Genomic DNA, 72,089 nt, shown 5'->3' on the forward strand with positions numbered 1-72,089 from the left:
TGATCCGCCATTAGGTTTCAGGCTGTTGTCTTGCCAAATTTTTCAATCAGATTTGACTTTCATATGTTATTACACAATTGTTCCTATTGTGCAATTCATAGTGTCGAAATGTTCAGACTGTGTGACCGCCTCCGTGGTCTAGTGGTAGAGCGTCCGCCCTGAAAAGGTTCGGGGTTCGATCCCAGGCCGCGTCATACCAAAAGACGTTACAAGTTGGTACTTGTTGTTACCCTGCCTGGCACTCGGCATTAAGGGACTAAAACAAGGACTGCTAGGATCTGAGACAGTATACTGTGTCTGAGTGGGGTATTCATGTTAAACTGCGGCATGGTATCTCAGTGGGCTAGCACTATAAATCGGCATCAGTCCGGACTAGTACAAGCAGCCACACACACACACACACACACACACATGCACGTCGCTATATGATTGCAATAATCTTGGACGCTACGTTAAACCTCATTTCACCTCACCTCCCGACTTTGTGATATTGTCTTACAGCAAAATCATCAAAGGTTGCGGTTTAAGACTTTAATATTAATAAAAGAATTCAGTACACACCTGTACACATGGACAATGTTATGAAAAATATCCAGAAGACAATATTATATATCGCGATCACCATTTTATCTAAACATGGACAAGAAGTCACCGTATATAAGCCAGTTCGAACATACCGCAATGCGGAGATATCAGTTATGAAACACGGCTATAGTTCTTGAAGGAGGGTACCAACTTTCATCGCAAACGAACTGTTACGTCTTGATTAACATCAGCGTGTCCGCCTACACGACTTGATGGAATGACAGCTGTCAGATACATTACGTGTTCGATCATCAACGTTTAGAATGAGATTTTATGCCAAATTTGATTCGCTGTACTTGACATTGACCATGCCTGTCAATACACTCGTCCCTTGTATATAGAGATGATATGTCATGTGTCGAGTGAAATATCATGTTTCTCTCATCGAGTGACGATATTTTCACGAGTGGCGTCACGAGACACATTGAATATCCTATTTATTATATATTTATTGTGTAGATGTCTAACGAAAAATTAAATAATTCCATTACAGATGTAGAACCTTCAAACGTAAATTCTCCCTGCTTAACACACAGGGACGGTTTACCACCGACTAAAAACGTAGTTTTGTGTTTGCAAAATCTTAAAAAAAATTATATAAAAGTAACAAAATAATTGTTACACTGTTTGGACAAATTAATAAAATTATCTCGGTTAATATAATTACGTTGGGTTTGTTGTAAGTTAACCTAAACTTTAGAGGAATTCATGATTGAATCTAGAACTGGCATTTGTTTTTAAGCTTATGCATGACCTCAAGAGATTGGGAAGTGTATTCTAAAGATGTAAATGTGGACCATTTGACAAAAATAGAAATGTAACGGTTTTGACAGATACGGTAACGGAATGTACAAAATGGAAGTATAAAGACATTTGGTGCTTTAGAACTTTTATTTATGTACTAATGTGTATGTGTATCAACTATTAGAATATGTGAAAATGATTATCTTTAAGAATGCCATAGAAGCAAACAGCTGAGCATCTCACTGCCGTTACAACATGTACATGTTACAAGCTGCAAAGTTGGAGAATGAGATTACAGATTAAAGGCCACACTGAATTCCAATATATCCCAATCAAGAAATTATAAACATTTCCTGTCGCTCTTATTAATGATGTAAATGGATATTAACCTGTAAGAAAGTCCCAGCGTCCAAACCGTGACAATATACATGTATGTCCCAATACCCATGCTTGCCGTAAAAAGCGACTTTGCTTGTCGTAAAAGGCGACTTACGGGATCGGGTGGTCAGGCTCGCTGACTTGGTTGATGCACGTCATCGGTCCCAATTGCGTGAATCGATGCTCATGATATTAACCACTGGATTGTCTGGTCCAGACTCGATTATTTTACAGACCGCCGTCATATAGCGGAATATGTGGAATATTGCTGAGTGCGGTGTTAAACAATTACCAACCAACCAACCAATCATACAATACAATACCAGGGTAATTCAATGGCAACAAATAAAATTTATTTAGAACAATGACTGGATCACATATAATTTAGACACTTTTCCACTTTCAGCAAATAAACAAATATACATATAAAATATTAATTTGCATGGATTTTAACAAAATACCCGTAACGACTACAAAACAAAGTTATATAATTTTGTTTACTTAGTGTGTCAGGAATTGTAAACAAATGCAAATTTGAGTATATAATGGATCATGTATGTATGTCTACTCAGAACTTTCAAACAGGTAGACTACGGAAACAAAAAGGTAGTAAACCAAGTAAGGAGATGATTTTTTATTTAAATTAAATGTTTGTAATATCAAAGTGTTAGATACAATATTCGGATAAAGAATATCATGTTATGTCTTGTTTAAAAACTCCTTCACAATGAATATAACTCATTGGAAACGGAACCGAATTTCTAAAATCTAAGTAATTTAGTTAAGTAAATGTCGATTATAGTGAAGCTAAATAAAATCTACCAACTAAAACAAACAAAAAACTTTAGGGGATTATGCCCCTTCCTTTTCCACTGTAAAGAAATGGGCTGCGGAATTCAAGCGGGGCAGAGAGAGCCTTGACGATTACCCGCGTCCACGAAGGCCTTCAACAGCAACCATTCCGGAAAACATTACCCGGGTGCATGACATGGTGATGGCTGCTCAACGATTGACCACTCGACATATTGCCAGTGTTGTGGGCATCTCTCACGAGAGGGTTGAGCACATTATCACCAACGAGGCTCCTCATCTGAACAACAGTCAGTTGAATCTTATCAAATCCCAACTCCAAAATTCCAGTGTTTCAGATAACAATGCTAGAAGATGGGATAGTGACGTAATACAAATGTCTCTAACAGTGTGGACTCGCAGTCCAAAAACATATGAGAACTTGCTTAAGAGTGGGTGTCTTATATTGCCGTCAGTATCCACGTTATTAAGGTACAAAAATGTAGTACAACAACATGCAGGGCTAAATGAACATGCATTTAAATGGATGTACACGGAGGCCCGCCACAGGAACATACCTGAGCAGGGAAATTGTGGAGGTCTTGTTTTGGACGAAATGAAGACGTACAGATTGTCAAGAAAGGTAGGGGGATTAAGCTTGTTGGCTTTTCAGATATTCCAGGAACACCTGGCTCTGGATCTGCAAACATTGCTAACCATGTATTACAGTTTGTATTTCATGGGTTCCACGGATTTCGCTTTCCAATAGCTCACTTCCCAACCAACCAGGCCAATGCTCCACAAACATACTCTTCCTTCTGGGACATAATGCCATCGCTTGAACGATTGGGGGATTCATGCACTGTATGTCTCTATTGATGGAGCGTCTACTAACAGGAGTTACATCAAAATGCACTTTCAGGGGTCACCTGGACAATATGACATGGGAACCCACAATCCATTCAGTGACAATCCTTTAATATTTCTGGCAGACCCAAGTCATCTCTTTAAGAAGATCCGGAATAACTTGCATAAAAGTGGACCTGAAAAATGTCATTCCTGGGAGCTAACTATCAGTGGCAAGCCTGTTGTGTGGAAGATGCGGATCGACAGTTATAAGTGGGATCAGCAACATGGCCTGTCTAATCATCATAAGCTTTCCAATGATCACATCCACCCAAACAAAGCTGACATCATGCGAAACCACTTAGCTGAGGAGGTACTTGATGCCGACATATTGAACCTGATGAGGTCCTACCAGCAGCACCTTGGAGATGGAGCATCTAGATCTGTACTTGATGGGACTGTGTCTCTGCTAGAGCAAACAAGTGCTCTTATCCACATTTTCAACGACAGACGCCCCTTAGTTGACCCTACTGATGTTAGACTTCAGCAGCTAAAAGCTATTCTTTGCTGGTTTAAAAAGTGGGAGGACATGGAAACTACAAAGCATCTGATGTCTTGAGCGACAAGAGAGGACATCCAGTTCCTAATTTCTGGATTTACCAAACTTGCCCTCATAACTTCACAGCAGCTCAAGATCAGTTTGACACCACAGTACATCAACGGTGACATCATTGAGAACCACTTCTCCCAGCAGCGTGGACTGTACCATGGTTCCCTACTATGACCAGTATAGGACAGCTACCAAAAGCATAATACTCGGCTAAAGCACCATTTCCAAGAAAGCCAATACAGCAACTCGAAAAATGACACAAGCTGATGGTGCATCGCCATTTACTCATTTGTGCAAGAAATTGAGAATGTGACATGGTAAAGTAAGTAAAATGTGTGCCAACAATGTTGTCAATTTTTCTACTAAAAGTACACAGATAATAAATGTCCTTAATAGAGCTAGTAATTTATCATCCATCATTCCTAGAGCATTTGGACCCGTGAAGATTCCCGGACAGAATAGGTCTTCAGCAACCCATGCTTGCCGTAAAAGGTGACTATGCTTGTTGTTATAGGCGACTAACAGGATCGTGTGGTCAGGCTCGCTGACTTAGTTGATGCATGTCATCGATCCCAATTGCATGGATCGATGCTCATGAGATTAATCACTGGATTGTCTGGTACAGACTAGATTATTTACAGACCGCCATCATATAGCTGGAGTATTGCTGAGTGCGGCATTTAATAACAAACAAACCAACCTAGAGCATTTGCGTCAGCAGCACATATATTTCAGTTAGTATCCTAACAAAGATAGCTAGGAATAAGTATTGATATCATCCTATAAACACTTCGGACAATGCCATGTAACATCTTCCTCAGAAAATTCTGCCCATTTCTTATCATCGGCTAGCCCACCACATGATCGATGATACCATCTGCCACATTTGCTGCAACCAATCCAAGGCTCTTCATCTTCATCGTGATACATGACTGCACATTCCCCACAGAAATCTTGGTCAATCTCTATTTCTTATCCAGAAGTACTCTTCTTACCCTTCCCTTTTCCCTTCCCCTTGCCTTTTTCCTTTCGCAGTTTCTTTTCCCTTGCCAATGTTCTGATCCTCTTTCTTTTTAAGAATGTCAGCCATGTCGGTATCCGTGGTCAACCTACTTGTACTGGCTTGAGGTTCATCTGTGTTTTGACTGCCCCTTAGTTTATCCGGATGAGTGAAACCCTCTGCTGACAGGATGTGTTCAGACAGTGCAGCAATCAATGGGTTTTTCTTCATACGTTTGCTCAATTTCACTCCATAAGCACAACCCAAAATAATCAGTTCCTCTTTAGTAAAACAGGAAAACTGCACAGGTGGCCTAGTCGTCTAAGACGCCGCGATTCACTGTGCAGAGTTGCAGCTCTTAGGCACGCCAGAAACCTATGAATGTGGGTTCGAATCCCGGTTCGCCCCGATTATGTTTCTAGGTTTGTCAGCACCATACCCGTGCTCGTTGGTTTCACCAAAGTGGTAAACATCAGAGACCTGCATCACTTCGGGCTTTCCTCCCACATTAAGCTGACACGCCATGATATGTCTGGAATACTGTCAAAAGCGGCGTTAAACAAGACTCACTCACTCCTGCATTACTGCAGCTTTGAGTTTCAAGTGTGAGCATTCATGTCTAGGTGTTTGATCTTGTTGCAAAACTGCCATGGAGAGAATGGTAGTGGATGATTTCGATGGCTGGTTCAAGAGAACTTGCTTACGGTGTTCCATAGTCTTCTTTCTTCCTCGTTCATCAAGTAGCTTTTTCCTGAATTTAGCGTCTGTAACACTAACATTATTCAGTTTGAATACAACTCCCTGAACAATGTCACACAAAATATCTCTGATGTCCATTTTAGATTTCAGCTCTGACTAAAAACCAGGACAGATCAAACTGACGAAACAGAGCACAAAACTGTTCAAGTAAGTCCTTGTCACAATGCACAGCTTTGTGAATATTCTGTAAAATATCTGATTTGTACTTCTTCAAGTTTGTGTCTGAATACAAGGGTATTTTCTTTTTTTCAAGTGCCAAGAAAAAGTATCATCAGAAATGTTGGTTAGACCAAAGGTCAGATTCTGTTTGCGCGACACCTCTGAGAGACTTGTGGGATATTTTGTTGTTTCAGCTATTTCTGAATGGGGAAACACAATAGAGTTCAACAGATACACCTTGAGTTTACTGTTTGCATCCAAAACAATACAAGCTCACTATTTTCATGTATCTGTGTTTGACTTTGGCCACAGCAAAACCCCCAACATAGATTTTACCGTGTCCGGATATTGGTATTTGAATCTCTGGTGTTGTGGTACTTTCCCCTTTCTCAGCACACTCTTATTCCTCCATGACAGCCTTTCTGATGTGAGTGACCATATTTCCAGCAATCAGCTTATTAACTGGTAAGGGTGCAACTAATGCTTCACAACAGTCTTCATATGACTTTGACTTCATGTAGGCATGGAAGTTATAAAGGTCAACTGTGTGGTCTTTCACGATTTTACCTTCATTCATCATTCATCATGTCTGTCAGTTAACTGTGCTGGACATCAAAAAAGGATATCAGTTTCTTTGGAAAACCTTTGTGATATTCAATGCTGTCATTTTTTTTTGTCCTTGAGTGAAGACTTCGACACTTTTATAAGAATCTACAATTGAATGCACTTCCTTTTCAGTGTAGTGATGACTGACTCTGTCTGGTGTTTCAGCAGGCTGTAAACAGAAATATATCTAACATGTATGTAACAGAAATATATATTTCCTGTAGCATATCTCACATTATAAACACTAAATAAAAGGTACCCAGTTAAATCTGGATGGAAACTACTCCTGGTAAAAGGGTGATATATGTATAGGATATAAACCGCCTCCGCAGGCTATCCGTGAAAATAATGCACCCCGGCAAAGGAAAAGCAGGCTTTTCCTGTGCTGGAGTGCATTATTTTCACGGATAGCCATTGGAGAAAGTTTATATCTGACTTATAAACCGACAAATATGAAAATGCTTTTTTGTTTACATGATGTAACTTTAATTCTGAAATTTCAATTGTAGCACTCGAAAGTTCTCAGTCAAAAGCGCACAGCTCGAACGCAACCGTTTCGCGTGATCGTTCATGTGGAGCGCATGCAGTGCGTGCTAGATGCTATGACTTGCAATCACGTGTGTTCAGCTGCAGTCAGTTTTGACGCAAATTGCACTATGGAGGGGTGCGACGAAGACGGTCTTTATATAACTCAAGGAAGAAGACCATTGTAAAAGTACCAATGATAATGAATTTGTGTTTAGATTCGGAGATCTGTTGAGCAAAGAGGACATTGAAAAGAAAATTGAAACCTGTGTACCAAAAACGACGAAATCGAAAAGTGACTGGGCCGTAGGTATATTTAAGAGGTGGCAGACAGAATGAGGTGCTCGAAGTATTTCGGATATTCTTAATATCCGTTGAGATTGCTTGCGGACTGATTTGACTGAACTAAAAGCATCGGATTTGAACCTGGCATGGAGTTTTTCATTTTTGAAGCTCGAAAAGTCGATGGTGGGAAGTAACAGGCCCAAACATTGTATGAAATCTTTGCAGCGATTCAGTCCTACCTACGCTACAAGGGACAGAGTCTGGATATATTCGAGCATGAAGCATTTTCAGAAAGCCGGAAGTGTCTGGATGCTGTGATGAGGGAACGTTCATCGGAGTGGCTTGGTGCCGCTAACAAGAAGCAGACTGAAGTAATTTCTTCTGAGGAAGGAGAGCTACTCTGGAAAACGGGGGCTTTGGGTGACAAAACTTTTTATTTTTTTCTGATTCACAGAATTCTCATTGAAATCTGCCAAATATCTCAAATTTAGGTGGATAAAGTCTCTTTTTAAAGTTTAATTTTGTAAAAATTAATTTTGTATCTACATTAATTTTAAAACTGTCCTAAAACGAGTATTTGAAATTTAATGTTTTGTATGTGGAGATTTGTACGACGACACCTGTACGACGACACGAGAATTTGTACGGATTTTACCATTGCATATATTGTATACAATTTCACTTCCAGGTCTCCATTTTGCTCTAAGAGGTGGACGGGAACATAGACAGCTTAGATTACTTCAAAACCTGCAAATAACTGGACCCCACAAGGATCACTGCGGTCGAAAGTACCTCTTGTATTCAGAGGAGGTATCAAAAACTAACCCAGGTGGACTGATCCATGAAGAACAGAAGACAAGTTCCGAAGCAGGTGCGAGCGTACGAGAACCTCCTAGATCCGGATAGATGCTTTGTGCGTCTCTATCAGAAGTACAAGTCTGTATGGTGAGTAAAATGCTGCTGTCGATAATATATATTAATTTAGGCATGAAACAAGATCTAGAACTTGAAGCAGTGCCTTGATTGTCAATTTGCACCATCATGTGATTTCCCCTGGGAACGGAACAATACGATGGTCATTTACTTTGAGAATTTTCAATTTTGTTTAATGTTCTGCAAATGAATGTGCCATTAAAACCAGTTTTTAAAATTTTAATTGTTCAATTTCAGCCCCAAGAACTCAAAGGGAGATGTTTTCTACTTTACACCACGGCAAACTCTGAAGGATGAGATCTGGTTTGTTGACAAACCGGTTGGCCACAACACCTTGCAGGCAACCATCAAACGTCTTTTCAAACAATGTGGTATCCAGGGGAAAAGTAACCTCTCACTCAGGGCGACTGCCGCCACCGGACTGTATGAAGTGGGTGTGGACGAGCAGATTTGCGAAATAACTGGTAAGTTTTGATATTTTTATGTAACGCATCAGATATGAAATTCTAACTTTTGCAGTTCTTGCAAAAAACGTCACCACTATAGGCTGTAGTCGCAGTACTTGAGCTTGGGTTAGATTGCCTTTATTTACCTCAGAGAAACCATCAGGTTTTTTTTAATAAAAAAGTATTGTTTCAGGGCACCGAAGTGAAACCGTGTGGTCGTACAAGCGTACATCTGATCAACCGAAGTCGGCAGTGTCTTCAATTATCTGTGGTGCCGATCCGAAACGGAAATGCGAGACCATTTCTGACAAGTCGGAAAAACTGACGACTATACAGTCACCAGTAACTCCAGATGAGCCAACCAGAAGTGGACGTCCTATTGTGTTCAATGTCCACATTGCGCAGACTTCTGAGAACATTTCATGAAATAAATGTTGATGAAATACCTCTATTTTTTTTAAAGGCCAGATGGATCCTCTGTAGAAAATCCCGTGGGATTTTGGGAGAAAAGAACAACCTGTTGTAACAATGGTAATGCATCACTGGAGGTTTATAAGTACATTTTACTTCTGTTCCCAACTGTTCCCAGGTAAATCTACATGTTCCACTGAATAAAGAATTGAAAGGCATATTTTCCACAATGACAGGGTTTCTTCGTATATTTGATAAGTAATGATTGAAGAGCCCATATGCAGCATATGACAGCACATTTTGGCTTTGTAAGTGGGTGTGTTGCACGTTACCTCTGCTTGAACATCAGATACATCTTCCCAAGTAGCTATCGTCTGCAGGTCCGAGGGCATTGTTAAGTCCATATGCATGGACTTAACAATAGTGTGGCCAGTCAAATGGAACCTAGATGGAACAATCAAAATATTTAGAACAGGATAGGAACACACAGCACTGTCAGTAATAAATAAAGAATACTAAACAAGCTCCCGTGTAATACCAATTTTATGAAACGAGTGAATGGTTCTGGTATTTGACGAGCGAAAGCGAGTCAGATACCAGAACTATTCACGAGTTTCATAAAATTGGTTTTACAGGGGAGCGAGTTTAGTATTCTATTTATTACTTGTCATTTATAATGTTTTTAGAATTATATTGTTGAGTTTAAATAGGCTGCCACCTACACGATCCATGGCGTAATCCAACTGAGTTTAACAGAATAATACTTCAAACACGTCAAAAGTTGAAACGTATGAATTTAATATCATACAATGGTCCACCTTTAGAATTCAGGCGTCCGTCCCACAAAATTATCGTAGTGCTAAGGCTATCGCAACTCACATAATTTAACTTAGACTAACGACTGTCGTTGCGCTACAGTACGATCACCTTGTGGAACGGGGCCTTGCACCTCAAAGTTTTCAATAACGTCACAATACCCGATTACGTAATTTGTGGAATTTTGCTGCAAGATCCATCGGCGAAACAATGCCATGTGACGTCATCCTAGCAACAAGGTTGCTGGGGTCATCGAGTGTGCATAAGCTCCTCCCAGTGATCTGTCATCTTCACACACAATGTCGTTGAATAAGCCAAGCGATGTTGAGAGCTTTCAATATTTGTTCGTGAAACGTGTTCCGAGAGTACATAAGCACGCGTTTTGGTATTACACAATGTGTAATACAGCTGTATGTTTATTAAACGGGTGATCTTTTCACGGGCAAGTAATAATACTGAATATGCAGGTTGTTACTTGATACATATCTATACATAGTCCATGAACAGGAGAAATTGAATTTTTGCTGTTTTGACTCCTTAAGAACACACGGGAGATTATGATGTAATTTAAAATGAAAAGGGACACTTAATTTCATCATTGTAAGTCCTAAATTTTGATCTCGTCAATATTACATACATGTTTGCAACACGAAAAACATCATTACTCAGTGGCAGTGCAGGCTGGCTGAAAAAGTTATACACTTCCTCTACATGTCTTTTGCAGGATTGTGGTGTGTAGTGCAGAACTTGCAGTCCATCGGTGTTAACAGCCCGCCCAATGCCAACAGCCCGCCCAATGCCAACACCTGCTTGACCAGCACTGAAAACATTCTTGCAGTCAACTATTAAGCGAGGAATGGTCAAACCATGAGCCTTATGTATGGTCAGTGCTAATGAAGGTGCAATAGGACATAGGTACATCTCAGCTTCAGCAGAGTTTCTTTCCACATTAAAAACTGAAAATGTTTCTCTCTGAAGTTTTTGTGATCCTGTTTGAAACTTGACAGTAGGTCCATCTGATTCCAGCTTTGTGATGATTCCTTGCATGCCATTAATGAAATCTTTGCCAATATTCCGAAGAAGAATTACCGGGCATTCAAGTTTGAGAAATAATGTCTTTTTGGCAGTAATGTCTTTTTGGCAATAAGGCTTTTCAACTTGACAACATTTCCAATATCAACTGACTTCTAGAGTGTCATCTCTCCTGTCAGTCAACCTTAAAGTTGGCACCATACAAAACTGCAGGTATCCCCATCTCCATCTCATTGATGGCTGTGATTAGCTGCAAATCAGTCTGAATAAAAGACCTTTGTCTAAACAATCTTATGTTTCATAACAGCTTTCCATACACTGGATGTAAAGCAGTGCTTGCCTGGGTCATTTGTGGATTTATAAGGCACAAGTGGGATCTGAAAACAGCCACCTACACAGACTATTTGTAGTCCTCCAAAATAGAGCTCCACTTGTCTGACGCTCCTGCAGAGGAATTCAAGCTGAAAACACAAAAGTGGAAAATGAAACAACTGAACACAACTGTTTGTTGTAAACACATTATACTTTTAGGATAAATTGTTATTATTTCACTAATGTAGTTATTGACAACTGAATGTGACGTAAGTCTGTTATGTTGTACATTAATTGAACAATGTGTTACTGATTAAAAGATCTTAAATTACAACTACATAAGCCACACTGAATGACTGCTTTTGTGTCATAAGTATGGATACTGGTGATATCAAGTTACATCTTAAATTACAAAATGATAATGTAAATTTTACCTGCTCAAAAACCTTTGCACTTGATATGCTAGTCTCATCAACTATGAGCACTTCTGTGTCTCTGATATCTTGAACATTCCGTGGAGATATCTTCTTAAGCAATTAAGTTACTTTCCCTTTTTTAAACGATTCAGTATATGCCAACATCGGCCAAGATGGCGAGTGACGTACCTTGTCTATTTATATATACTGGTCCGGTGTTTCAGTGATATACACATGCACAAAAGTTAAGCGCCACCATATTCATAGTCTCTTGATTTCACGTGTGGGAATCAGAAATACGAAATATGATGATGTATGACTGAATTAGGCTTCCATAGTTTCATGAACCCAAATTTGTCCAGATACCACAAGGAAAGCGTGCTTTACGTGTTGCTGCAGTTCCCCTACCCTTTAAATAGTGAAATTCAAGTTTCAGACACGTGGTTGCATTTTGCTCCTGTGTGAGATTCCCCTTCCAATAGAGGTTGAAAACCAGCCATGATGAGGAGAAAGTTAACGAACGCTGAAAGATGTCAAGTGATACGCATGAAACATTTGCAAGACAAATAGGTCGTCATCACAGTGTTATCACTCGTTTGATTGTCAAACGTGGTCAAACCAATGATGTCAATGACAGGCATAGGTCTGGTAGGCCAAGAAAGATCTCTAACAGAGAGTATTGACGTCTTTTCAGAATAGTCAGACGATATCCATTTGCCACTTCAACAGATTTAAGACTGCAATGGGTTACCCATCAGAGACTCTCGACGATGACTGTAATGCGTCACCTCAGAGCGGCTGGTTATAACGCCAGAAGACCAGTAAAACGTCCTCAACTGACCGAGAGCACATGCAGAATCGTCTGATATGGTGGAGAAGGATCCATTGGTCTGACGAGTGTCAAATGCTGATACGAACTATTGACTATTGAATACGTTTTTGGAGGCAACGTAACACTCGTGTGTGTCTGTCATGATATGTCTTTTCCATCACACATGGAATGGTTCGTCCTATGTGAATAGCTCCTGATGCAAGTCATGTCTCCCCAAACCATGGGTTGCTCAAAATAGTGAATCACTCTGGTACAAAAGACTTTGCAGGCACCAATGAGATGTACTCTATTATGAAAGACACGAAAGAAGGCACAAACATTACCGAAAATATGAGACTTTTTAATAATAAAATACACATCTCCATGTTAAATATCAACAAAATTTAAAATGATACTTTTTTTAAAGTATTGATAATAACGTTAAGTAGTACTCTGTGTGTGTGTGTGTGTGTGTGTGTGTGTGTGTGTGTGTGTGTGTGTGTGTGTGTGTGTGTGTGTGTGTGTGTGAGAGAGTGAGTTTATCGCCGCTTTTAACATTATTCAAGTTATATCACAACGTGTCAGCTTAATGTGTGAGGAAAGCCCCAAGTGATGCAGGTCTCGGATGTCAGAAGCAGAGTCGAATGAACGATTCTGACTATATCATGAGTATGTGTTTATGAATCACTATCAAATAGTGATGATACCAGGTGAAAAAGATGAGCGTATCCCCACCTGTGGCACCCGTCACAAACACATCCAAAGGTAAGTCAATTGTTCACCTACAAAAAACACGGGAACACATGGTACAAGTCAAACAAGGGAATTGCATAGGACAGCATTGTAACTGATGCTTCAAATTTGGAAAGAAGTCCTCCTTTGAAAGCTTTACTGAGACCTTCAATGTTGTAACCTTGATCAAGCAACTTCTGAGCAAGATTCGCGCGACTCTCTGAAATCTTGTCAGAAAGAACATGCTTGATTGTATCGTAAAAGCTGTGAAATGTAAACACCAAAGGCTGGAGCTGCTGGAATATTGCTGGACATGAAAGGAAAGGACTATTGGAAAGTTGAAGTCATCCGTCTTGTCATATAGTCTTGTGGAGAGTGTTTTGTCATTCTGAATCTGTATTTAGCTATCTAAATATGATACAGATGAGGCGGTATCACTGGTCTCCTTTATTTCTAATTCTGGTTGGTAAATCAGTGGAAGTGAATTGGCTTTTTGATATCAGATCATCGATGTAGCTGAAGGTCAAGTTAAATTTCTTGACCAAATTCTTTACCAATCCAAGGAGAAACTCCGATTTATATGCATAATGAAACAGTAAGCCATGGGGATGCTTCTACTTGCCTAAAGGTCTTTTACCCACATTTTACACACATTTTATCAACGAGGAAGTCCAGTATTTCTCAGCCGACTCCAGATGGCATTTGCTAAAGTTTGTCATGCGGGATGGTCGTGTACAATGTTGAAAACTGAACTGTTTTAACTACTGAACTTGGCTCTTTTCTGAGATTGTAAAGAGACCATATGATGGTCAGTCACTGGATTTTCTGGTCCAGACTCGATTATTTACAGACCGCCGTCATATAGCTGGAATATTGCTGAGTGCGGCGTTAAACAACAAACCAACCAACCAAACCAGGATGAAACAGTCGACGAAACACTGCGAACGTAAGGTCCGAAACAACAATGATACCTGTATCAAATACATCAGCATCGAATAACCATTTCTTGTGTGTTTCATTTTCGCTACCATCATTCATGGGTGTATACTATCTTTTGCCCGGTAGTTTATATCAGTACATCAATCGTCCTGAAACAATGAAAACCACACGTGCAATCAACACATGATCACTTTACCATTTGTTTCTCAGAATTATTCTTATTTATTATGTTTGTTTGTTTGTTTGTTGTTTAACGCCACACTCAGCAATATTCCAGCTATATGACGGCGGTCTGTAAATAATCGAGTCTGGACCAGACAATCCAGTGATTTATACATGGGCATCGGTCCACGCAATTGGGATACGATGACATGCATCAACCAAGTCAACGTGCCTGACCACCCGATCCCGTAGGTCGCCTCTTACAACAAGCATAGTCGCCTTTTACGACAACCATAGTCCCATTTTAAGGCAAGCATGGGTTGCTGAAGACCTATTCTACCCCGGATCTTCACGGGGCTTTTTTATTCTGAGTAAATATTTCTAACAGACATATTCATTGTGACAAGACACGGCGGGGATTCTGTGTTTAATTTAGTCCCAAGCAACATATGCTGTTCGTAAGAGGCGACCAACTGAATCGGAAGGTTGGGCTCATTGACTTGGTTGAATGCGTGTCAATGTGCCCTGTTGGCGTGGATAGTTGCTCACAATATCACTCACTGGATTGTCTAGTCTATGTTCGATTAAAAACAACAAACAAAGTATAATAAGGTTACCGAGGAATGTAATCCAGAAGATGACGAGGAATCCATTTGGCAATAGTAACCTATGCTTTTAAATTTCGTTCCCTGCCTTGATTTGAATATTGTGGGTTCGAGCCCCAGATTCAACCAACCCGAGATCCTTTCTATGTAGCAAGGTATTAATCTTTCAGCTTGCTTTGTCAGTTAAACACCGACTCACTCTCTGTTTTGTGGATTGTTCTTTAACGTCACACTAAGTCCGAGTCCCCGAGCTTTTCTAAATCTATACCTATACTACCTCGGAATCCCAACCAGCACTGACAGGATCTTGGACAGGTAATCATCACACATATAACCTTTGCAGTCATAACGTTTTATTGTAGACTTGGGGTCAGTCAATTTACAGCAGGAAACCACCAAAGTATGATCCGTCATTTTGTAGTGTGTGTTTTTCCGATATCTCTACCCACACCTCGTCGCCAGTCGTCAAATGTTTCACAGCCTGAGCAGAGGCAGTGGCGTCGTCAATATTTGAGTCTGTTGAAACGCAGCCAGCGGCCAGGATAATCCCCTTAGACATGATCCAAACCTTCATTTGAGAGTTTGAATCATACATTTCTATCTGAGTCCAGAACATGTAGGTCCCTGACACTGGTACTGTGAACTTCCCTGAGGTGGAGTTATAGCCTGAACCAGAGTTGTAGTGGATGGTGCCGAATGTCAGAGGAGTGTAGGTTGTTTGATCAGCGGCAGGTGTGCTTACGTGGAATGCCACATCTCTGGTTTTGGATGCTGCATTAAAAGTTAAGTGGATAATAAAGACTGTCAAATATGATGTAAATATCCTAACAAGAGTGTCTCAAAAACTGTTTTCATGACACTCCAACCACACACACCATCACCACCACCACCACCCTAGCCCGACCCTGATGTAGAATATTCTCCTGCATCCTAATTTCATTTCCTATTCCATGATTATAATATTATAAGTTATGATACTGAAAATTACAATTCCAATGGTTTACAATTGATGGATAACACAGTAATTGATATTGTGAACATTAATCAACACCGTCGGGTTGACACGCAATCAACTAAAGCCCTGACTCTGACCAGCCAATCCATTGGGTTGCCTCTTAGGTTCAATACAATTTGCTGGGGACCTATTCAGGTCTGAATGACTTTGGAACAGGTAATCACAAACACCTTTGCAGTCATAATGCTTTAATGTAGACTTGTGCTTAGTGAACTGACAGCAGGACGCCACCAAAGTATGATGCGTCATTTTCAACTAGTGTGTGTTTCACCGTTATCTCCACCCACACCTCCTCGCCCCTTTTCAGGCGTACGACAGCCTTAGCAGAAGCAGCAGCGTCATCGATAGTCGAGTCTGTTAACACCCAACCGGAGGCCAGAATCTCTTCTTTCCCTGCCGTCAAAATCCAAACATTCAAGTAAGCGTCTGACTCATTGATTTCTATCTTAGTCCAGAACATGTAGGTCCCTGACACTGGTACTGTGAACACTCCTGAGGTGAAGTTATAGCCTGAACCAGAGTTGTAGAGGATGGTGCCGAATGTCAGAGGAGTGTAGGTTGTTTGGTCAGGGGCAGGTTTGCTGACGTGGAATGCCACATCTCTGATTTTGGATGCTGCATTAAAAGTTAAGTGAATGAAAGAGTCTGATAACAATTCTATACTATGAAATCTAATGTAAATAGCATGACACCCCCTCCACACAAACCACCACCTCCACCACCACCACCAGCAGCAGCATTCTATCCTGTGACTCTTGTTATAACAACATCACTTATGATGCAAATTATATTACCAAATCTTTCAGTATGCTGACATGTATGTACTGGATAACAATAAGATTCAAGAAATGACGAATTTCCATAAGTGAAACGTGTTGATTGTCTGAGTATATATATGAAACACATTTCAGCATTTCAGGGCCCTAATGTCAAAATATTCTCTATGGATTATATTCTTTTCCTGTCATATGCGGCACAATACTTTGCTTAGTTAAGTCTTGAAAAAAAGTAGTCGTTATTCGATTGTTGGAGATAAGTTAGTGTTCTCGTGCTCGTAAGGAAACTTGGCCTCACTTGTGTCTTAAAATATTATGATTAAGCTTTCTTTTATGTGATTCAAGTGTAAACGATAACTCACCTACATTTTTGGACAACTTTGAAACCTGGTCTTTAGCCGAGTGCAAATCACTTTTAGTTGACTGTAGATCTTTCTGCAACTGCCTGGTGGTCGACTGAAGACTTGCCACACTCTGTTTCAGAGAGGCGACGTCATTTAGCAAACTTGACGTATCTGTACTTGGCATAATAAGTCCAGAAAGCGACCATGGTTGCAAAAGACACACAAATAAAGCTCCCAAAGACATGGTACCTCGACGTGGATATAATAATCTAGGTGTCGTCCTGCTCTTTCTCTCTCTGTGCATATATGTACCTTCAGGATTGTTTGTTGTACGGGGTGCGCCTCTTGTAAGGTTATCAATGTCAAAGTGTTGACCTGGTGACACTCCTGTCTGAATATGCTGTACTTCAACTAAAAAGATTTTAAAAAATGCACGCGTGCAACCAAGACAGATGTCACATGATAACACAGTTCGTGTTTTCTGAAAGAAAGTGAATTGTGAGTCTTAAGAATCAAGTATCAGTCCTTTTAGTATTTCTTCACTGGTTCGAAGAAACTGGAAACAACTTTTTAATGTGCGTGTGAGGACTGGATGTGGTTCTGTAAATTGGATTTGGATGTGAGGGTTGCATGTTGATGTAAGTGTTGGATGTGGGTGTGAGTGCTGGATGTGGGTGTGAGTGCTGGGTGTGGGGGCATGGGTTGGATGTGGATGTAAGTGCTGGGTGAGGGTTGGATGTGGGTGTGATGGTTGGATGTGGGTGTGAGTGTTGGATGTGGATGTGAGTGATGAATGTGGGTTTGAGGGTTGGATGTTGGTGTGAGGGTTGGATGTGGGTGTTATTGTTGGATGTAGCTGTGGGGTTCGATGTGGATGTGAAGGTCGGATGTGGGTGTGAGGGTTGGATGTTGGTGTGAGGGGTGGATGTTGGTGTGAGGGGTGGATGTGGATGTGAGGATTGGATGTGGGTGTGAGGGGTGGATGTGGGTGTGAGGGTTTAGATGTGGGTGTGAGGGTTGGATGTGAATATGAATGCTTGATGTGGGTGTGAGGTTTGGATGTGGGTTTCAGGGTTTGATGTGAGTGTAAGGGTTTGATGTGGGTGTGAGGGTTTGATGTGGGTGTGAGGGTCGGATGTGAATGTGAGTGCTGGGTGTGGGTTTGAGGGGTGGATGTGGGTGTGTGGGTTGGATGTGGTTGTGAGTGCTGGGTGTGTATGTGAGGTTTGGACGTGGGTGTGAGGGTTGGATGTGGATGTGGGTGTGATGTTTGGATGTGTTTGTGTGTGGGTTGGATGTGGGTGTAAGGTTTGGATGTGTTTGTGTGGGCTGGGTGTGGGTGTGAGTGCTGGATGTTGGTGTGAGGGTTGGATGTAATGTGAGGGTTGGATGTCGGTGTGAGGATTTAGATGTAGGTGTGAGGGTTGGATGTGGATGTGAGTGCTGGGTGTGGATGTGAGGGTTGGATGTGGTTGTGAGTATTTTGATGTGGGTGTGAGGGTTGGATGTTGATGTGGATGTGTGTTCTGGGTGTGGGTGTGAGTGCAGGCCGTGAGGGGTGGATGTGGGTGTGTGGGTTGGATGTGGGTGTGACGGTTGGATGTGGGTGTGAGGGTTGGACGTGGGTGTGAGTGCTGGGTGTGGGGGTGAGTGCTGGATGTGGTTGTGACTGCTGGATGTGGGTGTGCGTTTTGAATGTGGGTGTGAGGGTTGGATGTGGATATCAGTGCTGGGTGTGGGTGTGGGGGTTGGATGTGGATATGAGTGCTGGGTGTGAGTGTGAGTGCTGGATGTTGTTGTGACTGCTGGATGTGGGTGTGCGTTTTGAATGTGGGTGTGAGGTTGGATGTGGGTGTGTGGGTTGGATGTGGATGTCAGTGCTGGGTGTGGGTGTGGGTGTTGGATGTTGATATGAGGGTTGGATGTGGATGTCAGTGCTAGGTGTGGGTGTGAGGGGTGGATGTGGATGTGAGGGTTGGACGTGGGTGTGAGTGCTGGGTGTGGATGTGAGTGCTGGATGCGGATGTGTGTGCTGGATGTGGGTGTAAGTGCTGGGTGTGGGTGTGAGCGTTAGATGTGGGTGTGTGGGTTGGATGTGGATGTGAGTACTGGTTGTAGGTGTGAGGTATGAATGTGGGTGTGAGGGTTTAGATGCGGGTGTGAGAGTTGGTTGTGGGTGAGCGTGCTGGATGTGGGTGTGAGGGTTTAGATGTGGGTGCGAATGTTGGATGTGAATATGAAAGCTGGATGTGTGTGTGAGTGTTGGATGTGGGTGTGAGGTTTGGATGTGGGTGTGTGGGTTGGATGTGAATGTGAGTGCTGGGTGTGGATGTGAGGTTTGGACGTGGGTGTGAGGGTTGGATGTGGATGTGTGTGCTGGATGTGGGTTTGAGGGTTGGATGAGGGTGTGCGGGTTTAGATGTGGGTGTGTGCGTTGGATGTGGGTGTAAGGGTTGGATGTGGGTGTGTGGTTGGATGAAGGTGTGAGGGGTGGATGTGGATGTGATGGTTGGATGTGAATGTGAGTGCTGGGTGTGGATGTGAGTGCTAGATGTGGGTGTGAGTGCTGGGTGTGGGTGTGAGGGTTGGATATGGAAATGAGGGTTGGATGTGGGTGTGAGGGTGTGTTGGGGTGTGAGGGTTGCATGTGTATGTGAGGGTTGGATGTGGATGTGAGTGCTTGGTTTGGGGGTGAGTGCCTGTTCTGGTTGTGAGGTTCGGATGCAGATTCGAGGATTGGATGTGGATGTGTGAGTTGGATGTGGATGCGTTGGTTGGAGGTGGGTGTGAGGGTTGGGTTTGGATTTGAGGGTTGGATGTGGGTGTGATGGTTGGATGGGATTATGAGGGGTCGATGTGGGTTTGAGGGTTTGATGTAGGTGTGAGGGTTGGATGTAGGTGTGAGGGGATGGATATGGGTGTGAGTGCTGGGTGTGGGTGTGAGGGTTGGTTGTGGATGTTATGAGTGGATGTGGGTGTGAGGGTTGTATGTGTGCGTGAAGGGTGGATGTGGATGCTCGACTGCTGGATGTGGGTGTGAGTGCTGGATGTGGGTTTGAGGGTTGGATGTGAGTGTGACGGTTGGATGTGGTCGTGAGGGGTGGATGTGGATGTGGGTGTAAGGGTTGGATGTGGGTGTGTGGTTCGATGTGGGTGTTAGGGGTGGATGTGGACGTGATGGTTGGATATGGGTGTGAGGGGTGGATGTGGGTTTGAAGGTTTGATGTAGGTGTGAGGGGATGGATATGGGTGTGAGTGCTTGGTGTGGGTGTGAGGGTTGGTTGTGGATTTGGTTGGTGTATGTGGGTGTGAGGGTTGTATGTGGGTGTGAAGGGTGGATGTGGATATGAGGGTTGTATGTGGGTGTGTGGGTTGCTGGGATGGATGTGGATGTGACTGCTGGATGTGGGTGTGAGGGTTTGATGTGATTGTGAGGGTTGGGTGTGGTCGTGGGGGGTGGACATGAATGTGGATGTAAGGGTTGGATGTGGTCGTGAGGGTTGGATTTGAATGTGAGGGTTGGATGTGGGTGCATGGGTTGGATGTGGATGTAAGTGCTGGGTGAGGGTTGGATGTGGGTGTGATGGTTGGATGTGGGTGTGAGTGTTGGATGTGGATGTGAGTGATGAATGTGGGTTTGAGGGTTGGATGTTGGTGTGAGGGTTGGATGTGGGTGTTATTGTTGGATGTAGCTGAGTGGTTCGATGTGGATGTGAAGGTCGGATGTAGGTGTGAGGGGTGGATGTTGGTGTGAGGGGTTGATGTGGGTGTGAGGGGTGGATGTGGGTGTGAGGGTTGGATGTGGGTGTGAGGGTTGGATGTGGGTGTGAGGGGTGGATGTGGATGTGAAGGTTGGATGTGGGTGTGAGGGTCGGATGTGGATGTAAGAGGTAAATGTGGGTTTGAGGGTTGGATGTGGATGTGATAACTGGATGTGGGTGTAAGGGTTGAATGTTGGTGTGAGAGATGGATGTGGTTGTCCGTTAACCTACATCCTATACCAATAGACATACGTACCTATATAAGGACCAGTGATCCGTGTCTTTTCATTAAGCACCATCATTTCAGTATCACCAATATCTCAGCAACAGAGTGACATGATCCATAACAGTCTTAGGAAGCAAATCACTAAATATCACAGCTTGGATATAGGACATGCTAGAGTGATAAAGATAAAAGACAACTCGATTATATATGGACAGACGCCATACAGCTGGAAGAGAGCTCAGTCTGGCGCGCCCCATCACACGCGACTATGCTTGTTGTAAGAGGCGACTAACGGGATCGGGTGGTCAGGTTCGCTGAATTGGTTATTGCATGTCATTGTATTCCAATTACGTGGATCGATGCTCATGATGCCAATCACTAGATTGTCTGGTCCAGACTCGATTATTTACACACCGTTGTCACATAGCTGGAATATTGCTGAGTGCGGCGTTAAACAACAAACAAACACAGTTCACTCACTGAAACATTTTTGGTCTGGCATACTAGCAGTTGGTAGGTGCGTGGTCTGTGTGAACTCGAACTGCTGTTAATCTTAACACCTCAAGAAATTATTGGGTCACCCCACCGTCCAAAGAGAGTCACGAAGCTCTGCAGATAGCGCTTTGTTTTCCCACCTCCAATCTCCCTGATTGTCAGCCTTTATCTACTTCTCGGAAGCTTGATCATGTTGCGGCGAGGAGATTGTTATTCTTGACATTGTAATTTTCACCATGCTAACATTTTATATTGTCATTGAATAGAATTTTTAGCATAGTATGGTCATTATTTCCACACAATATGGGCCATCTGCTGTCCGGAATTTTCAGCCATTGTGACGTATGCTACCATAAAGTTAAAATCTCACTAAACAAAATAGTTTCTTGCATATCACGTACACACTAAATCCATATCCTGCTCTGCATACTGAGGATGAGTGTTTGTCTCATTTAACTTTCCACTGTGATACAGTATGCCATTGTAAGTATATCATACCAAATTAGCTGACCCGTGAAGATTCGGGGTAGAATAGGTCTTCAGTAACCCATGCTTGCCGTAAAAGGCGACTATGCTTGTCGCAAGAGGCGACTAACGGTGTCGGGTGATCAGGCTACAATCCAGCTTGCTTATAATGTGAATCTTGCTTTCACGGCTAATGCACAGTTCCGACGGGCGTCACGAAGCTTCGCCTGACATGCATACTTTAGTTATGAAATTGGGTTTTAGGTCACGCCCAATATTATTGCACTATATAGCCACGTTCATGTACATGTGTCTGCGGCTGCTTGTACTAGTCCAGATCGATTCCGATTTATAGTGCTAGCCCACTGAGATATCATGAATACCCCACTGACTCCGAGCCGACCAGTCCTTGGTTTACCCCTTAATGTCGAGCGCCCGTTTTCCCGTTTTTTGATATGATGCAGCCGGGGGGACGCTCGACCACTAGGCCACAGAGGCGGGCCCAAGCTTGGGCTGCAGAGCGGAAATGTGAAAAACACTTTCACAACTTTTGGTTTTGTTTGTTAGGCTTTGAACATTTTGACCATCTCGTATTGTATGTGGTATTCAATAGACTTTCGACCGTATCCCCCTTTAAAATATGAATAGTTGAAAGTGAATAAATGGTTTCACGCCGCTTTTAGAAATGATCCAGGAATATCACAGCGGGGGACACCAGAAATGGGCTTCACGCATTGTACCCATGTGGCGTATCGTCCTTCAGCGTGACGAGCGAAGGTTTTAGCAACTAGGCTACCCCTCCTCCCCTATAGTTGAGAGAAGCACGTTACATTTAAATATATAATACTTTTGGAGGGGGATACGGACAGAAAACTTTCCCTCGACATATTGGAGTGTATTGTCATATCAGATTCACTGCTAATGGGCGATAACAATGACTTACACAACAAAGATACAAATAAACAATGTAACTGCGCCTGAGTCCTTGGTAACCTGTTGAAACATCTTATAATTACAAGCAAAAACACTTCTCACCCATACACATTCAGTAGCAGTAGTCACGGTGAGAAGGTAAAACTGGCTCATAAACTGTCATGCAGGGTTTGCTCCCTCTTGCGTCGAGATGTCGATGACAGTTCTCGTGTTAGTCTCGTCGTGCATACCTTATCTCCAATAGAATAAACCTCGCCTGACTTTATCTTGCCGGTAGTTCACTTTAAACCACCACCACACAAACAGCTGCAACTTCGGGATTGGGGGAAAATCTCGAATTTGATGCACATAAATTTAGCAAATTATATATCTAAATTAAATATACGTACGTAATGTTTACACAGAATAAGGTGAGTGAGTATGTATGGTTTGACGCCGCTTTTAGCAATATTCCAGCAATATCACGGCGGGGGTCACCATAAATGGGCTTCACACATTGTACCCATGTCGGGAATCGAACCCGGGTCTTCGGCGTGACGAGCGAACGCTTTAACCACTAGGCTACCGACCGCCCCTCAGAATAAGGTAAGATGATGGAAGTTTGGTAATCAGTACTAAATGAACATGGTTCAGGTTTTGGACTCGCAGCTAACACAGGTTAGTTTTTCACACCCCTCAATCATGATCCCTTAAATAAACATTAGCAAAACAACTTCAAAGACGACCACCATTCGCCTTTCTGCGAATACCTAAAATTAAAAAGCCGCCTTCGTGCGAATACAAATATAACACGTGCCTGTAAAGGTCTTCGCTTGGGGGACAAGCTGTTCGGCAGTGAAGGAGGACAGCGCTCTGATGGGTTAAATGTCTTCCGTTTCGAACTATGAATGGCCTCAACAGTGCTGATGATTGCTATGCAATGTTGCATCTTGAAAACAGAGAACAATAAAGTGAAGGATGTTTGTATTTTCTTTTGTTGTTTGTTCCCTGTACCCTCTTAAAAATGTAACGCACAGGTAGATTTTTAGTGAACGTATTGTACCTAATATAGTCGATATATTAAATTTAATGTCATAGATACAAATATTAAATTTTGGAGCTACATAGTCACATGTTGTCGTTGTACAGAGACATTGAAAACTGTTCATTGTCATATCACTTAAGGCCACAAGGTTGCGCTGAACTCAGTATCTCGTGTGACCGCCCTAGGCAGCAATCACAGCTCTGCATCTCCTCGGCACTGACTGGATAAGTATACGAATTCTGTTCTGCGGAATTCTGCGCCATTCTTCATGTAACATGTTGGCCAGTTGTGGAAGTGTCTGTGGCGTGTTCTGGCGTTGACGTACACGTCGATCGAGTTCATCTCAGGGGTGTTCGATTGGGTTGAGATCTAGATATCTCGACGGACAGGGCAAGACGATGCCGTTGCCATTATGAAGGTAGTCTACCTTGACACGAGCTGTGTGCGGTGGAGCGTTGTCCTGTTGAAACAACTCCCTCTGGCGGTCAGTGATTGGAAGGAGGTGAGGTTGAAGAATTTGAACCACAACCAATTCAGATCTCGTTGTATGACACTACCGCCACCGAAATTGTCGAATTCACGTACACACTGTGTGGCAAAATGCTCATTTCGACGACGATAAACACGTTGTCTTCCATCTCGCCGGTGAAGAAGAAATCGTGATTCATCGCTAAATAGCACACGTCTCCCGTTTCTCAAATTCCAAGGCTGTAAAGTATGGCACCGATGGATCTATTGCAAAACAGGGACGATAACTGGTCTTCCACCCTCGCGAAGATGGTTCCTGATTGTCCGGTCTGATATCCTACTCAAACCAGGGATGTTTCCTACAGTCTCCGTAGCTGTGGCATTGCGATGACGGAGGTGGAACAGTCGAATGTAGCGATCCTGTGCAGGGGTGGTAACTCTTGGTCGGCCGGTTCTCGGACGCTCTGCAGTGGAATTAAACTGTGTGTATCAGCCACAAAGGCGGCAAATGGTGCTGTGGTGGACGTTGAAGAGGCGTGCAACAGAAGACTGCAATTCCCCTCTTTGGATACATCCTATGGCGATGTTCCGATCGGCAGCGCTGAGTCTCGGCATTTACGAACAAAATGTTGGCAATTGAATGACAAATTATTGGCTTATGCTTGCCTTTTTATAGCCACTAGCAAAAGTGTACAAGGTACAAAAGATACAACTTGCACCTGCATTTTGCTTTATTGATTTCCTCCATGACATTTTTGAACAAGTGTGAAAACAATGCCGTTTAAGACACTGCAAATCGACAATGGCTGCGTTTTGATGCACCGTTTGTCGATTAACATATATCCAATTTATATACCGGAGTTTTTGTGTAGTCAGGTTGAATGAACTACATACTACCTGTGCGTTTGTTTTTTTAAGAGTGTATTACCCGATAACATCTCTTGCCAGTTGGATAAATGAACATACAGATGTGTGGACTGAGCTTGCTTAGCCCTCCACAGTTCACAGAAACTAAACTGTAATATCGAGTATCATCAAATTAACACGAGCCAATCAAACGGATGCATTATCGTCACGTCCCGTTGGCAGGTCTATCCAGAAGCTCTGTACACTGTGTATGTTTAATCGCGAGCGCTGAACCCTGTCACATGGAAACCACAAGCTGCTGCCTGGAAGCCAAGCGATCACGATCCAGATCGTACAGAGAGCTCATAATGCACCAGCCAAAGCACTTTGGATTATAACAGCTCGTGCAGCATCACTCGCTAGAAAGAGAGAGAAATATCGTAAGTGCATGTTTAAGCAATCATCCCACCTCAAATGTACAGCAAAGTCACATAACATTTATTATTCAACTGAGAGCTGTGCATCGTTATTTATTCACACGACGTGTATTGAATATCCGGCATTTGTGATGTGAAATAGGTTGTCACGCTTGTGTGTTTGTGTTTGGGGCAAGACTTGCTAAATACAATGTTTATTCCAAATACAGGACACACTCGCGAACACACTCGCGTGATAACAGTTACTAATCCATGGTAATAGGAAAGGAGACACCCTCCATGCGTCACCCAATAACCACCCCCCCCACCCCTACCCCCCCACCCCCACACCCCACCCCCTTATGGCCCATTTAACGACAGGCAGTAATACCGGTTGAGTAAGCTACACACACACACGTACATGCACGTCGCTATATAAGTGACGCGACGTTAAACCCCCTTTTATAGCAAAAGTATCCATAGCAGGCGAAACTTCGTGACGCATCAACCAAGTCAGCGAGCCTGACCACCCGATCCCGTTAGTCGCCTCTTACGACAAGCATAGTCGCCTTTTACGGCAAGCATAGGTTGCTGAAGACCTATTCTACCCCGGATCTTCACGGGTATTGCATACATTGAATAACATGCATATAGATGTGACAAATTATGTAAGTTTGTTTTCTGTTGTCTGATGGCTAGGTCGGACAGTTATGAGGTCGAACTTTTTATATCATCCCGAGGATTTCGGGATCAAGTTGTTTGACTGTATATCGCAATATTTCAATATTATACATGCCTAGCCACTTCCAACAAAGTGCCAGTTTACGTAATCACATCATTATGTACCGCCCTGCATTAAAATAGGTGAACAGGATAACTGCTGATGTTATATGCTTTACTTAATTAGCGATCGCTATACATGTATTGTTGTGGTAATAACGAAACCATAGTAGCGTTCATATTAAAAGCTGTTCAACAACAACAAGACGTTTTGAAAGAGCAGTAGTCCTAGAGTATTTGAGGTAGCTTTTAAAGGTATGTGTGTTGTCAGGCGACCTAAATCTCTAAATATAGGCGGAAAGCCTAATGTACTGAAGGTTCAGGGATTGGATGACACAATACGTCTTGTATCAGCACAGAAAGGAAGCCCCCTGCTGACTGTGGTATGTTTGAAACTGATCCCCATGTTACCTACGTTATGACTGTGGTATGTTTGAAACTGATCCCTATATTACCTACGTTCTGACTGTGGTATGTTTGTAACTGATCCCCATATTACCTACGTTCTGACTGTGGTATGTTTGAAACTGATCCCGATATTAACTACGTTCTGACTGTGGTATGTTTGAAACTGATCCCCATATTACCTACGTTCTGACTGTGGTATGTTTGAAACTGATCCCGATATTAACTACGTTCTGACTGTGGTATGTTTGAAACTGATCCCTATATTACCTACGTTCTGACTGTGGTATGTTTGAAACTGATCCTTATATTACCTACGTTCTGACTGTGGTATGTTTGAAACTGATCCCTATATTACCTACGTGCTGACTGTGGTATGTTTGAAACTGATCCTTATATTACCTACGTTCTGACTGTGGTATGTTTGAAACTGATCCCTATAAACAAGGTCATGTAATGAGAGTTCAGTCCAATATTGCTCGAAATAGGTTTGGTAACAACAAGAATGTAGGAACATGTGAAGATGTGTTGATTTCCTTGACCTCTGACATCAATTTATCTGACAAGTTACTGTTCCTTGATTCAGAATAAGCGATTTGGAGAGACTTTAATGAATTGGAATTGTTTCAGTGATGGCCTGCAACAGAGGTTGCCACTCTGTGTAACACAACAGAGGTTGCCACTCTGTGTAACACAACAGAGGTTGCCACTCTGTGTACCACCACAGAGTTTCTGAGCCGCTTCTTCATAACTTGGCATGAACACATTGATGAAACAGACAAGGTCATGTAATGAAGGCGCAGTGCAATGTTGCTGGACTCATTATCTCTGGGAAGTTTTTTGTGACAACTTAAATATAGGAACGTTCTTGTGACCCAAGTTCTTGTAAACAGGGAGATGTGTTTCTCATTCTTGCCGTATGACATCAATGCGTCTAACAAGTTACTTTTCCTTGATTTGAAATGAGTGTCATCCAGTGGAGAGCCTTTTAATACACGCGAGGCATTGTTAGAGGGTTGGCTTTGTACAGAGGTTGCCACTGTGTGCCACACCATAAGGTGTGACTCTGCTTAGGTTTAATCAATCTCCTCCGTAGTATCTCCTCGCTTATATCACAAGAGTGCGCTATGTCCATTGTTTCGGCAGGTTCTTATTCATCGTAACTACCCTTGCATCAGTATTTGTCGGGGGTGGGGGTCGTGCAGGGGCGGGGGAGGGGGTTGGACGATTTAATAAGGGGGCCAAACCTTGGTGCATGGTTTTGCATTTTCCCGTAAACATGTTCCTTCTTCAAAGAATATATGGGTAGATCTGTGTGTATCTGCGATGGAATGAGCATTATAAAGGACGTTGCTTACAAAAAGTACAGGAAGTGTCATAATGTGGGAGGCCATCTCTTATGGGTGACGATCAGATCTTGTTCATATCATAGGCAACTTCACAGGTACACGACAAGGATGCATGTTGAGTCCTGTTCTTTTTATACTTTTTATAAACGACTTTGTACGTGAAATGGAGCTAAGGGCTAATGGGCTAAGAGTCATATTTGTGAATGATAATTTTGATGAAATCATGTTATTAGTATTTGCTGATGATGTCACTCTTATCGACGATTGTGTAATTGGACTTCAGAGAAAACTAGATGCTTATGACTCTTTTTGCGACAAATGGGGGCCTTGACGTTAATTTCGATAAGACAAAAGAAATGGTTTTATAAAGTTTTGCAATTTGAAGTTGTATCATATTTCAAAACCTTGGTCTACTATCCCCTCAAGGCTTGTTTGGACTAAAGCATGTGATACACTAGCTATTCAAGCAAGGAAAGCGACTTTTCTTGTGTTAAATATGATAAAGAAATTCACATCTCTCCAATTTTCTACTGCTGCTAAAATATTTGATTCAAAGATTGCTCCTGTTCTTTTATATGGGTCAGAAATATGGGGATGTGCTTATAGATAAAGCATTGGTAAGAACATCAACACATGCAATTCTAGGAGAGCTAGGAAGAACTTCATTGTGTGTAGAATTTTACCCTCATTGTATTAAGTACTGGTGTAAACTACTTAGATTACATGAAACAGGATATCCGTATGCCTGTTACCATATGTTAAAAGCATTTGACGAAAATGGTCAAACTAAATGGGTTTCCTTTGTAAGACAATTATTGTTTCAAACTGGGTATCATATGTATGGTTGTCTCAGGATTAAATATCGGCGATATGAAATGCTTCATGGTTATATTCAAACAACGATGTTAAGATATAGAATTCCAAAACTGGCGTTACAAAATCACCAATTACTCTTTCCTTGATGTTTCTTCATCTTATAAATCATTACTCGAACCAGTAAAATACCCGTATACTTTAGCATGTGAAAGAGATCTTCTTAGAGCTATATGTAAATTCCGTTGTTTAAGCCTTAATCTGAATGTACAGAAAACTCGATTAAATACAACCACAGAGTCATCGTTTAGTTTATGTACGAAATGTAACCGCTATGAAATAGAAAATGAATACCCTTTTTTGTTAATTTGTCCTTATTATAAAAGTAGTAGAGTAAATTTAATTCCAAAATGTTACCATGTGCGACCATCTGTTCCAAAATGTATCTGTCTTCTATTTATCAGAAATGATTCTGTTATGAAAAACCTGTCTATATATTTAAAAAAGACATTTACCTATGTAAATCCAAATGTAAAAAATATGAACGTTTGTTTTAAGAAAATATGTGCATGTGCATAGTATACATTATTCATGTAAATGAACTCTGGGCCATGTGGCCTTCATTCATGAATAAACGTCTTCTTCCTTACGTCCCAGCATTGTTCCATCTCTGCAAGCAGCAGGCGCCATTGTACGGCATAACGATGTTCTTCCCCACACAGGATGATTACTGATTACCCGAGATCTCCGACATAAACGTGCTGTTATGGCCGTCCATGTCACCAGATCTCAACTCAATTGATTATCCGTGGGATGAGCTGGACAGACGTTAACATCAGCATCAACCAGTGTTACATAATCTGAAGCAATTTATTCAAATCCCTCATTCACAGAGGCAGAGGATGTCGTGCAGTCATTCATGGCAATGGTGGACACACACAGTACCGGGCTTAACGACTGCAGTGCCTCTCAAATAACGTTTTATGAACTTTGTAATCCTCCCAACATACACTTGACCTGCGTTTAGCTTTTAAGACCTTGTGGAGGTCACAATGAATCTAAGGAAAACTACATACATGAATATGGCATGATGAATTTCTAACGCACTCACTGTCTGATTCTCAGCACCAACGAACAAAGGGGTACCATTGCCATGGATACAAGACACCGCAAGGATACTGACAGTGGCTATGCCTGGGTTGTTCTGTTTGCTGCAACCTTTTCCAACTTCATCATAGGGATGTTGTTATATTCGCCTGGCGTATTCAACACCGCCATCTTGGAAGAGGTAGAAAATGACCTTTCGCGGACATCTTGGATCGGCTCTACTTTGGTTGGAACGACTACGTTGTCAGGTAGGTAGAGCAACTTTGTAGATTGTAATTCTTTCGGACATACCTATTCACAAAGGCTTGACCAAACGACATACGATAACAAACAGGCAAAATTGTCCCCCAAACGAAGAATGTAACCACTGAGGGCATTTCCCTTACGGGGGTGAAAATGAGTTCCCGGTGTTCGACACGCTTTCCCTTGTTAGCCAACAGATGATTGACGTTGATATGTGATAACCTTTTATTATTTTCCACCTTTTGTTATCTTGTTAATTGTTGTTGTCCTAACATGTACATATATATGCTCTCTGGCTCATGGCATTCATTCACCTGATGAAGGAGTAAGCATATACTCCGAAACGTTGTGTTCCTCATAATAAAGAAGTTGACATCCATATATTCTCTTACTTTTACAGAGTATGTGATTTCAACACTTTCACATGGACATTTAAACATTTTCTCCTAATGCTACGATTTCTTTTCCCCCTTGGAAAAAAATTATTGACTTAAAACATGTAGGATAATTAATATTCACAAAAAAAACCAAAATCATATATTTCACTTTACTTGCCCTTTAGAATTAAGAAGTTATTAACGATAAAAAATCTGACTATAAATATTTTTTTGCTAGATATCTTGTATTCTGCAAACACTTCATCAATTAATTGACTGTTTTTTCTATCAGGTCCAATAGCTGGAGTCTTTACAAGCAGATTTGGCCGCAAAGCAGCTTCCTGTCTTGCGGGAACGTTGGTTCTGATTGGTCTGAGTGTATCTTCCTTTATAAAGAGCGTCAATGGTCTTTTGTTCACTAATGGCATCCTCACAGGTAAAATTACACATTGTAATATTATTAGGCGATTTCGTTCAAACATATAATATTCAATATGAGATGGATCAGGAAGAAGTCACCACAATGCATTTACCATTTGAGAAATAACGTTGGTTGGTTGGTTTGTTGTTTATCGCCGCACTCAGCAATATCCCAGCTATATGACTTCGGTCTGTAAATAATCGAGTCTGGACCAGACAATCCAGTGATTAATATCATGAGCATCGACCCACGCACTTGGGATCGATGACATGCATCCACCAAGTCAGCGAGCCCGACCACCCGATCCCATTAGTCGCCTTTTACGACAAGCATAGTCGTCTTTTACGGCAAGCATGCTTTGCTGAAGACCTATTCTACCCCGGAATCTTCACGGGTCTGAGAAATAACGAGAGAAAAACAATAGAGAGAATGAGTGCAAGAGAAATATCTATATCAAAACATAAATATATTACTCATATTAGTGATTGACTGATGAAGCGGGTTAAATGTACGGTGCGCCCGTCTCGAAGTATGCTATACCTGTACAAAACTACAAAATACATAACACATGAGTTTTGTTTTACTGCTTTCCAGGTTTGGGAGCAGGTCTAGCAATAAATGCAGCAGGTACCATACCTGGACTCTACTTTGAAAAACGCCTCCCTCTTGCATTTGGCGTCTCCACTGCAGGAACCGCCATGGGTCTGTTTGCTGGAGGCCCTTTAGTTGCCATCTTACTAAAACATTATTCTCTCAGTGGTGCGTTTCTGATCTTTGGTGCCATAGGGAGTCACCTCTGTGTCGCAGGATCTCTGATGAGGCCAAGACAACAAGCTACAGTCAACGTTATCGTTCCAGATCAACAGCATGATTACCAGTCAGTGACACTCTTTGTTGAAGGTAGCAAACTTCAGGATGAATCGAGTAACTTGACGGAAGAACAGGGGCAACGTGATACTCGTGTAAAATGTAACATTATTAACAACAAGAGGAATGGTTTGGATGCCCATAATATGCAGGACAATAATCAGATACAGGTAACAGAAAAGAAACCAGGGAGTTGCGAGGAAAATAAATGTTCAAGAAATCGTTTTTTGATCGTAGAAGAAGGAAACACCATGAAAGCGGATTCAACACTGTTACATTCCAACACTCTTAATTCAAACTTGCAAAGAAGATGGTGGAGTTATGTTAAAAGAAACTTGCCTCTTATAACAGCGAATGGATTCCTTTTCTACAACATCAGTCTGATGTTCTTAGGTCTGGGAGAAAATGCTATCCTTTTCCATCTGCCAAATTATGCTTACTCTAAGAGCAGCACTCGCATTCAGTCCACAAATCTCTTCACTGCAATGGGTCTGACTAGCCTTATGTCGAGAATATTCACAGGCCTGATATTAAACGACAAGGATATAAGTATCATCTTGCTACATGTTAGCTGTCTTGGAATAATAGGAATCCTGGCTCTGGTGTTCCCGCTCTACTCACACACGTATTCTCTGCAGATGGTGTTCAGCGCCTTGTATGGCCTGTATGGGGGAGGCCTTCATTCTATCCTGAGCCCAATGACTGTGGAATGTGTAGGGGTAGCTAATCTCGCTGTTGGATTTGGAGTAACTCATTTCGCCATAGGAATCGGATATATTCTTGGTCCACCTGTAGCAAGTACGATTTTATTGATACCATTGTGGATTAAGGTTTCAGGATACTGGATTATCTTCTGAAGGGTATTGAATGGCCATCGGTTATACTATTAGTTATGTCTTTAGTTGCCATATAAACAGTGTGATATTAGGTGAGCAGAAAAATATTGGACGAGGCGTCACCTAATATGACTACGTATACGGTAACTAAAAACACCATAACGAATTTATTATGCTGAAAAGTTTAAACTATTTGGTATCCATATCGCTATTGTATCCAGTTCCTATATTATACATACTTTGGATCCATTCGTGGTCATAACTTTTAAACCCGATTCAAATGACTCTGAGGGCGGTCGGATAGCCTAGTGGTTAAAGCGTTCGCTCGTCACGCCGAAAAACTGGGTTCAATTCCCGACATGGGTACAATGTGTGAAGCCCATTTCTGGTGTCCCCCTCCGTGATATTGCTGGAATATTGCTAAAAGCGGCGTAAAACCATACTCACTCACTCACTCACTCAAATGACTTTGCCTGAATAAAGCCGCCCATTCAAATTACACCAAGAGATACAATCTGTGCTGAGTTAGTGCTAAGTGAGATTGAGATGATTACGCCACTTCTGCAACGAAGCATGGGTGGCCAGTGGAGATATCATACCTTGGATATATATATACATATATATCTTCTATATATATATAGAAAAAGCATAGTAAACTCTCAGGCAAAATATAGTAATAATCAAAGTAAGATTGAACACAGTTTTAATTGGCTAGTGCTTTCAACTCATACCACAACTTTCTAGTTTTCCCGCTATATAAGCTACATTTTGATCATGAACCTACATTATTTAAAAAAGAGCAACATTTCATTCATAAATACGCGCCTCAGTTAAATGCATACATAATTTAGCCTTTACTAACACAGATAGAGTGCAAGAAGAAATTCTGGGATTGTGTTTATGTATGTGTGTTTTAACCTTAGCAACGGATCAACATATTCAAGATATACTTTGGTGATTAGAAATGAAACATACCTTCCCTTTTCTTTCAGGTATCATCTATGAAAGCAGTAAGGTCTACGATAACACTTACTTCTTTGGAGGTAAGACATCAGACAGGTTGCTGTCGATACACAAACCTAGAGCCCAGAAACAATAGTGTGGTTTCATGCGATTTATTTGTGTATTAATGGGCATTACAATCACGCTGTATAGTCGTTTTGTTCGTAAAAACGACAATTCAGTATCAACAGCAAATACATGTTCCATTTTGCAGATATGGATCATAGGAGGCAGTTTATTGACATATTGTCTATTTTGTACAGGTGGATGTCTTATCGCAGGTTCAGTATGTGCAGCTGTTGTGCCAGTGTACAGGAGGTTACACGGATCCTCATAAATGGAGATTACTTTGGAGTGAATGAGTCCATTAGAACACCTGTATGATAATCAGCAGCCGTTACAACTTCACAGGAGGCACAGTTGACCACAGTTACGTCCACTTTGGCGTGCCAGGAAACTTTTCATCATGGTTTCGGATTCCGGTTCGCCTTGATTATCTTTTCAGACATGCCCCTACCATAGCCGTGATCATGGGCTTCACCAATGTGGTAAATGTCTGAAGACAACACATCAGACAGACACTACTTGATACAACATAAATAAAGTTCAACAGCATGCAGCATGAAAGTTATGTAGGCTGTAGACCGTTTTCTTAAACCAACGAGACCCGTGAAGATCCGGGCTAGAATATGTCTTCAGCAACTCATGCTTGTAAGAGGCGACTAATGAGTCAGACTCGCTGACTTGATTGTTGCATGTCATCGTATCCCAATCGCATAGATCGATGCTCATGATATGAAGCACTATAGATTGTCTGGTCCAGATCTAGACTCTATTATTTACAGACCGCCGTCATACAACGTAAACCCATGAACAAGGGTATCATGCTGAATAAATATATATATGTCGCATATCACAATTATATTCCCAATATATCACATTTACGATACGGAAACACGCACGGATACATTCCACTGGTTTTAATCATGTCTGGCTTAGCGTTCGCATGTGAACTAGAAAACACTGGTGTCAACCCACCATCTGTTGTCAAGACTGGCTTGCACTGATGTCATATTTCAGACTTTTGCAAACTGTTAAACGCCCTGCACTCTGCACATGGAATGATGATGGTTGGTTTAAGTCCAGTCTCAACAAGTGACTCCGAACATGATTATTCACACACCACGTCAATGCCACCACTTTACATGGCATCAGCCACCACACCACAACAAAACATCACAAGTTTGGTATTTTGTTTTTAAACCGAAAAGTGTGTGATAGGCACAATCTCATGAAAATCTGACCTCAGTTTTCGCTACCGCTAAACAAAGATCTGAGGACATCCCATTAGGGGTCACGTCAGAACGACCTTTCATCCGACTAATCAGAAAGTCGCTTACCAGATTATGAAAATGACAGTCGGAATGTGATTTTTAATCATGCAACCCTGAAAACTTTTACTCAGACCGATAGTTACGGGTTTAACGACTGAATCTATTAGCCATTCCAGAATGTTCTTTTGTTCAGGTTTCAAAGTTGTAATCGAGAATTTGTCAAAATATGTTTCGAAGCGTAGTCGCCAAATTGAAATTAGTGGCGTAAAGCACGAGAAAGCTGCCTTCTGATTGGTCATTCCATTGGTCGGTCAAAGTTCGACAAGTAATTGGTTGTCCTCAGATCTTTGTTTAGCTGTAGCGAGAACTAAGATCTGATTTTAATGAGATTGGTGATTGGCATAGCAAGACACAGAGACTCATGTTCATTGCTACACATGTATCATTAACCAAAACCATCGTCCAGCTGCCGAAACATGCCATTATAGTAATGAATCTGAAACTAGTCTTGCGCATCATTTAATAATTACAACTTTTCGCATACAATTTTAATGTCATGGTTTGGTGCACTTTAATCTAATTTACGATTGAAGTAACACTGTATTTCTTCTATGTTTTGTTGAGTGCACGGTTAAAAGATAGAGAATCTCACCCGAGTGTCAAATATATGAACACGAGTTGATAAAAGTGGAAAAATTCCGAGGCTTGCCGAGGATTTTGGCCACTTTTATCAACGAGTGTTGATATATTTGCTATCAAAAGGCACGAGGGTGAGATTTTATTCATCATCCAACATCATTCTTTTAACTTTTTAAATTTGTAGACAGTAATTAGCAGTGTCTTCAGTGTAAAAAGTACTGCAAACAGCTTCAGTAGCAGAGCCATTAGTGATGTCATTTGATTGTGACGTCATGGTAACCAGTATCTTTACCATGATGCATATGATAACATCAATATTAGCAGGAACCGCTGTAGATTTGGAAATTCAAATTTGTCTAAATTAGCTACTTAAGAGATGCTCGGAATCAGTATACTGTGCCTGAAGAGGTTATCCACGTTGCATTGTGTCGTGTCAAGGGACAATCACTATAAAGCAGGCATAAAGTGGACTAGTACAGTGACACACACGCACACATGCACACACACACACACACACACACGTGACCACCCAATCCCTTTGGTCGACTCTTACGACAAGCATAGACGACTATTACGACAAGTTACGACCTATTCAAACCCGGATCTTCACGGGTCGCGTGAGTTAGTTACTAGGGTGAAATTGGTGGGTGCCTGAGATAAAAGATCACTTCTTCTTTTTTCTGACACATCTTCAGAACTTTCACGGCTTCATGACCTACACACATCCGGAAATCAAACCCGACATTCAGCTTCAGAGTGAAGAGAAGACTTTTACCACTACCATTGGCTTCACAGTGTATACCCATCAAGGGAATCGAACCTTGGGAACACTTTCATCACTAAACTACCATCTGCTAGGAATTTGAAAAGGGCTTCAAAGTGTAAACCCATCAAGGGAATCGAACCGCGGGAACACTTTAACCACTTAACTACCATCTGCTAGGAATTTGAAAAGGGCTTCACAGTGTATACCCATCAAGGGAATCGAACCGCGGGAACACTCTAGCCACTTAACTACCATCTACTAGGAATTTGAAATGGGCTTCACAGTGTATATCAATCAAGGGAATCGAACCTTGGGAACACTTTAACCACTTAACTACCATCTACTAGGAATTTGAAATGGGCTTCACAGTGTATATCAATCAAGGGAATCGAACCTTGGGAACACTTTCACCACTAAACTACCATCTGCTAGGAATCTGACATGAGCTTCACAGCTTCTATCTAGGATTCTGGATGTCGGTAAACATGTTGGGTTTACCCTCAGCGTGGTTTTGATCTGACTGAAAGCGTATGTAGTGCTGCCCAATGTGGTAGAAATAAACCCCTCGTGATCCCAGGGTTGTGGACATGCACACCCATCCTCTAGTCCAAGTCGGCATTAAGGAAGTCTGTATACCATTCCAGAGGACCAACAATTGCAGATTAAGTCACCAGCTTCTGAGTAGAAGGAGACTTACACCTCAACCCAAAGCATGAACCATCTGGAGGGTCGGCATTGCAGATTGAAGAAGCCGGTTGGGAAGGCTCATCCCAACATCTTTGAGATGATCATCCTCCAGGAAAAACAACGTGCACATCCACAAACTTCAATATGCCGGGGGCCAGAAGCCCCCTGTTGGCGTAACAGAAATACAAGGACTTGGACTTGTCTGACCTGAAAGGATCACTACCGAGAGAAGACAGAAAGCCGTACGCTTATGCACCTTCCCACCTCTTGCATCAGTCCTGAATATAAATGTTATTCTTAATAAATCAGAGTTTGGCGACTCCCTGGGGAGCGTTATTCGGATGCTTGTGTTGTTGAGAGAGACTCTTGAAATGGTCCGAGCATCATGGTGACGGGGTGGAATTGGTCTTGCACAGAGGGTCGGGATTTTCCTTCAGAATGCGGGAGTCAACGTCATGGACTGGCCGTCAAGGTCTCCCGACCTCAATCCCATCGAACATGTCCTGGATGCTCTTGGCAGTCTTCTTCCCAACCATGTGTTCACAAGCATCAGAAGGTCCATGCGGAGGCGTTGTGTGGCAGTTGTCAACGCACATGGTGGCCATACACGCTACTGTGCTTATCGTGCTTGGGACTTATGATTTAAACTGTTGATGTTATTACCGAATGCCGTAGGTGCTTGGAACAAATTATGGTTACCACCATTAATTAAAATCCTTCTTTGGACATTAATGATTAAAAATTACCTTCTCTGATACATTTGTCCGTTATATATCATATATGGGATTACTTTTTAAAATGTGAAGTTTTTAATTTGACTTAGTATATATTAAAGGGAAAGTTTGTATGAATAGGTTAGCCTAAGACAATAACCTCTATGTTTGTCAATAGAAGGGTTTGGTATCAGTATACTTATAGGATTATACAAAACTATTGCATGCAAGTCATTTTAAATATCATGGCCCCCAAGTTTAACTTATAACTGCATCATGTCTATGTTGGAATCATCCTACCCTTTGTCGTTACGAAATAGATTGAGTGGGTGGGATGAGTGAGTGAGTGGGTGGACTATGGGGATGAGTGAGTGAGTGGGTGGGTGGACATGGGGGTTGAGTGAGTGAGTGAGTGGGTGGGTGGACTGTAGGGATGTGTGAGTGTGTGAGTGGGTCGACTGCGGGGGTGAGTGAGTGAGTGGGTGGGTGGAATGTGGGTACGATTGAATGAGTGGGTGGACTGTGGGCGTGAATGAGAGAGGGAGTGGGTGGGTGGACTGTGGGGGGGGGGGGGGGGGGATTGAGTGAGTATGTGGACTGTTGGGACGATTGAGTGAGTGGTTGAGTGGGTGGACTGTGGGGTTGAGTGAGTAAGTGAGTGAGTGGGAGGACTGTTGGGTTGAGTGGGTAAGTGAGTGAGTGGGAGGACTGTGGGATTGAGTGAGTAAGTGAGTGAGTGGGAGGACTGTGGGGATGAGTGAGTGAGTGAGTGGGTGGACTGTGGGGCGAGTGAGTGAGTGGGTGGGTTGACTTAGGGGGATTAAGTGAGTGGGTGGACCATGGGGACGACTGAGTGAGTGGGTGGACTGTGGGGTGAGTGAGTGAGTGGGTGGGTGGACTGTGGGGGATTGAGTGAGTGGGTGGACTGTGGGGACAACTGAGTGAGTGGGTGGACTGTGTGGGGACGACTGAGTGAGTGGGTGGACTGTGGGGGCATTGAATGCTTGGGTGGACTGTGGGGGGATTGAATGCGTGGGTGGACTGTGGGGGGATTGAGTGAGTGAGTGAGAGGGTGGGCGGTTGGTTGGGGTGAGTGAGTGAGTGGGTGGACTGTGGGAATGAGTGAGTGAGTGAGTGGGTTGGCTGTGGGGATGAGTGAGTGAGTGAGTGCGCGAGTGAGTGAGTGAGTGAGGGGGTGAGTGGGTGGACTGTGGGGGTGAGAGAGTGAGTGGGTGAGTGGGTGGACTGGGGGGTGAGAGAGTGAGTGGGTTGACTGTGGGGGTGAGAGAGTGTGTGGGTCGGCGGTGGGGTGAGTGAGTGAGTGTACTGTTTGGATGAGTGAGTGAGTGGGTGGGCTGTTGGGGTGAGTGAGTGAGTGGTGGACTGTGGGGATGAGTGAGTGAGTGAATGAGTGGGTTGGCTGTGGGGATGAGTGAGTGAGTGGGTGGGCGGTTAGAGTGAGTGAGTGAGTGGTGGACTGTGGGGATGAGTGAGTGAGTAAGTGAGTGGGTGGACTGTGGGGATGAGTGAGTGAGTGAGTGCGTGGGCTGTCGGGGTGATGAGTGAGTGGGTGGACTGTAGGGACGATTGAATGAGTGGGTGAGTGTGTGGACTGTGTTTACGATTGAGTGCGTGGGTGGACTGTTGGGCTGAGTGAGTGCGTGGGTGAGTGGATGGACTGTGGGGGGATTGAGTGAGTGGGTGGACTGTGGGGACGATTGAGTGAGTGGTTGAGTGGGTGGGCTGTGGGAGTGAGTGAGTGAGTGGGTGAGTGGGTGTACTGTGGGCGGATTGAGTGAGTGGGTTGGACCGTGGGGATGAGTGAGTGAGTGAGTGAGTTTTGACACAGTTTCTAAACGATTCATTATGAAGGTTTTGGATAAATTTGGTTTTGGAACTTATATTCAAACATGGGTAAATATCCTGATACCAAACTCTACTTCTTGTGTCATACAAAACGGTCACTTGTCATCATATTTCAGCAACGAGAGAGGATGTAGACAAGGAGATCCGATTTCCCCATACGTGTTTCGTTTCGTCGCAAAAATACTAGGGATAATGATAAGAAAAAATACGGCTAGCAGCCGTTGGAATAGAAAGTAAATAGAAATGCAAATAAAAATACCAACCTTGGTGTAGAATACGGCCGATAATGTGTCTGTTACATAACAGATGTGTGCAAACATGTTTGACGATATGACCCTTAACCTCAAGTGCAAAGTGACGAAGCCATAAGAAGAGTTACCTCCCTTCATTCCCTGAGCTGAAAGTGATGTGTGGCATAAAATGTACTTTATTATGCTATAACCGTTTGCTCTTAAACATCCCTAAGCCATGGAAAGATCTTGTGCATAAATCAAATAATCTAAACATGATGCAACTAATCATTTCTTCTCCATGCCTTGATTTACTTAAGACAAGGAAGGTTCTAGGATATTTTATGACAACTTCATTTCATCATCTAACTTTCCAGACATTTGTGAGAAGTGGGAACAAGAATTTAACAATCAAATTCATTGGAAATATGTATTTTTGCAATATAGAATATCTACAATAGATACAAAACTATTAGAATTCCTACACAAAATTATATACACTAAAAAGGAATTGTTAACGATGAACTTGGTTGACAACAACCTATGTTCATTTACTTGAACATTTACGCCCATTCTGCTCTGCTACATCTAGGCATATTTTCATGGATGACTCGGATATGATGAAAAACCTGTCATCAGTGTTCCCAACTCCTGCTTTGAGGTGTGTCACGGGTGGATCTTCTGGGACAGTCAGGCAATGGTTTTGGAGGTAGTACGTCAAGACACGATCGAGGACGACAGCATTATTGGCAGGCATATTAGTTTCTGCCCACAAATGTATCTTCACCTGTTTAATCTTTTGAAGAATGCCTCTCTTCACATCATCATTACCAGGTACTTCAATAGTGAAGCGCGCTGATCGCCCACTTGGATCCGCTATAGTAGAAGAATCAATTTAATCAGTTAGATAATTCAGAAACAAGAGATTTGTTGTCGAAGGTCAGTAGTCAATTGAAAACAAAATGATAATGAATAATTCAGTGACGAAGACAACGGCTGGCCAGAGTCCACATATTTAGAGTGAGTCAGTATGGTTTTACGCCGCTTTTAGCAATTTTCCAGCAATATCACGGCGGGGGACACCAGAAATGGGCTTCACATATTGTACCCATGTCGGGAATCGAACCCGGGTCTTCGGCGTGACGAGCGAACGCTTAAACCACAAGGCGACCCGACCGCCCCACTTATTTAGAGGTAGGGGAGGAGATACATGGCAAAACAACCATGGTACAGAAAATGGTAATTAGAGTGTGTCTAGAATCATCAGTGGTTGAACGTGGGGGTTTAAGGAAATATTTACATTAAATTTACTGAAAGATGACCCAATACCAATAACAAATATATCTTGCACAACCGTCTCCACACCCACTGATATAGAATGAAGGGTCCCCCAAAGTGTGCCATGCTATCATCACAGAGCGGGAGGTCAGTGCATGGGGGATCAGTTTCACTCCCAGCTAATGGGAGAATGTAATGTGAAACCATGAATGGGATTCTCCCTTCCATCCAGACAAGTTGCTATGGATACTCACCGCCCGCTGGCTGTCTGACTGACAGGACGTTCACTGCGCTCTTGAGTGAGTTAGTTTTGAATCCACCTTGAACAGAAATTCAGTTATATCATGACAGAAAAAATCCCGAAGTTGTTCAGGTGTCATTCACAATGAAGTAGTTCGTTAATAGCTTGCGCGGTGTAATGTAGGTCAGGTCGTCTTCTCCATACAATCGGTATGTGTGTTAGGTTGATGATGGCGGCCATGCAGGTCCATTGCTATGACATGCATGAAACATTCAGTTACACAAAAGATGTTTATTGAGAATATAGTGACTGAATTGTCTTCTTCCTGGGATTATATGCTTCTGTGCGCATTTAGCGAGGATTCTTGGAGAAATGTAAGTTGACGATTGTTATTTATGTCAGTCTTATTTTAATGACATGATACCAAGTGGGCTTTTTCAATTTATCGAAATCTGTCCTGTTCTGAATATGTTAGCCAAGGTACAAATCACTGTTAGTACATTGTACTCTACCACAACGAACTGTGCAATGACCGTGGCAGTCAGTGTCTTGAGTTGTTGAGGGCAATGCATGGAAAAGAGGTATATCCACAAAAACGAGAGTCTGGTGAGCAAATTGTTTCGCTGTGACAAGTCTTGAGGAACGTGCATTAACAAACACTCGTATAACGAGGTGATTCTTTTTTATGATTTATCGAAATCATTCCTATTCTGAATATGTTAACCACGGTATAATTCACTGTTAGTACATTGCAACCAGCAGCAGCAGTACCCAATTGTGCAGTGACCGTGATATTCAGTGTATTGCAAACGCTATGGAGGCACGCACCTGTCGTCCATGACACCACAATGAGTACAGTGTACACGCAGTTGGTAAACTCGTAGAATGATTTAGTTGCTAGACATTGCTAGATTACCTGATTATTTAGAATAATAAAATGTTGGATATATATGTCACTACATGTTGAATTAAACCATGCATGTCATCATATCCCAATTGCGTGGATCGATGCTCAGGATGACAATTCCTGGATTGTCTGGTCCAGACTCGATTATTTACAGGCCGCCGTCATATAGCTGGAATATTGCTGAGTGTGGCGTTAAACAACAAATAAACAAAACAAAACAGTGCCAAACCAAGTACACGTGTACATGACAATATGCCATACAGGTCATACTGAACAATATCTACCCAGTTAAGCTTAACTGCTATTGACTGAATGTGTGCAGTAAGCCGGTTTCAGTCACCGTGTCATACCAAAAGACGTAATAGGGAATAAAACAACTCGGGCTCAGTCAAAAGAGTTTGCCAGCGTAATGCGCATACGTTCTATGACGATGTTTTACCCTGCCTTTGGGTCGGCAGAAAGGACATACCAAAAAACTTGTCCTCTGGAAGTCAGGATTATATGTTTGAGAGAATGGAATCCATGTTAAATGACGTTAAACCCAATTTCACCTATAACAACACAGTAACAAAAGTACTTGTCGGAATATTCTACTACACACACGCACGCACGCACACACACACGCACACACACACACACACGCACACACACACACACACATAATCGTCTGCGTCTGCCCAGAGAGCGGGAAGTCGAGGGTTATATCCCTGGCAGCGTCACACCAAGAGACGTTGAAAAAAGGTATTTGCTGTTCCTCTGCCTGGATCTCGGCATAAAAGGGGTCAAACAATTATACTGTGTGTGAGTGTTAAACTGCGGCATGGTATCTCAGTGGGCCAGCTTTGTAAAAATAATCATTATTCCGGACTAGTACAAGCAGCCACACACACACACACGCACACACACACACACACACACACACACACACACACACACACACACACACACACACACACACACACACACACACGCAGAGGTGCATGCACGTCACTATATAAGTTCAATAATCTAGAACGCTACGTTAAACCGCATTTCACCACAACGCATTTCACCAGAAGCATTAGTATTAAACATTATCATGGCTATTTTAAAACATAACAGTGTGACGTAACGCATTGACAGACAACTGATCATTTTCTCTTTCCAATGGTGAGTGATCCCTTGTTTTACCGACTGTGAATTCTTTAAAAGTGTATCCACTTTTTAACTCTCTTTGATTGACCATGAGATTAATATTCATCAACTGCGTAACATCCATGCTATTACAATAAGCTAACAAACGCACAAACTGATTGAACACTTCATTGCGATTACTTAGCTGTGTTCTCTCCCCTACAGAAAACATATTTACGTCAATTGTATGTTCCAAAGTAACAAGAAATTAGTTGATAACATAATGTGAGAATTGTGAGAATATCTTTGTTAAACAAAAACGTGGAATGGACGAGAAACCCTACATACATTTTTTCCTTGGTAAATTACTATTAAACTCGAATGACGCGGCCAGGGTATCGAATCACAGACCTTCTCTCTGGGCACACGCTTTATCCACTACACCACAGATGCAAAGAAAGCATATCAGGACAGCTTCGAGAAAACATGCTTGGCATGTTCACCCCGTGGCGATTCCGGGTAAGAATTTGTCCACAGCAATCTATGTTGGTCGCGAGAGCGCTATGTCCATTGTTTCGTTACTACCCTTGCATCAGTATTTGTCGGGGATGGGGGTCGAGCAGGGATGGTGTGTGTGTGTGTGTGTGTGTGTGTGTGTGTGTGTGTGTGTGTGTGTGTGTGTGTGTGTGTGTGTGTGTGTGTGTGTGTGTGTGTGTGTTTTGGACGATTTAATAACCTTGGTGCATGGTTTTGCATTGTCCCGTAAACCTGTTCCTTCTTCAAAGAATAGATGGGTGGATCTGTGTGTATCTGCGATGGAATGAGCATTATAAAGGACGCTGCTTACAAAAAGTACAGGAAGTGTCATAATGTGGGGAGCCATCTCTTATGGGTGATGATCAGATCTTGTTCATATCATAGGCAACTTCACAGGTACACCTTATCGTGGAGAACGTCCCGACAAGGATGCATGTTGAGTCCTCTTCTTTTATACTTTTTATAAACGAATCTGTACGTGAAATGGAGATTCTTGGGCTTAGAGGCATATTTGTGTAAGATAATTTAGACGAAATCACGTTTTTATTATATCCTGATGATGTCACTCTTGTTGATGATTGTGTAATCGGACTGCAGAGAAATCTAGATGCTTTAGACTCTAATTATGTCAAATGATGCCTTGGAGTTAATTTAAATAAGACAAAAGTAATAGTTTTTAGAAAGGGTGGTCATCTGAGGAAAACTGAGAAATGGTTTTATAAAGGTTCGCAAATTGAAGTTGTATCATATTTCAAATACCTTGGTCTACTCTTCTCTTCAAGGCTTGTTTGGACTAAAGCATGTTATACACGAGCTATTCAAGCAGGGAAAGCGACTTTTCCTGTGTTAAATATGATAACGAAAGTCCCATCTCTCCCATTTGTTACTGCTGCTAAAATATTTTATTCAAAGACTGCTCCTGTTCCTTTATATGGCTCAGAATATGGGGATGTGCCTATAGAAAAAGCATTGAAAAGGTTCAAAGTATTTTTTTATAAAGTGTTCTTTGTAGCACAACAGACAAACACGGTCTTCGGTTTCAGCAGTTTTAATAATAACAAGGACTAATTTTATACGCTGGTACTTCGCGAACACTTAACAAGGGCGTGGCAGACACTGTGAGAGAGGCTATGGGGCTGTTTCAGGCGTGACCCAGTCTGACTAGAGCTCGTGCCAGTGTGCTGGCCTTCTGAGCGGTGACTCGACTGTTAGCTGTTGGCCGTTGGCTCGTGTTCTTCTGCCGTTTCTTCTGGACTGCTCTGTCGGTCTGGTCCTGGTCAGTGTTCAGCGCCTTTCTCTGCCTCTCTCCCCGACTACACTCTCAGTGCGGTTTATATAGGAGTTTCTCAGCGGAAAGCTGTGACCCTCAAATCTTTAGGGGGGTCAAAACAAGTTTGTGGTACAATAAACGCAATAAGCTCACCTCTACACAGCCTCTGGGCATACTGGATAGTGTATACGCCCTTTTCTTATTGAGAAATTTTCAGCATAAAATTTCGTAAAATAATTATGACAATCCGTAGATACATGAATACCTCAAAATATATGTACAATCCACAACAATCCGTTGTCAACTTCATTAGCATATCATTAGCATATAGTTAATACGAATACCTCAAATGTATGTACAAGCCACAACAAGCCGTTGTTAATTAGAATATAGTTAATATGCATACATATATAAATTCACAAATAAAACACATTCTGAAACAGGGTACAATTCATCCTCGCACATCAAGAACCGAAGTGCAAACTGCTGGACCATGTTAAATCGTCTTTCATGCGTTGTGTATATTTCTTTTTCTTATCACAGTCAACTTGTAAAGTTCTGTAGTATGGTGTTCTGATCGTATGCGACGACAACAGTTCATGTAGTTCTCTGTTGTCCGTACTCCTGTCAACGTGGGTTAGTCAAACTCACGATGCCCTCGGGTCCCCGCATCCAGCGTCGGGTAGATGCTCCGTATGGCGGGAGTTGTTCGAACTTCTTCTGCTGGATCGGAGTCCCTTTGTGTCAAGAGTGGCGCAGAGGGTAGGTTTCCTCTGTAGGCGCGACCTGCGCTCCAAGTGTCAACTGGCGCCATCTCAAACTCGGTTGTAGCCAAGACATTCCTCCTACTCATTCCTCGCTTGGCTAGCCAGGGTCTAATAAATCTTACATACAATAAAATTCCCCCAAGAATTCCCACTACAGTTAAGGTTATTCCCAAGAAATATTTCCAATCTGACGTCTCCTCATCTGGTACCATGGCATGTAAATGATTAAGCTGATCAATAAGATGATTCATAGGGATATTCTCGATACTCTTGAGTTTATCAGGTAATCTAGTCAAGTACAGTTTTATAGCAGTTTTCAAAAAAGGTTTCCAGAGCAACATGTTGGAAACATTCGGGGGATGAACTAACTTCAGAAAATTATCTTCCAACTCGTACTGGCTTTCATTATGATAATAAGGGAGTAAGGTCAAATGATCATTAGATGCTGAACATGATGCGCTCAGTTTAATTATTGACAACGGAGGTAAGACCACTATGGTATATGAAAACTTGCTATCCGTGTCACATACCACTACAAGATCCAACCTTTTATTGGTTGTCAATACCCAGCGTCCTGCAGTAAGGTATTCTGCCCTAGGCAATATAGCATTTGGTTTGACTTCGGTGTGACATGTCTGTCGGACCTTGGTCTCGTCTTTCATAAACAGAGCAATTACACATAGTTGGCTAAGATTGATTGGGTAGATCGGGCTCTGGATATGGCAATAGCCCGTAAGGGGTTTTGTACATATCTGAACTTCTGAGGGTTTCAGTAATGCATATTTCGTATGTTGTGCATTGACTGCGATTACCTCTGTTTTTAACCGATATTTTGCTACCATATTATTTATGTTGTTTGACCCTGTATTTAAATGATTCATGACTAGTGGTACCGGCAAATTATGAGCCTGGTATATTCCAAATTCACCATTAACATCTAAAAGTGGAATCGTTGTGACTACTAATATCTTATCATCAAATAGGACGGTGGTACACAGTAAAGTCTTATAGAATCCCCATAAATAGTCTACCGGATTAATTGCTAACCTGAATCTAATAGGTAGGTGAGTTTTTATGCCCTTTAATAGGGCCAACAACTGACTTGGTGTTATGGTGCTGGGTGACAGATGACCCAAAGCCAACATATTCATTTGCAGCTGGAGGTGTTCTAAATATGACAAAAACGTTTGTACCATGCTTCGAATATTTTCGATTACTAATTCCACTTGCAAATAGGTCTTTCTTGCCCATTCTAACTTTGCTATTCCATTGCTCAATGTAGTGGAAACATTAGCAATTTCTTGTCCTACTATATCCAGATCGTTAATGACTTCATTAATGGCATGTCGATTCTCCGATACTTGAATTCTTGTCGTATTAATAATAGAGAGCCCTTCTTGAATGACATGTGCCATACCTGCTTCATTCTCTGCAAGCCTACGTACATTTTGTTTAATAGAACTTAGGTCAGCGTCAGACACAGTGCCAAATAAGAAACTCAAGGCACTACCGATAAACGGCAATAGCGAACGCTTGGGTCGTGTGCGCAACCTACCATATTCTTAAAAGTTGTCTGCTAGGCTATTTAAAGTTGTATTCAATCTTGTTATTTCTTCGTCTAATTTGATGTACATGCTTAAGATGCCTGTTGATTTATCGGAGTGGTAGCGACTCACGAACTGTCTAACCATCATCGCGACTTGATCAATATTATACCTACACTTCCCAATAAACTGACTATATGGGTCTAAATCAATAACGAAGGTTACTAGCCATTTAGACCTTGTCGTGGTAATATAATTCAGTTTTTGAAATACAATGTTTTCGTACATAATCGAACCCTGTGCTAACCACATGAGGAAGAGTAAACCCAGAGGAAACATGTTCTCTCTGAAACATAAGAGTAATTAATCATATACACTGGTTCTATTCCCAAACCATATAAAACTATAATAAACCAGCCATTGCCTGGAGCAACTGTTCCACCTTTTTACTTTGTTGGAATGTGCGTTTTCAGTAGAGGCCCTAGTTCGTTTTAGATCAGTGGATTCTATCCACATGTCTCCTTGTCGCTATCCGCAACTTCACTTTCCACAACTGAATCTGTCGCTATCCGCAACTTCACTTTCCACCATTGAATCTGTCGCTATCCGCAACTTCACTTTCCACCATTGAATCTGTCGCTATCCGCAACTTCACTTTCCAGAACTGAATCTGTCACTATCCGCAACTTCACTTTCCAAAACTGAACCTGTCGCTATCCGCAACTTCACTTTCCACAACTGAACCTGTCGCTATCCGCAACTTTACTTTCCACAACTGAACCTGTCGCTATCCGCAACTTCACTTTCCACAACTGAACCTGTCGCTATCCGCAACTTCACTTTCCACAACTGAACCTGTCGCTATCCGCAACTTCACTTTCCACAACTGAACCATGGAACTCTACTTGTTTGTCTTGCTTTCTGTAAGTTTCGGATGACTTGCTTTCCTATCTTAACTGTACCAGCTACCACTGCTCGGGCTACCAGCTTAATTTATATGGAATGTTGTCTCCTCCTCCTCCTTCCAATCAGTGTCATCATGAGAAGGAGTGTTCAGTGTTTAAACCTCTGTTATGTGTTCCCCTGTGTGCCCCATAGTTCGTCCCATAAGTTCTGACTGTTTAGGAAATCTCTTTAATCATATCAGTATGCTCTTGTCGCTACTCGCGACCAAATACTGATCATCACCGTTATCATGTCAGTACACCCTTGACGAAACCCGCGATCAAGAACTGATCCTCATATTTGGATCCTTTATGTTTTTACAATCCCTAACTATATTAGCATACTTTTGACCGGACCTGGGCCACGTGTATGTCTTAGCATTGATGAATTTCTTGTTGTGTTCACAGTTTCCCTTTTCTGTTCTTGATATGAACCTTGTTCTCCCGTTTTAGGGTTTCCCTCATCCCTATGATTTGTTTAGCCTATTTAATAAAATCGACTTTCAGTTTCTTATATGCTGAAAAAAACTTCCCTAATAATCCGGAATATACTTAAGCATTTGCCAACGCTTAACACATGGCTGGATCCCCTTCAAATGAACGGAATAAATTAGCGATGCCTTGAGCACCTACGACTATTGCCAACGTTATACTCTGCCTTGTTGCTTGATCATGGTCTTGTAGATACCTATGGATAAAATCACTAACTGCCCCTGAACTTGACTGATAGGCTACCAGATTTATTCTTTCTTGATCTGCATTTGTTAATACCGCATATTTTTCTATACTTTTCGGCCATTCCTTAAATTTTGTAGGTTTCCCATCAAATGTATTGATAACTTGCGCTATTCCCTGTGCTCCTAAAGTTGTTGAAAAATTAGCTAACTGTCCTGTTATTTGTCGTGCTATCCCTGTCAAAAATTCTCCCAATTCCTGGCCAGCCATAACGAATAATGAAACAGAAGAAATCTGAGCTACTTACCCAAGTTGGTCTGAGCGTCAATCTTCACTTGTCCCAGGCTGTTCCTTTGTTTTGAGAGGGATCCTGGTCTCGGCACCAAAGAAGAACCCCAACGTGCTCTATATGTAGCACAACAGACAAACTCGGTCTTCGGTTTCAGCAGTTTTGATAATAACAAGGACTAATTTTATACGCTGGTACTACGCGAACACTTAACAAGGGCGTGGCAGAGACTGTGAGAGAGGCTATGGGCTGTTTCAGGCGTGACCCAGTCTGACTAGAGCTCGTCCCAGTGTGCTGGCCTTCTGAGCGGTGACTTGACTGTTAGCTGTTGGCCGTTGGCTCGTGTTCTTCTGCCGTTTCTTCTGGACTGCTCTGTCGGTCTGGTCCTGGTCAGTGTTCAGCGCCTTTCTCTGCCTCTCTCCCCGACTACACTCACAGTGCGGTTTATATAGGAGTTTCTCAGCGGAAAGCTGTGACCCTCAAATCTTTAGGGGGGTCAAAATAAGTTTGTGGTACAATAAACCGGTCAACAACTGTCCGATTTATAACCATCATCTGGTCATGAAGTGACACTTGAACCTTTAAGGGGGGTCGACACAAGTTCGTGGTACAGTACACTGGAAACTCTTTGTCAACACTGTCCGATTTATGACCATCACCTGGTCATGAAATGACACTCGAACCTTTAAGGGGGGTCAGTAACCTTTCTTCTGATGAACGCAATAAGCTCACCTCTACACAGCCTCTGGCCATACTGGATAGTGTTACATCTTTCCGTTGGTAAAAGAAATGCAATTCTGGGAGAGCTGGGAAGAACATCATTGTGTGTACACTATTACAGTCGTTGTGGTAAGTCCCGGTGTCGACTGCTTAGATTACATGAAACAGGATATCCGTATGCCTCTTACCATATGTTAAAAGCATTTGACGAAAATGGTCAAACTGAGTGGGTTTCTTATGTAAGACAATTAGTGTTTCAAACTGGGTTTTCATATGTTTGGTTCTCTCAGGATTGTGGCGATTCCAAACCTGGCATTACAAAATCACCCATTCCTCTTTCCTTGATGTTTATTCATCATATAAATCATTACTTGAACCAGAAAAATATCTGTCTGCCTTAGCATGTGAAAGAGAGCTTCTTAGAGCTTTATGTAAATTCTGTTGTATAAACCATAATCTGAATGTACAGAAAGCTCAATTTAATACAACCACAGAGTCATCGTTTAGTTTTTGTATGAAATGTAACCGCTATGAAATAGAAAATGAGTGCCCTTTTTTTGTTAATTTGTACTTTTTAAAAAAGTAGCAGAGAAAATTCCCCAAATGATTCTGTTATTAAAAACCTGTCTATATATTTAAAAAGACATTTACCTATGTAAATCCAAATGTAAAAAAATATGAACGTTTGTTTCATTCATTCATGAATAAACGTCTTCTTCCTTACGTCCCAACAATGTTCCATCTCTGCAAGCAGCAGGCGCCATGGCACGGCATAACGATGTTCTTCCCCACACAGGATGATTACTGATTACCCGAGATCTCAGACATAAACGTACTGTCATGGCACCAGATCTCAACCCAATTGATTATCCATGGGATGAGCTGGACAGACATCTACATCAGCATCAACCAGTGTCACAGAATCTGAAGCAATTTATTCAAATCCCTCATTCACAGGTTTCATGGTTCCACAGGCAGAGGATGTCGTGCAGTCATTCATGGCAATGGTGGACACACACAGTACCAGGCTTAACGATAACTCTAATAAGGTTTTATGAACTTTGTAATCCTCCCAACATACACTTGACCTGCGTATAGCTTTTAAAACCTTGTGGAGGTCACAATGAATCTAACGAAAATTACATATATGAATATGGCATGATGAATTTCTAACGCACTCACTGTCTGCAGTTGTATTTCCTTGGTGTGATTCTCAGCGCCAACGAACAAAGGGGAACCATTGCCATGGATACAAGACACCGCAAGGATACTGACAGTGGATACGCCTGGGTTGTTCTGTTTGCTGCAACCTTTTCCAACTTCATCATAGGGACGTTGTTATATTCGCCTGGTGTATTCAACATTGCCATCTTGGAAGAGGTAGAAAATGACCTTTCGCGGACATCTTGGATCGGCTCCACTTTGGTTGGAACGACCACGTTGTCAGGTAGGTAGAGCAGCTTTGTAGATTTTGATAAGATAAAAAACAGGCAAAATTGTCCCCCAAACGAAGAATGCAACCACTGAGGGCATTTCCCTTACTGGGGTGAAAATGAGTTCCCGGTGTTCGACGCGCTTTCCCTTGTTAGCCAACAGATGATTGGCGTTGATAGGTAATAACCCTTTATTATTTTCCACCTTTTGTTATCTTATTAATTATTGTTGTCCTAACATGTACATATATATGCTCTCTGGCTCATGGCATTCATTCACCTGATGAAGGAGTAAGCATATACTCCGAAACGTTGTGGTCTTCATAATAAAGAAGTTGATATCCATATATTCTCTTCCGTATGTATATTACTTCTAAATGCCTTTCAAAGCCCCTGTTACAGATTGTTAATTTTTTTAATTGTTCACCTTTTCAAGATCAAAGGTCCCATTTTACACTTTCAACAATGTATGTCTATGTGTAGTAACCAAGAGTTACAAATAAGCAAATGAAAACTTTGTCATGCACCGCTGCATCGTTGCCCAAATATGTTTGGTTTGGAAACCAATTACAGAGTATGTGATTTCAACACTTTCACAGGTACATTAAACATTTTTTCCTAATGCTACGATTTTTTCCCCCCTTGGAAATAAATTATTGACTTAATACATGTAGGATAATTAATATTCACAAAAAAATCACAATCATTTTTTCACTTTGCTAGCCCTTTAGAATTAAGAAGTCATCAACAATAAAGAATCTGACTATAAATACTTTTTTGCTAGATATATTGTATTCTGCAAACACTTCATCAATTAATTGACTGTTTTTCTATCAGGTCCAATCGCTGGAGTCTTTACAAGCAGATTTGGCTGCAAAGCAGCTTCCTGTCTTGCAGGAACGTTGGTTCTGATTGGTCTGAGTGTATCTTCCTTTATAAAGAGCGTCAATGGTCTTTTGTTCACTAATGGCATCCTCACAGGTAAAATTAGACATTGTAATATTATTAGGCGATTTCGTTCAAACATATTATATTCAATATGAGATGGATCAGGAAGAAGTCACCACAATGCATTTGCCATTTGAGAAATAACGTTGGTTGGTTGGTTTGTTGTTTAACGCCGCACTCAGCAATATCCCAGCTATATGACTTCGGTCTGTAAATAATCGAGTCTGGACCAGACAATCCAGTGATTAATATCATGAGCATCGACCCACGCACTTGGGATCGATGACATGCATCCACCAAGTCAGCGAGCCCGACCACCCGATCCCATTAGTCGCCTTTTACGACAAGCATAGTCGTCTTTTACGGCAAGCATGCTTTGCTGAAGACCTATTCTACCCCGGAATCTTCACGGGTCTGAGAAATAACGAGAGAAAAACAATAGAGAGAATGAGTGCAAGAGAAATATCTATATCAAAACATAAATATATTACTCATATTAGTGATTGACTGATGAAGCGGGTTAAATGTACGGTGCGCCCGTCTCGAAGTATGCTATACCTGTACAAAACTACAAAATACATAACACTTCTCTTGGGTGTTCATAAAGTTTTGTTTTACTGCTTTCTAGGTTTGGGAGCAGGTCTAGCAATAAATGCAGCAGGTACCATACCTGGACTCTACTTTGAAAAACGCCTCCCTCTTGCATTTGGCGTCTCCACTGCAGGAACCGCCATGGGTCTGTTTGCTGGAGGCCCTTTAGTTGCCATCTTACTAAAACATTATTCTCTCAGTGGTGCGTTTCTGATCTTTGGTGCCATAGGGAGTCACCTCTGTGTCGCAGGATCTCTGATGAGGCCAAGACAACAAGCTACGGTCAACGTTATCGTCCCAGATCAACAGCATGATTACCAGTCAGTGACACTCTTTGTTGAAGGTAGCAAACTTCAGGATGAATCGGGTAACTTGACGGAAGAACAGGGGCAACGTGATACTGGTGTAAAATGTGACATTATTAACAACAAGAGGAATGGTTTGGATGACCATAATATGCAGGACAATAATCAGATACAGGTAACAGAAAAGAAACCAGGGAGTTGCGAGGAAAATAAATGTTCAAGAAATCGTTGTTTGATCGTAGAAGAAGGAAACACCATGAAAGCGGATTCAACACTGTTACATTCCAACACACTTAATTCAAACTTGCAAAGAAGATGGTGGAGTTATGTTAAAAGAAACTTGCCTCTTATAACAGCGAATGGATTCCTTTTCTACAACATCAGTCTGATGTTCTTAGGTCTGGGTGAAAATGCTATCCTTTTCCATCTGCCAAATTATGCTTACTCTAAGAGCAGCACTCGCATTCAGTCCGCAAATCTCTTCACTGCAACGGGTCTGACTAGCCTTATGTCGAGAATATTCACAGGCCTGATATTAAACGACAAGGATATAAGTATCATCTTGCTCCATGTTAGCTGTCTTGGAATAATAGGAATCCTGGCTCTGGTGTTCCCGCTCTACTCACACACGTATTCTCTGCAGATGGTGTTCAGCGCCTTGTATGGCCTGTATGGGGGAGGCCTTCATTCTATCCTGAGCCCAATGACCGTGGAATGTGTAGGGGTAGCTAATCTCGCTGTTGGATTTGGAGTAACCCATTTCGCCATAGGAATCGGATATATTCTTGGTCCACCTGTAGCAAGTAAGATTTTATTGATACCATTGTGGATTAAGGTTTCAGGATACTGGATTATCTTCTGAAGGGTATTGAATGGCCATCGGTTATACTATTAGTTATGTCTTTAGTTGCCATATAAACGGTATGATATTAGGTGAGCAGAAAAATATTGGACGAGGCGTCACCTAATATGACTACGTATACGGTAACTAAAAACACCATAACGAATTTATTATGCTGAAAGGTTTACACTATTTGGTATCCATATCGCTATTGTATCCAGTTCCTATATTATACATACTTTGGATCCATTCGTGGTCATAACTTTTAAACCTGATTCAAATGACTCTGGGGGCGGTCGGGTAGCCTAGTGGTTAAAGCGTTCGCTCGTCACGCCGAAAAACTGGGTTCAATTCCCGACATGGGTACAATGGGTACAATGTGTGAAGCCCATTTCTGGAGGGGGCTCCGTGATATTGCTGGAATATTGCTAAAAGCGGCGTAAAACCATACTCACTCACTCACTCAAATGACTTTGCCTGAATATAGCCGCCCATTCAAATTACACCAAGAGATACAATCTGTGCTGAGTTAGTGCTAAGTGAGATTGAGATGATTACGCCACTTCTGCAACGAAGCATGGGTGGCCAGTGGAGATATCATACCTTGGATATATATATACATATATATCTTCTATATATATATAGAAAAAGCATAGTAAACTCTCAGGCAAAATATAGTAATAATCAAAGTAAGATTGAACACAGTTTTAATTGGCTAGTGCTTTCAACTCATACCACAACTTTCTAGTTTTCCCGCTATATAAGCTACATTTTGATCATGAACCTACATTATTTAAAAAAGAGCAACATTTCATTCATAAATACGCGCCTCAGTTAAATGCATACATAATTTAGCCTTTACTAACACAGATAGAGTGCAAGAAGAAATTCTGGGATTGTGTTTATGTATGTGTGTTTTAACCTTAGCAACGGATCAACATATTCAAGATATACTTTGATGAATAGAAATGAAACATACCTTCCCTTTTCTTTCAGGTATCATCTATGAAAGCAGTAAGGTCTACGATAACACTTACTTCTTTGGAGGTAAGACATCAGACAGGTTGCTGTCGATACACAAGCCTAGAGCCCAGAAACAATAGTGTGGTTTCATGCGATTTATTTGTGTATTAATGGGCATTACAATCACGCTGTATAGTCGTTTTGTTCGTAAAAACGACAATTCAGTATCAACAGCAAATACATGTTCCATTTTGCAGATATGGATCATAGGAGGCAGTTTATTGACATATTGTCTATTTTGTACAGGTGGATGTCTTATCGCAGGTTCAGTATGTGCAGCTGTTGTGCCATTGTACAGGAGGTCACACGGATCCTCATAAATGGAGATTACTTTTGAGTGAATGAGTCCATTAGAACACCTGTATGATAATCAGCAGTCGTTACAACTTCACAGGAGGTACAGTTGACCACAGTTACGTCCACTTTGGCGTGCCAGGAAACTTTTCATCATGGTTTCGGATTCCGGTTCGCCTTGATTATCTTTTCAGACATGCCCCTACCAGAGCCGTGATCATGGGCTTCACCAATGTGGTAAATGTCTGAAGACAACACATCAGACAGACACTACTTGATACAACATAAATACAGTTCAACAGCATGCAGCATGAAAGTTATGTAGGCTGTAGACCGTTTTCTTAAACCAACGAGACCCGTGAAGATCCGGGCTAGAATATGTCTTCAGCAACTCATGCTTGTAAGAGGCGACTAATGAGTCAGACTCGCTGACTTGATTGTTGCATGTCATCGTATCCCAACCGCATAGATCGATGCTCATGATATGAAGCACTATAGATTGTCTGGTCCAGACCGCCGTCATACAACGTAAACCCATGAACAAGGGTATCATGCTGAATAAAAATATACATATCGCATATCACAATTGTATTCCCGCACGGATACATTCCACTGGTTTTAATCATGTCTGGCTTAGCGTGCGCATGTGAACTAGAAAACACTGAGGAATAAATGTTATCGCTGGTGACAACCCACCATCTGTTGTCAAGACTGGCTTGCACTGATGTCATATTGCAGACTTTTGCAAACTGTTAAACGCCCTGCACTCTGCACATGGAATGATGATGGTGGGTTTAAGTTCAGTCTCAACACGTGACTCCGAACATGATTATTCACACACCACGTCAATGCCACCACTTTACATGGCATCAGCCCCCACACCACAACAAAACATCACAAGATTGGTATTTTGTTTTTAAACCGAAAAGTGTGTGATAGGCACAATCTCATGAAAATCAGACCTCAGTTCTCGCTACCGCTAAACAAAGATCTGAGGACATCCCATTAGGGGTCACGTCAGAACGACCTTTCATCCGACTAATCAGAGTGTCCCTTACCAGATTATGAAAATGACAGTCGGAATGTGATTTTTAATCATGCAACCCTGAAAACTTTTACTCAGACCGATAGTTACGGGTTTAACGACTGAATCTATTAACCATTCCAGAATGTTCTTTTGTTCAGGTTTCAAAGTTGTAATCGAGAATTTGTCAAAATATGTTTCGAAGCGTAGTCGCCAAATTGAAATAAGTGCCGTAAAGCACGAGAAAGCTGCCTTCTGATTGGTCATTCCATTGGTCGGTCAAAGTTCGCGCAAGGTCGGTCTGACGTGACCCGTAATGGGATGTTCTCAGATCTTTGTTTAGCTGTAGCGAGAACTAAGATCTGATTTTAATGAGATTGGTGATTGGCATAGCAAGACACAGAGACTCATGTTCATTGCTACACATGTATCATTAACCAAAACCATCGTCCAGCTGCCGAAACATGCCATTATAGTAATGAATCTGAAACTAGTCTTGCGCATCATTTAATAATTTCAACTTTTCGCATACAATTTTAATGTCATGGTTTGGTGCACTCTAATCTAATTTACGGTTGAAGTAACATAGCTGTATTTCTTCTATGTTTTGTTGAGTGCACGGTAAAAAGCAACTATTATCATATTATGAATGAGTGTGTGTGTTTGTTGTGTAACGCAGCACTCAATAATCGAGTTATAATGTGGCATGTAAATATTCGAGTTTGGACAAAACAAATCCAGGGATTGATAATTTGAGCAACCATCCACGCCAAAGGGTTAGGACCAGTGATAAAATCAAATTATTTGGTTTCTTGTCAAGCCAGTTTATAGTTAGGTTTGTTGATGAGGTGTTCCTTGAGGGCATATTTCATATCTAATTTGAGAACAGAGGTCTTGTGTTTTTTATTCTGCTGACTATTGAGCGTCCCATACTACTATCTGTATCTAAAGTTACAAGTGAGAGCAAATCGAGTGTAACATTTTCTTTAATAACTGAAATACCACCTGAACACCTGGCTAATTAGGGATGTACTCGGCATAAGTTCGGACAGAAACTACGACTAAATCCACTATGATGGAGGTACATAGTATTATCACATGAAGACAAAATGGACGCACGTGCGTTGGAGACTCAAGTGACGCTGATATTGACTATTTGTAATTATACACCCGTTTACGAAGTAAATCGGGGTTATATAGCGTTCCGTCCGTCCGTCCGAGCTTTTGTACGGCCCATAACTTTTTAACCATGCACACTAGCTGCACCAAACTTGCTGCACACATTAACCACAATGAGTACTTGTGCCTTTTGCTAGTTTGAAGATTCTGATTTTTTCAAATTTTTGCCGTTTCCATGGAAACATTAGAAACTTAAACTTTTAGGGTGAGTGTTTTGTACGGCCCATATCTTTTTAACCATGCACCCTAGCTTCACCAAACTTGCTACACACATTTACCACAATGAGTACTTGTGCCGTTTGCTAGTTTGAAGATTCTGATTTTTTAAATTTTTGCCGTTCCCATGGAAACATTAGAAACTTAAACTTTTAGGGTTAGTGTTTTGTACGGCCCATATCTTTTTAACCATGCACCCTAGCTTCACCAAACTTGCTACACACATTTACCACAATGAGTACTTGTGCCTTTTGCTAGTTTGAAGATTCTGAACGTTTTAATTTTGCCATTTCCATGGACACATTAAGAAACTTAAACTTTTGGGGGTGTTTTGTACGGCCCATATCTTTTTAACTATGCATCCTAGCTTCATCAAGATTGCTACACACATTTACCACAATGAATACTTGTGCCTTTTGCTAGTTTGAAGAATTCTTAATTTTTTTATTTTTGCCGTTTCAATAGAATCATGGTGAAACATAAATTTTGGGTAGAGTTTTTGTACGATCCATGTTTACAATAAATGTATCCTAGCTTCAGCAAACTTGCCGTGGGGGGGGGGGGGGGGGGGGGGGGGGGGGTATGGTCAATTGTCACTGGAACTCAATCTTAGTTTTTAAATCATTGAAGTTAAAATCAGTTAAAATCTGTAATATTTCTTTAATTAACAAACTATTTACTATTTGTCCTTGACCAGCAGGGATAACGGGGGTATGTGTTTTTTGTTCCTATATGCAAGGTATGGCTTTACGGTTCTCTGTAGGAACTTACACTCTTAATTCAAACTTGCAAAAAAGATGGTGGACTGACAACAGGGAGCAGATGGCTTGCGGTTCAATTTGTTTGGTATATATATCAGCACAGAAGGCAGTGGTTGTTGTGTTGGTGTCACTAGGGATCAACGATTGGGATAGGCATCTTATAAGTAATGGCAATTAAGTGATTCTAGACATATACATGCCATGGCTAAAGGCAATTAGCCTCTGGAAGTTAATGTTCTTTCAGACAAAGTTTGTCACAAATTGGTCGCTATGATAAAAATAATAAATGATAAAGGGAATCAGTGACAGTTAAGGACTCCAGCACATGTACGTCTGCCAACACGGGTAACAAAATATATTTCGAATTGCCGTTTTATTAATGAAAATGCAGTTCAAAACTTGAAGCTGTACTTCCCATCATCACACGCGGTGATTCCCGGCAGGAAGATAGGTCTCCAGTAAATGGGTAAATATGCAGCTAAATTGGATGGGATGATCAGGTTCGGGGACTTGGTTTGACTGCATGCCTTGTATCCCAATTGCGTGGATCAATATTCACGATGTCAGTCACTAAATTGACTTGACCAAGTACTATTGCTGAATGTGGCGATAAACTAACAAACAGACGATCCGACGGGACAGATCATTGCTTAGGTTTCAAAACCTTGGTTTCGCCTTGGCAAGAGTCTGACCATTTGATGTCGACAGCCTTGCTTTTGCTGAAAATGTACTGACTTTGGCGTCCTTTTCAAAATATAGCAAAGTTAAATCAATGTTAAACTCGAAAACTAACCACTGAGTGCAATATTAATTCAACTCGGAAACGTCCACTAGGGTGTGGCAATGATTGATCTCTGTCTACATTGAAACAATTATTAAGATTTCCCAATTCCTATTTAATCTGGTTTTAGAAAGTGAGGTGAAATGGGGTTTGATGTGGCGATGAACGTGGATTTTATAGTGCCAGCGCACTGAGATACACATTAACTTTAATACCCCACTCAGACACATTACACTGACACCGATCCGACCAGTACTTGTTTTAGCCCCTTAATGCCGAGCGCCATAATTGATAACAACAAGTACCATCTTTAACCATCTTGGAGATCGAACCTAAGACCTTCTGCTCTCCGGGTAGACGCTCTAGCCACTAGACCACGGAGGTGGTCTGTATTTCGAAAGGGGGTACGTAGGGGTCTTAAATAGGATGAGACGGATGAAGGAGGACTTGGTATGTCAATACAATGAATTGTACTTTTAAAAAAAGAGTCCCATGAACCTGTCCCCTTACATCACCCTTGATCTGCTACGGTTGCACATGCATTGAAATATCTACGACTTGTTTAAATAATTAAGTGTCACCGTAGATCAAATGTACCCGTGTGACAGTCTAGTGATACACTGACTTGGTGCCTCAGTCAGTTCCCCGACGGTCCAGAAGAGGTTGTCACCTCCGACGTCGGCGCGCGCTGTATAACTTAAGTCTTTCTAGATCTCTATCTTCACCTGCCAGACTTCGTGAAATCGTTCACGATTGTCTTGTCAATGGAGTGGTCACGGTCGAAACACGTCAGTGTCGTCCGTAAGTAGGTTTAAGGATATGTCGATCTAGATTCTGACTTAGTCTGGTTGTAATGAAACAAACTTAGTTACTAATTCGTGTATAACCAGCCTTTCCTTGATTTCTAAGCTCAATACTCAGTTTTTCTTGTAATCCGTGGATAACCCACCTTCCCCTGATTAACTAGGTATTTGGGAACTTTCTGGTTCAGTCAAAGCGACTGAGACTTTAGTCGATTAAGACTAGTGGATATTCAGACGTAATCGTCTATTTTGTAGTCTAAGTGACTATTTTAGGAATAAGGTCTCAGTGTTTATTTTTCGTTATTTACTCAGACGAGGTTATTCACTCACTAGAGCGTGGAGTTAGTTGACTCAGGTGTTATTTGGTGGCAGTTGTCTTCATTTTCTCTCTGCACATCCGGTCAGTATCTTTTCAAAGTGTTGTTTTAGCTACTCTAGTTCTTATTGCTGTAATACAGTTGTTTGGTTAAACTGGTATGTTTGCGGTGATGTAATTAAACAGTGATTTGTGTCAGCGCAGACTGGGTTTATCCGATCTTTTATTGTAATTAGCCGGAGCTCATTGGAGCACAGCTCCGTGACAAGCATCCAAGTCCAGAGACAAGACTTTCTATTTATATTACCCTTCTCATACGGTGCCGATCGTCAATATATTTTTTCCTACTATGGCTATGACGATGCATCTAGCTATGACTGGCAAGGCCAATGTACAAGTCAATTGAACCTAGATGTTCTGCACACGATTGAAATTGCTTGGAACGAGTTACACACTGCCCTCTGTATAGCCATGTCGTGAAGTTGCTTCCAGATACGACAGGATAATTTAGCTGATGTTTGTGTCACTGGTGATCAAGGCTGGAGATGAGTTATGGGTGCCCGTGGATGTTACACGTAGCATTATGAACTCCGTTAACTGTTACTGATGGTGTCATGACGTCAACAAACTCATTACTTTTGACAAAAGAATGTTGTTTCTTGTTTATCGCCGCATTCAGAAAGAAGATAACATAATTGTTCCCTAATAAACGTGTTCACTTGTATGTATGTTTGTCTGCTCGTTTGTTAGTATTATTCCAGCTATATGACAGTGATCTATCAATAATCAAAAGTGGACAAGACAATTCAGTGATTGCAATTTGTGTTTTGACCATGCTCCTAGGTTTTCTCAAAATGTAATCTTCTTTCCTGTAAAATTAGAGGACCCAATAAAGATCCCTGAGGTACACCGACTGCTAAATGTGTTACATTGGACGCCTGACCATTTATTGCAACTCTCTGTTATCTATTGGATAAATATTTTATTAAATTTCAATCAATGCCCACTGTTTTAATTTAGATAATAATTACTTGTGCACATGCCTTACTTATGTCACAGAAGACGTAATGTAGATTCTTACACCATTATCAAGCTGGGTAAGAATCTACATCGAAACACCGCTAGATCGAAACCGTCAAAATATTAATGAATGGGAGATAATAGTTACTTAGCCAAGAGAGTTAGGTCAGATAGCAGAGAAACAAAGGGTTTTAGGTGACGTCAATCAAATTTGCTGTTTTTTTTACCTCTTAAATAGGCGCTACCTTCACCGTTCACCTTCGTTGCCGGCGTCTACCGGAAGAAGCTATTACATTACATTTAGCTCCTCGCCAATTACCTCCTTCAATTATTACCTTTCTTCAGAAAGTTCACAGAAATCTGGAATTCTATTATGTGTTCACTGTTCACGAAGGACCCACGTATTGGTGCGTTTTATCTCGAGATCGCAAACTAATTGGTTTTGAAATGTTGCAATATTCCTTGACCAAACGTCAAGTGTCAGGGCATGATTATCATAAGTAAGTCATGTGGGTTTGCGGCAATTTAAGGTATGCGACTGCGTGACAGGTGTCATGTTATCACGAGAACACGAACAACCATTATCTCTGCGATAATGGAATACTGTCGCGACTAAGGTAGACAACTCTGTACAACCTGTTACTGTTCGTTATATAACCCGTGACCGACATGACAAATAATAAGCTAGTAAGATATTGAAACCGTCAAAACATAAAACAAAAGGAAGTATGAGATTTAATGAATGGGAGCTTATCCAATCTCCGAAGAAAGAATGTATTTCTGTATGGGGCAGTCTGGCTTATTGTATAGCAGTAGGCGCCTTGTATGCTAAACGATTGATGCAAATGTTTCCTACATGATTGTGTTATTGGATTCCTGTACCAGAAGTTATTGCAAAAAGACATTTAAAAAACCCATAAAAAGCCAAATTGGGCAAACTAGTGCAGAAACAGCTTTTCAAATTGTAAAGACATCTTTAAACCGCGTTTGATTAATAATCGCAAAACTTGAAGGTTAGTTGAAAAGCATTACTGCAATATTTTAACACTGCTGACATAGATGTGGTGTCACTGAATATCATTGACAGATCTAGAGGTGTGGTGTTGCTAAAGTTTTGCTGACAGAGGTGTGGTATTGCTGAAACATTGCTGACATTAGTCAATACTAGTATTAAAGCATAGGAGTTCTATGACGTATGGTGTTGCTAAAATGTCCCCAAGCAATCCGAATTGGTCATGTATTCAAACAACATCAAACACCTAAACGTTCTGACCTCTCGTCTGTATGTGTCACCTGTTTCCACTCACATTATACAATACGTCAGAACAGATTGTTCAAGATGAAAAGCTAAAACATCTGCCCATGTATATAAACATTTGAACTGAACACCATGAAGCATACCTTCAACGAGGTATATTTCGTATGGTTGGAATGATTCTCGTACGCAACCTGGTATTGCGAACTGCGGTGCCTTGAACGACTGCGGGGGATGGGGGAAGCGTTGCGGTTATAGCGTTTGCTCATCACGCCGAAGGCCCAGGTTCGATTCTCTACACGTGTACAGTGAAGCCCATTTCTGGTGTCCCCCACCGTTATATTGGTTGAATATTGCTCAAAGAGACGTAAAGCTATACTCCATCAATCAACCACTTTGACGACTGCCCCCATAATAAACTGGACAATGGTGGATGGGATGTGGTTCGGGATATTACTATAATATCCTGGCTTATCCAGGATGGCCTGTTACACGTTAAGGAATATTACCAATATTCGTTGCTATGGTGATGGCGACGTGGTTTGTATCTGCTTGCCGTCGAATAAATTTGGATTCACCACGCATAGGTTTCTTTGTTGTCAGTTCCCAGGAACTGTGGAATCGACCATAAGTATTAATTTCTTGATAAGGATTTGTCGAAGTCCCCACAACGAACAACGAAATACCGGTTATGTCGAAAACAACTCCGATTCCAGAACAAACAATCGTAATAAAATGTATGAGTCAGCATTATGTCCGCTATACCGCAACAACCTTCACATAAACTAGCCTTTGACTGCAAATCAGCGGATATTGAACAACAAGATTACAGTGATACTGTAGTTTCAAATTAAAGTTTGTAAAATCTATGTTAAAGTGTGGGATTCACTGCGCTTTGAGCAAACAACCCCTATCTTTACCATGATGCATATGATAACATCAATATTAGCAGGAACCGCTGTAGATTTGGAAATTCAAATTTGTCTAAATTAGCTACTTAAGAGATGCTCGGAATCAGTATACTGTGCCTGAAGAGGTTATCCACGTTGCATTGTGTCGTGTCAATGGACAATCACTATAAAGCAGGCATAAAGTGGACTAGTACAGTGACACACACGCACACATGCACACACACACACACACACGTGACCACCCAATCCCTTTGGTCGACTCTTACGACAAGCATAGACGACTATTACGACAAGTTACGACCTATTCAAACCCGGATCTTCACGGGTCGCGTGAGTTAGTTACTAGGGTGAAATTGGTGGGTGCCTGAGATAAAAGATCACTTCTTCTTTTTTCTGACACATCTTCAGAAATTTCACGGCTTCATGACCTACACACATCCGGAAATCAAACCCGACATTCAGCTTCAGAGTGAAGAGAAGACTTTTACCACTACCATTGGCTTCACAGTGTATACCCATCAAGGGAATGGAACTGCGGGAACACTTTCATCACTAAACTACCATCTGCTAGGAATTTGAAAAGGGCTTCAAAGTGTAAACCCATCAAGGGAATCGAACCGCGGGAACACTTTAACCACTTAACTACCATCTGCTAGGAATTTGAAAAGGGCTTCACAGTGTATACCCATCAAGGGAATCGAATCGCAGGAACACTTTCATCACTAAACTACCATCTGCTAGGAATTTGAAAAGGGCTTCACAGTGTATACCCATCAAGGGAATCGAACCGCGGGAACACTTTAACCACTTAACTACCATCTGCTAGGAATTTGAAAAGGGCTTCACAGTGTATACCCATCAAGGGAATCGAACCGCGGAAACACTTTAACCACTTAACTACCATCTACTAGGAATTTGAAATGGGCTTCACAGTGTATATCAATCAAGGGAATCGAACCTTGGGAACACTTTAACCACTTAACTACCATCTACTAGGAATTTGAAATGGGCTTCACAGTGTATATCAATCAAGGGAATCGAACCTTGGGAACACTTTAACCACTTAACTACCATCTACTAGGAATTTGAAATGGGCTTCACAGTGTATATCAATCAAGGGAATCGAACCTTGGGAACACTTTCACCACTAAACTACCATCTGCTGGGAATCTGACATGAGCTTCACAGCTTCTATCTAGGATTCTGGATGTCGGTAAACATGTTGGGTTTACCCTCAGCGTGGTTTTGATCTGACTGAAAGCGTATGTAGTGCTGCCCAATGTGGTAGAAATAAACCCCTCGTGATCCCAGGGTTGTGGACATGCACACCCATCCTCTAGTCCAAGTCGGCATTAAGGAAGTCTGTATACCATTCCAGAGGACCAACAATTGCAGATAAAGTCACCAGCTTCTGAGTAGAAGGAGACTTACACCTCAACCCAAAGCATGAACCATCTGGAGGGTCGGCATTGCAGATTGAAGAAGCCGGTTGGGAAGGCTCATCCCAACATCTTTGAGATGATCATCCTCCAGGAAAAACAACGTGCACATCCACAAACTTCAATATGCTGGGGGCCAGAAGCCCCCTGTTGGCGTAAGAGAAATACAAGGACTTGGACTTGTCTGACCTGAAAGGATCACTACCGAGAGAAGACAGAAAGCCGTACGCTTATGCACCTTCCCACCTCTTGCATCAGTCCTGAATATAAATGTTATTCTTAATAAATCAGAGTTTGGCGACTCCCTGGGAAGCGTTATTCGGATGCTTGTGTTGTTGAGAGAGACTCTTGAAATGGTCCGAGCATCATGGTGCCGGGGTGGAATTGGTCTTGCACAGAGGGTCGGCCCTGTGGTCTTCCAGAACCTCGTTCCAGGGAGAGGTAGGGATTTTCCTTCAGAATGCGGGAGTCAACGTCATGGACTGGCCGTCAAGGTCTCCCGACCTCAATCCCATCGAACATGTCCTGGATGCTCTTGGCAGTCTTCTTCCCAACCATGTGTTCACAAGCATCAGAAGGTCCATGCGGAGGCGTTGTGTGGCAGTTGTCAACGCACATGGTGGCCATACACGCTACTGTGCTTATCGTGCTTGGGACTTATGATTTAAACTGTTGATGTTATTACCGAATGCCGTAGGTGCTTGGAACAAATTATGGTTACCACCATTAATTAAAATCCTTCTTTGGACATTAATGATTAAAAATTACCTTCTCTGATACATTTGTCCGTTATATATCATATATGGGATTACTTTTTAAAATGTGAAGTTTTTAATTTGACTTAGTATATATTAAAGGGAAAGTTTGTATGAATAGGTTAGCCTAAGACAATAACCTCTATGTTTGTCAATAGAAGGGTTTGGTATCAGTATACTTATAGGATTATACAAAACTATTGCATGCAAGTCATTTTAAATATCATGGCCCCCAAGTTTAACTTATAACTGCATCATGTCTATGTTGGAATCATCCTACCCTTTGTCGTTACGAAATAGATTGAGTGGGTGGGATGAGTGAGTGAGTGGGTGGACTATGGGGATGAGTGAGTGAGTGGGTGGGTGGACATGGGGGTTGAGTGAGTGAGTGAGTGGGTGGGTGGACTGTAGGGATGTGTGAGTGTGTGAGTGGGTCGACTGCGGGGGTGAGTGAGTGAGTGGGTGGGTGGAATGTGGGTACGATTGAATGAGTGGGTGGACTGTGGGCGTGAATGAGAGAGGGAGTGGGTGGGTGGACTGTGGGGGGGGGGGATTGAGTGAGTATGTGGACTGTTGGGACGATTGAGTGAGTGGTTGAGTGGGTGGACTGTGGGGTTGAGTGAGTAAGTGAGTGAGTGGGAGGACTGTTGGGTTGAGTGGGTAAGTGAGTGAGTGGGAGGACTGTGGGATTGAGTGAGTAAGTGAGTGAGTGGGAGGACTGTGGGGATGAGTGAGTGAGTGAGTGGGTGGACTGTGGGGCGAGTGAGTGAGTGGGTGGGTTGACTGTGGGGGATTGAGTGAGTGGGTGGACCATGGGGACGACTGAGTGAGTGGGTGGACTGTGGGGTGAGTGAGTGAGTGGGTGGGTGGACTGTGGGGGATTGAGTGAGTGGGTGGACTGTGGGGACAACTGAGTGAGTGGGTGGACTGTGTGGGGACGACTGAGTGAGTGGGTGGACTGTGGGGGCATTGAATGCTTGGGTGGACTGTGGGGGGATTGAATGCGTGGGTGGACTGTGGGGGGATTGAGTGAGTGAGTGAGAGGGTGGGCGGTTGGTTGGGGTGAGTGAGTGAGTGGGTGGACTGTGGGAATGAGTGAGTGAGTGAGTGGGTTGGCTGTGGGGATGAGTGAGTGAGTGAGTGCGCGAGTGAGTGAGTGAGTGAGGGGGTGAGTGGGTGGACTGTGGGGGTGAGAGAGTGAGTGGGTGAGTGGGTGGACTGGGGGGTGAGAGAGTGAGTGGGTTGACTGTGGGGGTGAGAGAGTGTGTGGGTCGGCGGTGGGGTGAGTGAGTGAGTGTACTGTTTGGATGAGTGAGTGAGTGGGTGGGCTGTTGGGGTGAGTGAGTGAGTGGTGGACTGTGGGGATGAGTGAGTGAGTGAATGAGTGGGTTGGCTGTGGGGATGAGTGAGTGGGTGGGCGGTTAGAGTGAGTGAGTGAGTGGTGGACTGTGGGGATGAGTGAGTGAGTGAGTGAGTGGGTGGACTGTGGGGATGAGTGAGTGAGTGAGTGCGTGGGCTGTCGGGGTGATGAGTGAGTGGGTGGACTGTAGGGACGATTGAATGAGTGGGTGAGTGTGTGGACTGTGTTTACGATTGAGTGCGTGGGTGGACTGTTGGGCTGAGTGAGTGCGTGGGTGAGTGGATGGACTGTGGGGGGATTGAGTGAGTGGGTGGACTGTGGGGACGATTGAGTGAGTGGGTGGACCGTGGGGATGAGTGAGTGAGTGAGTGAGTTTTGACACAGTTTCTAAACGATTCATTATGAAGGTTTTGGATAAATTTGGTTTTGGAACTTATATTCAAACATGGGTAAATATCCTGATACCAAACTCTACTTCTTGTGTCATACAAAACGGTCACTTGTCATCATATTTCAGCAACGAGAGAGGATGTAGACAAGGAGATCCGATTTCCCCATACGTGTTTCGTTTCGTCGCAGAAATACTAGGGATAATGATAAGAAAAAATACGGCTAGCGGCCGTTGGAATAGAAAGTAAATAGAAATGCAAATAAAAATACCAACCTTGGTGTAGAATACGGCCGATAATGTGTATGTTACATAACAGATGTGTGCAAACATGTTTGACGATATGACCCTTAACCTCAAGTGCAAAGTGACGAAGCCATAAGAAGAGTTACCTCCCTTCATTCCCTGAGCTGAAAGTGATGTGTGGCATAAAATGTACTTTATTATGCTATAACCGTTTGCTCTTAAACATCCCTAAGCCATGGAAAGATCTTGTGCATAAATCAAATAATCTAAACATGATGCAACTAATCATTTCTTCTCCATGCCTTGATTTACTTAAGACAAGGAAGGTTCTAGGATATTTTATGACAACTTCATTTCATCATCTAACTTTCCAGACATTTGTGAGAAGTGGGAACAAGAATTTAACAATCAAATTCATTGGAAATATGTATTTTTGCAATATAGAATATCTACAATAGATACAAAACTAATAGAATTCCTACACAAAATTATATACACTAAAAAGGAATTGTTAACGATGAGCTTGGTTGACAACAACCTATGTTCATTTTACTTGAACATTTACGCCCATCCTGCTCTGCTACATCTAGGCATATTTTCATGGATGACTCGGATATGATGAAAAACCTGTCATCAGTGTTCCCAACTCCTGCTTTGAGGTGTGTCACGGGTGGATCTTCTGGGACAGTCAGGCAATGGTTTTGGAGGTAGTACGTCAAGACACGATCGAGGACGACAGCATTATTGGCAGGCATATTAGTTTCTGCCCACAAATGTATCTTCACCTGTTTAATCTTTTGAAGAATGCCTCTCTTCACATCATCATTACCAGGTACTTCAATAGTGAAGCGCGCTGATCGCCCACTTGGATCCGCTATAGTAGAAGAATCACTTTTATCAGTTAGATAATTCAGAAACAAGAGATTTGTTGTCGAAGGTCAGTAGTCAATTGAAAACAAAATGATAATGAATTCAGTGACGAAGACAACGGCTGGCCAGAGTCCACATATTTAGAGTGAGTCAGTATGGTTTTACGCCGCTTTTAGCAATTTTCCAGCAATATCACGGCGGGGGACACCAGAAATGGGCTTCACATATTGTACCCATGTCGGGAATCGAACCCGGGTCTTCGGCGTGACGAGCGAACGCTTAAACCACAAGGCGACCCGACCGCCCCACTTATTTAGAGGTAGGGGAGGAGATACATGGCAAAACAACCATGGTACAGAAAATGGTAATTAGAGTGTGTCTAGAATCATCAGTGGTTGAACGTGGGGGTTTAAGGAAATATTTACATTAAATTTACTGAAAGATGACCCAATACCAATAACAAATATATCTTGCACAACCGTCTCCACACCCACTGATATAGAATGAAGGGTCCCCCAAAGTGTGCCATGCTATCATCACAGAGCGGGAGGTCAGTGCATGGGGGATCAGTTTCACTCCCAGCTAATGGGAGAATGTAATGTGAAACCATGAATGGGATTCTCCCTTCCATCCAGACAAGTTGCTATGGATACTCACCGCCCGCTGGCTGTCTGACTGACAGGACGTTCACTGCGCTCTTGAGTGAGTTAGTTTTGAATCCACCTTGAACAGAAATTCAGTTATATCATGACAGAAAAAATCCCGAAGTTGTTCAGGTGTCATTCACAATGAAGTAGTTCGTTAATAGCTTGCGCGGTGTAATGTAGGTCAGGTCGTCTTCTCCATACAATCGGTATGTGTGTTAGGTTGATGATGGCGGCCATGCAGGTCCATTGCTATGACATGCATGAAACATTCAGTTACACAAAAGATGTTTATTGAGAATATAGTGACTGAATTGTCTTCTTCCTGGGATTATATGCTTCTGTGTGCATTTAGCGAGGATTCTTGGAGAAATGTAAGTTGACGATTGTTATTTATGTCAGTCTTATTTTAATGACATGACACCAACTGGGCTTTTTCAATTTATCGAAATCTGTCCTGTTCTGAATATGTTAGCCAAGCTACAATTCACTGTTAGTACATTGTACTCTACCACAACGAACTGTGCAATGACCGTGGCAGTCAGTGTCTTGAGTTGTTGAGGGCAATGCATGGAAAAGAGGTATATCCACAAAAACGAGAGTCTGGTGAGCAAATTGTTTCGCTGTGACAAGTCTTGAGGAACGTGCATTAACAAACACTCGTATAACGAGGTGATTCTTTTTTATGGTTTATCGAAATCATTCCTATTCTGAATATGTTAACCACAGTATAATTCACTGTTAGTACATTGCAACCAGCAGCAGCAGTACCCAATTGTGCAGCGACCGTGATATTCAGTGTATTGCAAACGCTATGGAGGCACGCACCTGTCGTCCATGACACCACAATGAGTACAGTGTACACGCAGTTGGTAAACTCGTAGAATGATTTAGTTGCTAGACATTGCTAGATTACCTGATTATTTAGAATAATAAAATGTTGGATATATATGTCACTACATGTTGAATTAAACAATGCATGTCATCATATCCCAATTGCGTGGATCGATGCTCAGGATGACAATTCCTGGATTGTCTGGTCCAGACTCGATTATTTACAGGCCGCCGTCATATAGCTGGAATATTGCTGAGTGTGGCGTTAAACAACAAATAAACAAAACAAAACAGTGCCAAACCAAGTACACGTGTACATGACAATATGCCATACAGGTCATACTGAACAATATCTACCCAGTTAAGCTTAACTGCTATTGACTGAATGTGTGCAGTAAGCCGGTTTCAGTCACCGTGTCATACCAAAAGACGTAATAGGGAATAAAACAACTCGGACTCAGTCAAAAGAGTTTGCCAGCATTATGCGCATACGTTCTATGACGATGTTTTACCCTGCCTTTGGGTCGGCAGAAAGGACATACCAAAAAACTTGTCCTCTGGAAGTCAGGATTATATGTTTGAGAGAATGGAATCCATGTTAAACGACGTTAAACCCAATTTCACCTATAACAACACAGTAACAAAAGTACTTGTCGGAATATTCTACTACACACACGCACGCACGCACACACACACGCACACACACACACACACGCACGCACACACACACACACACATAATCGTCTGCGTCTGCCCAGAGAGCGGGAAGTCGAGGGTTATATCCCTGGCAGCGTCACACCAAGAGACGTTGAAAAAAGGTATTTGCTGTTCCTCTGCCTGGATCTCGGCATAAAAGGGGTAAAACAATTATACTGTGTGTGAGTGTTAAACTGCGGCATGGTATCTCAGTGGGCCAGCTTTGTAAAAATAATCATTATTCCGGACTAGTACAAGCAGCCACACACACACACACACACACACACACACACACACACACACACACACACACACACACACACACACACACAAACACACACACGCAGAGGTGCATGCACGTCACTATATAAGTTCAATAATCTAGAACGCTACGTTAAACCGCATTTCACCACAACGCATTTCACCAGAAGCATTAGTATTAAACATTATCATGGCTATTTTAAAACATAACAGTGTGACGTAACGCATTGACAGACAACTGATCATTTTCTCTTTCCAATGGTGAGTGATCCCTTGTTTTACCGACTGTGAATTCTTTAAAAGTGTATCCACTTTTTAACTCTCTTTGATTGACCATGAGATTGATATTCATCAACTGCGTAACATCCATGCTATTACAATAAGCTCACACACACACACACACACACACACACACACACACACACACACACACACACACACGCGCGCAGAGGTGCATGCACGTCACTATATAAGTTCAATAATCTAGAACGCTACGTTAAACTGC

The 72,089-nt window shown here is 42.0% G+C and overlaps 4 protein-coding genes and 1 pseudogene across 6 annotated transcripts; 2 read left to right on the forward strand and 3 right to left on the reverse strand.

Annotated features, from left to right (window-relative positions):
- Nucleotides 1-9,260: 9,260 nt before the first annotated feature.
- On the reverse strand, nucleotides 9,261-12,538 carry LOC139448940 (uncharacterized). The gene is made up of 6 exons (XM_071230448.1): nucleotides 12,494-12,538; nucleotides 11,671-11,760; nucleotides 11,265-11,385; nucleotides 10,530-11,025; nucleotides 9,409-9,520; nucleotides 9,261-9,272 (listed from the first exon to the last, which is right to left on the reverse strand). Exons 1-6 carry the CDS (start codon nucleotides 12,536-12,538, stop codon nucleotides 9,261-9,263), a joined length of 876 nt encoding a protein of 291 aa, XP_071086549.1.
- A 2,699-nt stretch (nucleotides 12,539-15,237) lies between these two features.
- Nucleotides 15,238-23,037, reverse strand: LOC139447763 (caprin-2-like). 3 transcript variants are annotated; one of them, XM_071229253.1, is made up of 3 exons: nucleotides 21,054-21,153; nucleotides 17,055-17,447; nucleotides 15,238-15,672 (listed from the first exon to the last, which is right to left on the reverse strand). In XM_071229253.1, the coding sequence occupies exons 1-3, from the start codon at nucleotides 21,097-21,099 to the stop codon at nucleotides 15,281-15,283; spliced, it is 831 nt and encodes a 276-aa protein (XP_071085354.1). In that variant the 5' UTR covers nucleotides 21,100-21,153; the 3' UTR covers nucleotides 15,238-15,280. The 3 variants fall into 3 exon arrangements, with proteins under 3 accessions (XP_071085354.1, XP_071085355.1, XP_071085353.1); XM_071229254.1 differs by lacking the exons at nucleotides 15,238-15,672; nucleotides 21,054-21,153 and adding exons at nucleotides 16,088-16,531; nucleotides 23,019-23,037; XM_071229252.1 differs by lacking the exon at nucleotides 15,238-15,672 and adding an exon at nucleotides 16,088-16,531 and having other exon boundaries at nucleotides 21,054-21,156.
- A 7,133-nt stretch (nucleotides 23,038-30,170) lies between these two features.
- LOC139448575 (monocarboxylate transporter 9-like) lies at nucleotides 30,171-34,398 on the forward strand. The gene is made up of 5 exons (XM_071230144.1): nucleotides 30,171-30,372; nucleotides 31,037-31,180; nucleotides 31,760-32,830; nucleotides 33,861-33,911; nucleotides 34,134-34,398. Exons 1-5 carry the CDS (start codon nucleotides 30,171-30,173, stop codon nucleotides 34,205-34,207), a joined length of 1,542 nt encoding a protein of 513 aa, XP_071086245.1. The 3' UTR covers nucleotides 34,208-34,398.
- Nucleotides 34,399-41,859: 7,461 nt separating this feature from the next.
- LOC139448483 (monocarboxylate transporter 9-like) lies at nucleotides 41,860-55,851 on the forward strand. Its single transcript, XM_071230029.1, has 6 exons — nucleotides 41,860-41,998; nucleotides 51,608-51,837; nucleotides 52,661-52,804; nucleotides 53,400-54,470; nucleotides 55,505-55,555; nucleotides 55,778-55,851. Exons 2-6 carry the CDS (start codon nucleotides 51,636-51,638, stop codon nucleotides 55,849-55,851), a joined length of 1,542 nt encoding a protein of 513 aa, XP_071086130.1. The 5' UTR covers nucleotides 41,860-41,998; nucleotides 51,608-51,635.
- On the reverse strand, nucleotides 46,089-48,101 carry LOC139447618 (uncharacterized; annotated as a pseudogene).
- Nucleotides 55,852-72,089: the final 16,238 nt, after the last annotated feature.

Source organism: Haliotis cracherodii, unplaced genomic scaffold (genome assembly GCF_022045235.1).
Source record: "Haliotis cracherodii isolate W230 unplaced genomic scaffold, xgHalCrac1.p SCAF_7, whole genome shotgun sequence".
NCBI classification, from domain to species: Eukaryota; Metazoa; Mollusca; class Gastropoda; order Lepetellida; family Haliotidae; genus Haliotis; species Haliotis cracherodii.

Coding starts and splice junctions, on each gene's coding strand:
- LOC139448940 (XM_071230448.1), bottom strand. CDS start 12,538: ATGGATCCTTCTCCACCATATCAGACGATTCTGCATGTGCTCTCG. Junction 11,761..12,493: donor CGATTCTGCATGTGCTCTCG/GTCAGTTGAGGA, acceptor TTGCTTAAGAAG/ATATCTCCACGGAATGTTCA. Junction 9,521..10,529: donor GTTTTTCGTGTTGCAAACAT/GTATGTAATATT, acceptor TGTTCCATCTAG/GTTCCATTTGACTGGCCACA.
- LOC139447763 (XM_071229252.1), bottom strand. CDS start 21,099: ATGATGGTGCTTAATGAAAAGACACGGATCACTGGTCCTTATATAG. Junction 17,448..21,053: donor GATCACTGGTCCTTATATAG/GTACGTATGTCT, acceptor AAATCTTTTTAG/TTGAAGTACAGCATATTCAG. Junction 16,532..17,054: donor AAAGTTGTCCAAAAATGTAG/GTGAGTTATCGT, acceptor CTTTTAATGCAG/CATCCAAAATCAGAGATGTG.
- LOC139448575 (XM_071230144.1), top strand. CDS start 30,171: ATGGATACAAGACACCGCAAGGATACTGACAGTGGCTATGCCTGGGTT. Junction 32,831..33,860: donor TCTTGGTCCACCTGTAGCAA/GTACGATTTTAT, acceptor CTTTTCTTTCAG/GTATCATCTATGAAAGCAGT. Junction 33,912..34,133: donor TAACACTTACTTCTTTGGAG/GTAAGACATCAG, acceptor TATTTTGTACAG/GTGGATGTCTTATCGCAGGT.
- LOC139448483 (XM_071230029.1), top strand. CDS start 51,636: ATGGATACAAGACACCGCAAGGATACTGACAGTGGATACGCCTGGGTT. Junction 54,471..55,504: donor TCTTGGTCCACCTGTAGCAA/GTAAGATTTTAT, acceptor CTTTTCTTTCAG/GTATCATCTATGAAAGCAGT. Junction 55,556..55,777: donor TAACACTTACTTCTTTGGAG/GTAAGACATCAG, acceptor TATTTTGTACAG/GTGGATGTCTTATCGCAGGT.